The following is a 72089-nucleotide window of genomic DNA, read 5'->3' as shown; positions in this document are numbered from 1 at the left end:
TGACTTTAACCAAGCAAGTAAAAGATCTGTACAATAAGAACTTCAAGACACTGAGGAAAGAAATTGAAGAAGACCTCAGAAGATGGAAAGATCTCCCATGCTCATGGATTGGCAGGATTAATATAGTAAAAATGGCCATTTTACCAAAAGCAATCTACAGATTCAATGCAATCCCCATCAAAATTCCAATCCAATTCTTCAAAGAGTTAGACAGAACAATTTGCAAATTCATCTGGAATAACAAAAAACCCAGGATAGCTAAAGCTATCCTCAACAATAAAAGGACTTCAGGGGGAATCACTATCCCTGAACTCAAGCAGTATTACAGAGCAATAGTGATAAAAACTGCATGGTATTGGTACAGAGACAGACAGATAGACCAATGGAATAGAATTGAAGACCCAGAAATGAACCCACACACCTATGGTCACTTGATTTTTGACAAAGGAGCCAAAACCATCAAATGGAAAAAAGATAGCATTTTCAGCAAATGGTGCTGGTTCAACTGGAGGGCAACATGTAGAAGAATGCAGATCGATCCATGCTTATCACCCTGTACAAAGCTTAAGTCCAAGTGGATCAAGGACCTCCACATCAAACCAGACACACTCAAACTAATAGAAGAAAATCTAGGGAAGCATCTGGAACACATGGGCACTGGAAAAAATTTCCTGAACAAAACACCAATGGCTTATGCTCTAAGATCAAGAATCGACAAATGGGATCTCATAAAACTGCAAAGCTTCTGTAAGGCAAAGGACACGGTGGTTAGGACAAAACGGCAACCAACAGATTGGGAAAAGATCTTTACCAATCCTACAACAGATAGAGGCCTTATATCCAAAATATACAAAGAACTCAAGAAGTTAGACCGCAGGGAAACAAATAACCCTATTAAAAAATGGGGTTCAGAGCTAAACAAAGAATTCACAGCTGAGGAATGCCGAATGGCTGAGAAACACCTAAAGAAATGTTCAACATCTTTAGTCATAAGGGAAATGCAAATCAAAACAACCCTGAGATTTCACCTCACACCAGTGAGAATGGCTAAGATCAAAAACTCAGGTGACAGCAGATGCTGGCGAGGATGTGGAGAAAGAGGAACACTCCTCCATTGTTGGTGGGATTGCAGACTGGTCAAACCATTCTGGAAATCAGTCTGGAGGTTCCTCAGAAAATTGGACATTGAACTGCCTGAGGATCCAGCTATACCTCTCTTGGGCATATACCCAAAAGATGCCTCAACATATAAAAGAGACACGTGCTCCACTATGTTCATCGCAGCCTTATTTATAAGAGCCAGAAAATGGAAAGAACCGAGATGCCCTTCAACAGAGGAATGGATACAGAAAATGTGGTACATCTACACAATGGAATATTACTCAGCTATCAAAAACAACGAGTCTATGAAATTCGTAGGCAAATGGTTGGAACTGGAAAATATCATCCTGAGTGAGCTAACCCAATCACAGAAAGACATACATGGTATGCACTCATTGATAAGTGGCTATTAGCCCAAATGCTTGAATTACCCTAGATCCCTAGAACAAACGAAACTCAAGACGGATGATCAAAATGTGAATGCTTCACTCCTTCTTTAAATGAGGAAAAAGAATACCCTTGGCTGGGAAGGGAGAGGCAAAGATTAAAACAGAGACTGAAGGAACACCCATTCAGAGCCTGCCCCACAGGTGGCCCATACATATACAGCCACCCAATAGGACAAGATGGATGAAGCAAAGAAGTGCAGACCGACAGGAGCCGGATGTAGATCGCTCCTGAGAGACACAGCCAGAATACAGCAAATACAGAGGGGAATGCCAGCAGCAAACCACTGAACTGAGAATAGGTCCCCCGTTGAAGGAATCAGAGAAAGAACTGGAAGAGCTTGAAGGGGCTCGAGACCCCAAAAGTACAACAATGTCAAGCAACCAGAGCTTCCAGGGACTAAGCCACTACCTAAAGACTATATATGGACTGACCCTGGACTCTGACCCCATAGGTAGCAATGAATATCCTAGTAAGAGCACCAGTGGAAGGGGAAGCCCTGGGTCCTGCTAAGACTGAACCCCCAGTGAACTAGACTATGGGGGGAGGGCGGCAATGGCGGGAGGGTTGGGAGGGGAACACCCATAAGGAAGGGGAGGGGGGAGGGGGATTTTGCCCGGAAACCGGGAAAGGGAATAACACTTGAAATGTATATAAGAAATACTCAAGTTAATAAAAAAAAAAAGAAAGAAATAAAGAAAGAAATTAAAAAAAATGACTTCATGAAATTTTTAGGCAAATGGATGGAATCAGAAAATATCATTCTGAGTAAGATAACCCAATCACACACACAGAGAGAAAAATAACAAATAAACAGGCAAAAAACAAAACAAACAAACAAAACCATGTTATACACTCACCCATAAGTGATATTAGCCCAAAAGCTCAGAATACCCAAGATACCATTTACAGACCACATGAAGCTGAAGAAAAAGGAAGACCAAAGTGTGGATGCTTCAGTCCTTCTTAAAAGGGGGAGCAAAATACTCACTGGAGGAAATATGGAGACAAAGAATGGAGCAGAGACTGAAGGAAAGGCCATCCAGAGACTCTCCTTCCTGGGGAATCCATCCTATATACAGTCACCAAACCCAGGCATTCCAGATGCCAAGAAGTGCATGCTGACAGGAGCCTGATACAACTGTCTCCTGAGAGGCTCTGCCAGAGCCTGACAAATACAGAGGTGTATGCTTGCAGTCAACCATTGGACAATGGAGAATCTAGAGAAAGGACTGAAGGAGCTGAAAGGGTTTGCAACCTCGCAGGAAGAACAACAATATCAACTAACCAGACCCTCCAGAGCACCCAGGAACTAAACCATCAACCAAGAGTCTACATGGAGTGACCCATGGCGCCATCCACATATGTAGCAGAGGACAGCCTTGTTGGGCATCAATTGGAGGAGGGACCCTTGGTCCTGTGAAGGCTTGATGCCCCAGGGGAACACCAGGGCTAGGATGGTGAGGGGAAGGGGATGGAATCTTGTAGAGGGGAAACTGAGAAGGGTAATAAGATTTGAAATGTAGATAAATATAATAAACAAATAAAAAAGAAAAGTAAGGAACATACCAATTTATTCTGTATTGTTTTATTTATTCCTTGGAAATTTCATCCATTTATGTAAATTATTCTGATATCTCTTCCACCAACTACCCCCTAGAGCTAATCTCTCCATCTTCCTTCAAACGTCATGTCCTTTTTTTTTTTTTTTTAAATGTATAGTCCTCTGAATCCAACTAATGCTGCCTATGTGCACCTGGTATGTAGCCATCTACTACATATGGGCAATCTATTAAATAGTAACCATGTACTCAGGAAATGGATTTTCTTCCCTCAGCAACCACCAACTGGCAATAATTTCCTTAGGACCCCTCTACCATTCCTCTTGTAATTTTGACTGGATTTATTTTGTGCACACATTGTATAGATAACCACAGGTGCTGTGGGTTGATGCATACAGCAGCCATGCCATGCCCACAGTCTGCATCTGCTAGCTCTTATTTTCTTTCTGTCTACTTTACCAGGATAGAATATACCAATTTAGACTGTATGAAGTATAGTTCTTTAAAATGTCCCAGAGCGTATTGTTTGCCTAGGGTAAATTGAAGTACATGTAAACTACCTTTGGTATTAGAAATTAAATATCTTGAAATGACTATCCCAGTTTTCTTGCTTAAGACAAACTGACACAATCCTTTTCACAGTGTCATTCACAGGTTGCAATCCTATTCTTGATATAAAAATTCTTGATATAAAAGAGTTCATCATGTTTCAGAGACCCGAGTCTACAGTGGATTGATTTGCTGCCATGTTCTTCAACAGTCCATTAAGGAAGGAGTCAGAAATAGTGAATTAATTTGAAATCCTTTGTTGATGTGGATGAAGTGAGAAAAGTATTTATAAAACCATTAATCATGTTTCAAAATATACTTGAAAATGAATCAGAGGACAGATGTAATAACTGCATTTCCATCAGTTCGGGCTCAGCATCTTGAGAAATCTTATTTAAGTGCTGTGAAGTCATACCTGTCTTTTTCTCATTTCTTTTATTTTGATAAATATATCTTGTCATAGAGCCATCTCTGAGAAATAGATTCTTACCCAACATATTAGGTCTATATCCAGTTTAGATGAATGAAAAAAAACCAATAAACTATGAAATCATAAATCAAGTCAAACATAATTTCTAATATAAAATAAAAAAGTACCATGGAATCATATCCTCTTGGTAATTTTCAATATTATTTTTTTAATTTGATTCCATCCTATCTCATTGCCTTAAGGTCACTTTCTAAAGAAAGGCTAAAAGAAATTGTTGGCATTTTTTTCCTCTTTCTTTTTTTGTGTAAACCTTGTTCCTTAATTTAAAACTATTGGTAAAATAAAATGGCTTCAGCCACTTATTGGAGGGATTAGAGAGATATGTCTTCGAGTTACCTAGTTTAGAATGGAAGGAGGGAACTGAAGAGAAAGAAATTGGAGAAAAGGGTAAATGATTACGAGAATTGGCCAATAGGGCTGGCCAATTGGAGTAAAGTAGCCCCAGTCAAACATTATGAGTCATATCTCAGGGTTATTGATAAGGAAGTAGATAATAATAGCTTAGAGAGTAGATATAGGTTCACCTCTAGTACTGATTAAGTCTTAGTATTAATATAAAGGATTTTTGCCTTTTATCTGGGAACTAAATTGTCTGACATTAATAGGAGGAGAAGCCCTTTGTCCTGTGAAGGCTTGGTACCACAGTGTAGGGAAATGACAGGGTGGTAAGGTGGGGGTGGGTGGGTGGGAGGGGGAGTATCCTCATAGAAGAAGGTGGAGTGGGGAGAATGGGAGGGGGAAAGGGGATAACATTTGAAATGTAAATACTTAAAATATACAATCAAAATGTAAAGACTTAAACTATCCAAAAAAACAGAAACCTCCAATTGAGATTAAATATTCACAACAACATCTGTAACACACACACACACATATGCATAAATATATCAATACAGCTTATTCAGTAAGTTGTTTATAAGAATATGATTTCAGGGATAATGATTGAGTATTGGATAATAGTTAGAAGAATCATCCCCAGGAAAGATCTTTTCTTCTGGTTTCAACACTCCTAAGTTGTATGAGGTTCTTTGTTTAGAGATGGAACTACGTGAGATTTCCCCCTCCATGTTAGCATGTCTGTTGTTGTTCATGTTTATGTGTTATAGCATGAGTGAAGCTTCCCCCTAGTTTCTAGAAGATGCTCTTGCAGCAAATTTCCTGTTCATTCGGCTTTTATAACTTTTACATTCCACACAACAATGTGACAACCACAATAATGTCAAGGTACCCCTAAGGGTACAATAGTGGCATTCATATCTTCGTGGTAACCAACAACTGTCTAGTTGGACTTAAGGCCCACTCAACAGGAGAGAAATAATTCCTGGTGCAGGAAACCTAACCAACTATCGGGAGCAAATTGAGGTCATAGGTCTTCAGCAACCTACTGCCACTTTTTACTACACCAGAAGAATTCCTAATAGTATTCTGAATACTTATCGTGTTAGCTACATTTCAAAGTTTATATGAGTCTATTTTGATGCTTTAGATGGTACTGCAAAAATATCTTAATAATAAGAAAATGGTAAAAAGTGATAAGGAAACCTTAATATAATAGGCAATTGATATTTAACAGATGAAAGAATAAAGGATAAACTGGGATGGGTATCCAGAGTAGTGTTTTTGACTTGCAGCTTTAAGATATGAACAATTTTCTGGAATATCATTTCAGTTTCTTGGAAGTGAAACTGGAATTCAGTTGACCACATAAAAGTTCAAATACCATCTGAAGTTCAGTAATTAAAAATTCAACACCTGGTCTTCATTTCAAAATAAAAAACAAGAGTTAAATGGGCTAAATATTATGGAATGTATAATGAAAATAAAGACTGTATATTTTACTAAAGTGACATTGCTATTAAAATAAAAAGAATAACAGGAGAATGGGGAGATGCCTGAGTGATTGAATGCAGACTGTGTAGAGGACACTGTTTAGATTCTAGCTCCTACATCAGGCAGCTTACAACAGCCAGTAACATCAGATCCAAGGAATCTGATGCCCTCCTTTCAACACTGCACTCATGAGTACATGGCTGTCTCCCATAAACAAAACTAAAATTAAAAAAATAAAGACAACGAAAGGTTCAGTCAAATTGTTCTCACCATTTTAACATCATTTTTGAAAGTTCCACTTAATTTTTCTAATACAATAATGGCATAAAAAGACACATATTTGTAGAATGAAACATAACCTACAGACTATATAATCACATACTTTCCAACTAATTCTACTGAAACTATCAAGAGAATTCAGTGAAGTCGCTCTAATCAATAGGAGTAGCACAGAAGTAACACTATTTTTCCTTTGTGTTAGGAATTACCAGAAATTGAAGGAAAAATTTTTTTCACAATAGACAAAAGTGTGAGAGACCTAAAAATAAACTTAATAAGAAAGATCAAAGACTGTGTTGAATGAAAAGCATAAACTCTGAGGAATACTAAAAAAAGACTTGGGTAAACAGACATGGAGGCATATATCCTGAAATCACGGTATTATACATATGTCAACTCTTCAAGTTAATGTGTGAGTTTACTATAAATATTTGGCAGATCACAGCATGCATGAATGTGTCAAAACCTGATGTAAGTGGATTTCACAAGATTGAGAGCTTATTTTTTCCAACTACCAGGTTTTATGTACCTTATTTTATGTTGGCATGTCAATGACTTTGGAAAAGGACATATTTTAAGGAAAGGGATAGAAATATATAGGAAAAGTTTTAATAATCATCATGAGCTTTTAATTATGAAACAAACATCTAAGATGACTTGTAGTTTTACATGACAAAAGGAAGTAATTAATTAAGCACATGATTAGGATTCTATAAATAACTAGGCAAAGAGTAAAATTATGCATCATGAATAATATCTTGAATTAATCTGTAGGTTCTTTCCTATAGATTTTATATTTGAAGTTTAACTTTCTTTTTTCTTTTTTTCTTTTTTTTCGGAGCTCGGGACCGAACCCAGGGCCTTGCGCTTGCTAGGCAAGCGCTCTACCACTGAGCTAAATCCCCAGCCCAAAGTTTAACTTTCTAAGGGTGGAATAGTATCTCATAAGTGATAGATCTCCAGTTTGTATATTTCACATCATCTGTGACAGGGTGTCTACAATATGGGTATTTAATAAATGTCCTTGAACTAAATAAATCCATGTATGTAGTATAAAAATGTTACTTACTTTCACATCTAGTTCCTTTACTGAATTTTTATTATTTCTCATTTGCATTTTCTTTATTTGTATGTGCATATATGTGGCCATGAATCTAAGGATAAATGCACCCTCTTCTTCCAGTCTGGTCTGACCTAGTGCAGAACCTTGTAGGCCTTGTGCATGGGGCCTCAGTCTCTGTGAGTTCATATGAACACTGTTCACGTTAATTTAGAGGGTCTTGTTTTCTTGGTGTTCTGCATCTTCTTTGACTGTTACACTCTTTCATCTTTCTCTACATCCTTCCCTGATCCCTCAGAAGATGTATTTGATACAGGCATTCAAGGTCTCTCATTCTCTTTTATTTTCTGCGGGCCTTTGTAGTTGTTCTCATCTGCTGCAAAAGGAAGCTTTTCTAATGATGGCTGAGCAGGGTCCTGATCTATGAGAGCAGCAGAATGTCATTAGGAGTTATGATGATGATGACAATGACGATGATGACAATGACGATGATGACAATGACGACGATGACGATGATGATGATGATTATTATTATTTTAGAACAGTGATATTTTAGTCATGCTATAGGTCCCTGGAGTATCTATTCTCAGGTACTTGATCACTCAGGCAATGTTGGGTATGAGTTCCATGCCATGGATTGGTCCTTAAGTCAAATCAGTTATTGATTGGTTATTCCCACAGGCTTTGTTCTGCCATTTCCTTAGCATATCTTGCATCACTGTAGATTTAGGACATCACTGTCAATAGCAAAGAATTTGTGGCTCGATTTGTGTTCATGTTTCTTCTTTAGTAGCATGCAGAGTACATTGATGTAACAAAGATATTAGAACACAGAGGCGAAGGCTCTATGTAGCCACGAGCTCAACTTCTCCATGCTCAATGAGTTGTGTGGGTGTTGTTGTCTCAGCGATAGGGTGTTTCTTTCAGTTTGTGAAGAATAACCTATAAGTCTTAAAACCAACCTGGGTTGTTGGATGATTCCCATAGTACTTCCTTGGCCAAAAACCTAATTACATATAACCCAATCTTAGTAGTGGAAGCTTCATTTGGTGACAGTAGATGCCAGTTGGGACTCTGTCTCCACCATTACTTAAGGATTTCAGTTACACCACTTTCACATATCTATATAATTTAGGAAGCTTCTACTTTATTATGTTTCCATTCTACCTCTCAAATTTCCTTAATTTTAGCTGACTCTACCTGTACTCACTCCCTCATCCTTCTCTTCCGTAGTCACTTGATCCTCCTGTTCCAGTCCTTCCCCATCTCTAAATAGTTATTCTATTTTTCTTTCCTAGGCAGATCTATCAGTCCTGTCTTACTCTTTTACTGTATATCTAACCTCTCTGGTTTTATAGCTTGTAGCTTGGTTATCAGTGACTTAACAGCTAATACCCATATTAGCCAATACGTACTACGTTAGTCTCTCTAGGTCTGGATTACCCCACTCAGTATATTTTTTCCTAGTTACATCCATTTTTTAAATGACTTTTGTGTTTTTATTTTTTTTAATGGCTGAGTAATAGTCAACTGTGGAGATTTACCACATCCATGCTTCTATTGAGGGAATCTCTAGGTTGTTTCCAATTTCTAGTTATTATGAATAGAGCAGTGATGAACATGGTTGAGCAAGTGTCTCTGGTAGGATAAAAAATCATTTGAGTATATGCTCAAGAGTGCTATATGTGGATCTTGGGATTGGTTTCTTCTCATATTCCTAAGGAACTGCCATACCGATTTCTATAGTGATTGTATAGTTATTGTAGAAGTCTATACTCCCACCAATAATAGACAAGTGTTTCCCCTTAATCTATATCCCCACTAGCATGAATTGTAACTTATAATATTAGCCATTATGACAGGCAAAAGGTAAAATATCAAAGTAGTTTTGATGGGCATTTCCCTGATGTGTATGGATATTGAATATTTTTTCAGTGTTTCTCAGCCATTTGAGCTTCCTTTCTTGGGAAGTCTCTGTTTCAATCTGTATCCCATTGTTAACTAGGTTATTTGTTTTTTTACAGATACCTAAGGGTTTATTTTTTCATGTATTTTGAATATTAACCCCCTGTTGGATGTGCAGCTGATATAAATCTTTAAAGAAACAATTTTCACATTTTATAGACTGCTGATTTGTCTGAATGATGCTGTCTTTTCAGTTTCATGAGGTCCCATTTATTAATTTCTGATCTCAGTGCCTATGTTAATGGTGTTCTGTTCAGAAAGTTTGTTTCCGTGCCAAGGAGTTCAAGACTATTCCTCACTTCTCCTCTATCAAGTTCGGCGTATTGGTTTTATGCTGAGATCTTGAATGCTTTGAGTTGAGTTTTGATTATGATGACAAATCGGGGCCTATTTTCATTATTCTACATGTAACCATCCAGTTTGACCACCAGCGCCATTTGCTGAAGATGTTGCCTTTTTTTCAGTGTATATTTCTTTAGAAACCAACTGTCATAGGTTTATGAATTTATATCTGGATCTTTAATTAGAGTCCACTGATTGATGTGTCTGGTTTTATTGCAGGATCGTGCTGGTTTTATTACTATAGCTCTGCAGTACAACATTAAATTGGGGATAGTGATACTCCCAGTAGTTCTTTTACTATTTAATTTTGTATTAGTGCTCTCTCTCTCTCTCTCTCTCTCTCTCTCTCTCTCTCTCTGTGTGTGTGTGTGTGTGTGTATGTGTGTGTGTGTGTTGCCATATAAACATGAAAAATTGTTCTTTCAAGACCTGTGAAGAATTTTGTTGCAATTTTGTGAATATTGCACTGATTGCTGTAGATTGCTTTTAATAGGATGACCATTTTTTTACTGTATTAATTCTATCAATTCATGAGCATAAAAGATTTATCTTCTGATACATTAACCACTTTCTGTGTTTAATTTCTTAAAATTTATAGCATGAAAGTCTTTTACTTGCTTATTAAAGTTACCCCAAGACATTTTAAATTATTTGAAGCTATTTTGAAAACTGCCATTTCCCTGATTTCATTTTCAGACCATTTGTCTTTTACATACAAGAAGGCTACTTATTTTTGTCAGTTAATTTTGAATTCAGCTGCTTTGTTGAAAGTGTTTTCAGCTATCGGAGTTCCCAAGTAGAAATTTTGGGGTTGGTTGTTGATACTATCATATCATCTACATATAAAAATCCTTTGGCTTATTTCTTTCTAATTTATATTCCCTTTGATCTCCTTCAGTTGTCTTATTACTCTAGCTAGAACTTCAAGTACTATTTTGAATTGGTGATAGAGTGTCTAACCTTGTCTTGCTCCTGATTTTAGTAGAAATGCTTTGAGGTTCTTTTAATTTAAATTGATGTCAATATGAACGTGCTTTAACTGCCTTTATCATGTGGAGATATGTCCCTTGTACTCCTAATTTTCCTGGGGTTTTTACATAAAAAGGAGTTGGATTTTGTCAAAAGCTGTTTCTACATCTATTGAGGTGATAGTATAATAGTGTGTTTTTTTCTCTTTCATTTTGTTAATATGGTAAATTACATTTACACACACACACACACACACACACACACACACACACACACACACTCCCTGCATCTGGGATGAAGCCTGCTTGGTCATGGTAGATGATCTTTTTGATGTGTTCTTAGATTCACTTTGCAAGTATTTTATTGAAAATTTCTGCACTTATGTTAAGGAAATTGTTCTGTAATTCTCTCATTTGGGCCTTTATGTGATTTGGATATCAGGGTAAACTGTGGCCTCATAAAATGAAGTACACAATTTTTATTAATTTCTCTTTTGTGGAATAATTTGAGGATATTAACTCTTCTTTGAAAGTCTGGTAGAGTTCTCTCCTATAACCATCTGGTTCTAGGCCTGTTTTGCTTGGGAAATTTTCCGTGACTACTTCTATTTCACTAGGGCCTATAGGTCAGTTTATATCACCTATTCAATCTTGATTTAACTTTGGGAAATGGTTATATCAAGAAAATCATCCATTCCTTTTGGGTTTTCCAATTTGGTGGAGTCCAAGTTTTAAAAGTATGTCTTTATGAGTCTCTGGATTTCTTCAGTGTCTATTGGTACATCTTTTCTTCTTTTGTTAATTTGGATCTTAATTTGGATAAGGGTCTATCAGTCTTGCTAATTTTCTCAAAGAATGAACTGTTTGTTTTAACAATATGTATCTTGCTTATTTGTTTGTTTTTGATGATTTTAGCCCTTGGTTTGATCATTCATTCCTTGCCATCTCCTCCATTTTCATATGATTTCTTCTTTTTTGCTTTGGAGCTTTTGGATGTGCTGTTAAGTTACTAGAATGGTGTCTTACTTGTATTTTCTTGCTGTGAAGAGACAGGACAAAGGCAACTCTCTTTTTAAAAATTATTATTATGTATTTACATATACATGTGTATATGTCTGTATATTACATGTGCCTGAAGTTAGGGTTATTTCCTGGATGCTGGAGTTACAAGCAGTTGTAAGTTGCCTAATGTGCATGCTAGGAGTTGAACTCAGGTCCTATGCAAGAAACAGTACATATTCTTAACCACTGAGCCATCTCTCCAGCCCAACCAACTCTCATAAAGAAAACATTTAATTGGGACTGGCATACAGTTTCAGAGATTCAGTCAATTATCATCAAGTCAGGTGGTATGTCAGTGTATAGGCAGGCATGGTGCTGAAGGAAAAGCTGAGAGTTCTGCATCTTAGTCTGAAGGCAACCAGGAGGAGACTATTCTACAGACAGGCAGAAGGCTCTGATTCCACACTGGGTGGAGCTTAGGCATAGAACATCTCAAAGCCCGCCACCACAGTGACACATTTCCTCCAACAAGGCAATGCCTCCTAATAGTGCCATTCGTTGTGAGCAAAGCATTCAAATACATGAGTCTATGGGGACCAAACGTATTTAACCATCACAAATGGGATCTCTCAATTTTTTATGCAGATGCTCAGTGTTAAGAACTTGCCTCTTAGAACAACCTTTATTGTAACCTATAAGCTTCGGTATGTTGTGTATTCATTTTCATTCAATTATAGAAAGTCTTTAATTTTTTCTTAATTACTGTCTTTGCCCATATTTAATTAATTAATAGGATGTTCAGTTTTTGTGAGTTTGAAGTTTTTTGTTTGTTTGTTATTGTCGATAGGCAGTTTTAATCTATGGTGGCTAGATAGGACATAAGGTATTATTTCACATTTCTTCTGTTAAGACTTGCTTTGTGTCTAAGTAAGTGGTTATTTTTGGAGAAAATTATATGAGGTGCTGAATAAAGTTTGGGTGAAATGTTCCATAAATATCTGTTAGGTCCATTCAGTTTATAATGTCTGTTAACTCCAGTATTTCTCTGTTTAGTTTTTGTCTGTATAACCTCTCTATTGATAAGACAGACACCACTACCAGTGTGTGAGTGTCAATATGTGATTAAAGCTGTAATAGTGTTTGTTTCATGAATGTAGTAGTGTTTTCATTGCATTGCATAGATGCTAATTGCGATGTGCTCTTGATAGAATTTTCTTTTAAGAGTATACTGTGTCTTTACCTATCTCTTCTGATTAGATTTGGATTGAAGTCTATTTTGTCAGGTACTAAAATAGCTACATCAGCTTGTTAATTAGGTCCATTTGCTTAGAGTATCTTTTTCATTCTTTTACCCCGAGGTCATATTTATCCTTGATACTGAGGTGTGGTTTTTTTTTGTTTGTTTGTTTTGCTTTTTGATGCAGAATAAGAAAGGATCCTGATTTTTTTTTCACTTTCAAATGTTAGCTTTTGTCTTTTTATTGGGGAAACAAGACCATTGATTTTCAGAGTTATCAATGAATAGTGTTTGTTGATTCTTGTTAGTTTGATTTTGTAGTGTTTATGTATGTTTCCTCTCTTTAGATTTGATGGTCTGATGTTTTCTTGAGTGTAGTTAACTTCTTTAGTTTGGTGTTTTTCTCCTAGATCCTTTTGTAGGTCTGAGTTTGTAAGTAAATGTTGCTTAAACCTGGTTTTATTGTGGAATGCCTTTTTTTCTCTATCTATTGTGATTGAAAGTTTTCATGGGTATAGTAGCCTAGGCTCCCATCTATGGTATATTAGAGTCTGTAGAATGTCTTCCCTGGTCGTAACTTTTAGAGGTTCCATAAACAAGCTGTTATTCTAGCACTTATATGTTACTTGCTCTCTTTACCTTACAGCTTTTAATAGTCTTTCTTTTCTTTGTATATTTAGTGGTTTAGTTATGTGCTGAGAGGACTTTATTTTCCTGTCCAACTTATTTGGAATTCTGCATGCTTCTCGTACCTTGGTAGATATCTCTTTCTTTATGCTAGGAAATTTTTCTTTGATTTTGTTGAAAATATTTTCTGGACTTTTGAGCTGGGCTTCTCCTTCCTATGTTTCCCTTATTAATAAGTTTGGTTTTTTTACTGTGTCCCAGATTTTCTGGATGCTATCTTCCAGAAGATTTTTAGATTTAATATTTTTTGACTGTAGTATCCATTTCTTCTACTACATCTTCAGTGCCTGAGATTCTCTTTTCTATCACTGATATACTGTTGATGAGGGTAGTTTCTGAGGATCCTGTTTGAATTTGTAAACTTTTTTATTCCAGATTTCTCTTGTTTTTTTTTTCTTTGAAATTGATTTCCACTTTCCACTGTTAGGTCTTAGACCTTTTCATTCATTTCCTTCCTCTGTTTGTGTTTTCATAGATTTTGAAATGGTACTCATTCAGTCTTTTAGGACCTCTACCATATTCATAATGGCTATTTTACAGTCTTTGTCCTGTGCTTCAGCTATGTAGGAGTAGACACTCACTGTTGTGGTGGTGTTACTGGGCTCTAGTGGAGACATATTGTCCTCCCTGCTATTTACATATACATATATGAGTTTGAGATGATTGTAATTCTAGGTACTGGGGTCTGGTCTTGTCTTTTTTAGATGGGTGTGTTGTTTCTTGGTTTATTTTGCCCTTCTAGAGGAGTGTGGTGACTATGGTGCCTGGTAGGAAATTCTTTTGGGATCCAAATAGTTATGGCCACTGGGAGGCTCTAGGTAAGACCTGTTTCTAATATTGGAGGCTGACACGGAGGAATGTTGCGTAGTCTAGAATAGAGTGCTGTGGGGATCCAAAAGAGGGAAGAAAGCAGGGTGTTCCATCAGAATCTGCTTAGTCCCTTGGAATGGGGGCAAAGAGTGAGAAGAGGCCACAGAGACTGGGTAATCTGCTATGGATCTGGCTTGGGACTCGATGACTGGGCCTAGAAGAATGGAGAGCTATGTGAAGATCTGTAGTAAGCCTACATGCTTTGCTGGCTGGTATATCAGTTGTAGATTTTTAAATAGCATGTGTCTAATATAATAAGAGAAACATTCATCTGTGTTAAGGTTAACCCCCTTAGGCAAGAGGAATTTTTTCCCTCTGCAAAGCATGGCTGAGCTACTACTATGTGTGCAACAGCAGATTTAAAACACACACATACACAAAAAGGTTCATTGGAGCTTTCTGGTAAGAGCAGGGCAGGTTCTCCAGCTGTTCTGAAATGGTTTGCAAGAAAAAGGAGACACTTGGCTGAGGACTTACGGCGGAAGGTTGGAGCCAGGGGAGGGAGGTTCATCAAAACAGTAGGGCTTGAGTGACATGAATTTTCTTCTAGAGTTAAGGCTGTAAAGAGCTTTATTGGTTTGCTTCTGTGCACCCAGAATTTATTAGCTATCTGCACCTAGATCTCTTTATTTGTCCACTCCTTTGAGGTATAAATAAGAGAAGTCATAATTGAAAGCTGTCAAAAGTTAAAAATAGAGTCAGACACTATCACAAATGTGTTTTTATACAGCTCAAAAACGTAGAAGTTATAATTGTGCAAATAGATCTTCCATGTAGGACATATTAAAAGATATTAAAAGTCTTTGACCTTTCTATTCTTCAGGAGGAACAAGAATTCATGAGAGGATGTGTGGTTTCCAGCCAGATTTACCTGATAGTCTTCAAGTAATGTTTTAACTCTAAGTAACATTTCACATTTCACAACTTCAGCTTTCTTGTAAAAAAAAAAAGTCTGTGCCTCATAAGATTGGTTCTAAGTACCTGATCAGCCTGACATTTCATATACAACAGGCAAATGGTGAGAGCTCAGATTAATTGGTATGTATTGGTTCTTTCTATTATAATCGTTTTTCAAATACAGAAATTAAGATATTAGTAATATCTAAAGAAAAGAAGGTCCCAGACAGGAGAGCAGTCCCAAGACTGCAGGGCAGGACAGACCGCCAGTACTGCCCACCCATGAACACATTCCTGGCCCAAGAGGAATCTGTATAGGGCCTCTGGGAACAGGAAGATAGGGGCACTCAACCTGCAGGAATGCTATGGCCCAGACTCTGCCGGGATCTGAAGGGACCCTTTCAAAGAGCTCCCTGCACCCAAATCCTGTGGGAGGGAGAGCTAGACCTTCAGAGGGTCAGACACAGCTGGGAAGCCAGAGGAGACTACACTTTGCCCATATTTCTGACTCTAGAGGAAAATGCCTAGAGCCATCTGGGCCCCCTGTGCACAGGGACCCAAGGGAAGGCAGGGCAGGCCCTTCTGGTTGCTGCCCTCACAGAGAGCTGAAACCCAGATGCAAGGAGCTACTTCATGCCTGAGACCAGAGGTAAGACTAAATTTTCTACTCCAAGTGGCCTGCCTGATGGACTCAGGACACATGCCCACAGGAACAACTGAAGACCAGTAGACAGGAATGACTACACACCTGAAAGTAGAACTCTGTATTCCCATAACTGGCTGAAAGAAAACAGGAAAATAGGTCTACAGCACTCCTGACACACAGGCCTATAAAACGGTCTAGCCACAATCAGAAATAGCAGAACAAGGTAACACCAGAGACAATGTGATGGCAAGAGGCAAGGGCAGGAACCCAAGTAACAGAAACCAAGACTACATGGGATCATCAGAGCCCAATTCTCCCACCAAAGCAAACACTGAACATCCAAACACATGAGAAAAGCAAAATCTAGATTTTAAATCACATTGGATCATGATGATGGAGGATTTCAAGAAAGACATAAAGAACTCCCTTAGAGAAACACAGGAAAACATAAATAAACAAGTAGAAGCCTATGGAGAGGAATCACAAAAATTCCTGAAAGAATTCCAGGAAAACAAAATCAAACAGGTGAAGGAATTAAAAAAGGAAATAGAAGAAATAAAGAAAGCACAAAGGGAGACAACCCTGGATATAGAAAACCAAAGGAAGAGACAAGGAGCCATAGATACAAACATCACCAACAGAAGACAAAAGATAGAAGAGAGAATCTCAGGAGCAGAAGATTCCATAGAAATCATCGACATAACTGTCAAAGATAATGGAAAATGGAAAACGCTACTGGCCCAAAACATACAGGAAATTCAGGACACAATGAGAAGACCAAAAGTAAATAATAGGTATAGAAGAGAGTGAAGACTCCCAATTCAAAGGACCAGTAAATATCTTCAACAAAATCATAGAAGAAAACTTCCCTAACCTAAAGAAATAGATGCTCATAAGCATACAAAAAGCCTACAAAACTCCAAATAGATTGGACCAAAAAAGAAACTCCTCCTGTTACATAATAGTCAAAACACCAAATGCACAAAACAAAGAAAGAATATTAAAAGCAGTAAGGGAAAAAGGTCAAGTAACATATAAAGACAGACCTATCAGAATTACACCAGACTTCTCACCAGAGACTATGAAAGCCAGAAGATGCTGGACAGATGTTATACAGACCCTAAGAGAACACAAATGCCAGCCCAGGTTACTGTATCCTGCAAAACTCTCAATTAACATAGATAGAGAAACCAAGATATTCCATGACAAAACCAAATTTACACAACACCTTTCTACAAATCTAGCCCTACAAAGGATAAAAAATAGTAAAGCCCAACACAAGGAGGCAAGCTACACCCTAGAAAAAGCAAAATCTAATAGCTTTTGCAACAAAGAGAAGACAAGCACACAAACATAATCTCACATCCAAATACAAATATAACAGGAAGCAACAATCACTATTCCTTAATATCTCTCAACATCAATGGACTCAATCCCCCAATAAAAAGACAAAGATTAACAAGCTGGATATGCAAAGAATTCCCAACATTTTGCTGCCTACAGGAAACACTCCTCAAAGACAAAGACAGACACTACTTCAGAGTAAAAGTCTGGAAAACAACTTCCAAGCAAATGGTCTGAAAAAGCAAGCTGGGGGTAGCTATTCTAATTAAATCTATTTTCAACCAATAGATGGATGAAGCAGAGAGATGCAGGCTGACAGGAACTGGATGTAGATCTCTCCTGAGAGACACAGCCAGTATGGCAAATACTTAGGCGAATGCCAGCAGCAAAGCACGGAACTGAGAACAGGACCCCGTTGAAGGATTCCGAGAAAGGACTGAAAGAGCTTCAAGGGGCTTAAGACCCCATATGAACAACAATGCCAACCAACCAGAGCTTCCAGGGACTAAGCCACTACCCAAAGACTATACATGGACTGACCCTGGACTCTGACCCCATAGGTAGCAATGAATATCCTAGTAAGGGCACCAATGGAACGGGAAACCCTTGTTCCTGCCAAGACTGAACCCCCAGTGAACAGGATTTTTGGTGGAAAGGAGGTAATGGGGGGTGGATTGGGAGGGGGAGGGGTTAAAGGGATGTTGACCTGGAAACTGGGAAAGGGAATAACAATTGAAATGTAAATAAGAAATACCCAATTTAATAAAGATGGAGAAAAAACAAAAACCTTAACATTAATAATGACATTTGAATATCCAGTTAGAATCCTTGTCAGTTTTAAGAAACATATTCAAATTTTATATATATATGCACAAAATTATTAATTATTTAGGAAAGTCACACATATATATGATGCATTTAGATCATCTTCACCTATCATTCTTCCACTAAATCCTCCAAAGCCCCCTCCAAATATGTGTCCCTTTTTTTGGTAACCCACTTTCTATATACCGTTATGTGTCTGGCCCATATACCTCTATATGTGAGGACATACTTGTATGTGTGAGGTGTGTTTTATCTGCAATAGTCTACACTCCTAAAGAACACCGAATCAACCACCCCTTCTCTCTCCCAGATACCATCTACTATCTTTAGCCCCTCATCTAGTGATGAAGATTTGTGAGTCGCTCTCAACTCCAGCAGGAAGTTGACTGGTTTGATGTTATGTGCAATTCTTATGTAGGTCACTGCTTCTGCCTGAGTTCAGTTATCCTGCTATCTCCAGGTAATATTATTTCTCTCCAGTCCATCTCAAACCCTAGCTGTTCAGGCTTTCCTATACTTCTTCTGCAGTCCCTGAGTCTTGTGGAGAAGAATCTGATAAAGATGTCCCATTTGTAGATGTACTATTTGAGGCTGCATTGTTAAAATGTGAAAATGGGTTCAAAAGTTTGGTATAATTACTAAAATCTAGTAATTTAGACTAGTAGAGTAGACTAGATTGAGATTTAAACCCAAAAGTGTATTATATTGATAAATATATTATTTTATTATATTAACAACATTGTTAGCCTATGGTCTCATTTTGCACATTTTAAAGGGAATATTATAAGGAGCACTATATGTATTTTTTAGATTGCTAAAGGAATACTTCATCCATTAAAATTAAATAAAAAAATGTAAGAGTTCTGTTGAAAAATGAAGTAGAGATTGATGAAAGAATTTGCATAGCCAATTACCTAAGGCTTTGTGTGCTGAAACTTTAATGTTAATGACGTCATTTTGTGGTTTGCACATGAAATGTCCTTGGAAGGTTCATGTGTTGAATGCTTGTTTCTAACGCAATATTTAGGTATGAGGCTTTAGGAAACTGATCATACCATGAAGGCTTTTACCAAAACAATGACTCAATCCACTGATTGATCTGTAATTGGACACTAGAAGGCAGAGCTTGCCTGGAGGTGTGCTTTTGAAGGATATATTTTCTTCTTAGCCCTTTCCCTATCCTTAACTTGAAATCTGACTTGATATCCTGGCTCTCTGGAAGCCCACTACAGTGAGAAAATTGGCCATAAATGATCCCTCTGAAACTGTAAGTGAAAAATAAATATTTCCCTCTGCTAAAATGTTTCTCATAGCTGTTAAAATAATAGAGACCAATTTTCTGTCTTATAGCATAAATATAAACAAAATAATGTTCATTTTTGTCGTTAAGGAGAAAATTAAATCTATAGAATACTTTTGAATTTTATAAAAACTATGGAATAGTAAGTTCAAGATTATAGGGCTGATTATATAAGCATTATGCTTGATTAGATGTAGATGCAGAAAACCTTCAATAATTAAATTAAAAAAACTTATATTGGAAGAAAAAGCTCGTGACCTTGTAATGTGTGATAGATATATGTTATACAATATATAAGGGTACATATACATTAATATGTATTTATACACAGTGTTTAAAAGACATCGCCTCCTGTAAACACACTTTATAGTGTATTGTCTATTCTATATATACATACTTACAACACAGAAGTTAAAAATGACTATGAATGAGTAAACTTTAATAAAACATACCAATTGGTTTCTGATGTGGTTGTAACAATATCAATAGCATCTACAGTTGTAGGTGTTCCACATTTCTACAAATTTGCATTTATATTGTCAATTTGCCCATCTCTTCATATGAAGGAGTTTCTTGTGATTTCAATTTATCTTTCCCAATAACCTCTAAGGTTAAACAAACTTTATACATTGATGGACCATTTCTTTTTTATATAAAATTCATAGTTATGCATTGTGTTGATTTTTCTATTTTATTGTTTATCTTTTTGAGGACCTACTGAACTGTATTATATATTCTGGTCAGTTGTATACTGACTAATATATAGCAGTAAAATACTACTAGTATTTTATTTAGAGTGTGTGTGTGTGTGTGTGTGTGTGTGTGTGTGTGTGTGTGTGTAGGAATTATTACAAACCACCTTTGGTTCTAGTCAAATCACCCCCATAGAAATCCTAACATGAGGGATTAGAGAGTACTAAGACCTCACCATAGGTAAGAACTTTATATACTTTTTAGAAATACTTAAATACTTTTTAAATACTTATAGGAAGCATTTTATGCTTATTTCTAAAACTATATTGTACAATATATGTAGGATTATCTTAGTGGAGTTTGATTTTTTATCTCAAGCGTTGTTCTGTCCAAGAAACATCTCTGAAAGAACAACAGGCTGATAATGAAGAAACCATTGTGGCCATAACTGCTGAGTCCAGGCTGCTCTTCACCTACCACTGCAGGTCAGGGCAAGGTTTTAATTCTACCAGGTTGATGGAAATCTGCCATTTTTTTCCAAAAATGCATAATATGGCTTCACTCTCCTTTAGACATTCCCTTACGCAATTTAGATAAATTATCAAACAGGCAACCTCCTAGCTTCCCTGGAGTATTTATTCTTATAAAAGAAATAAAAATATTATACATACATAATATAGGATAACTGATCTACCATATAAGTAGCGTAGAACATGGGCCTAAATACAAAATAGCACATGGGATAATAGAGTACAGATATCAGTCTTTGGGAAAAAAGTTCTGAAGACCAGTTAAGAGTTTTTGCCTGGGTAGTGAGCAAGGGAATGAGTGATAGCATGCACCTATCTGGAGAAGGCACATCCCTTGCTCAGCTTCCAGTAAGTGTAAAACATTCTAGGCAAGCACATGGCTGATGGGTCTGAAGAATCATGAAGTCAGTAAAGAGTGGTGAGGAAAGAGTGCTATTGTATCTCAGATTATATATTTTCAGTTTGGCTTTCTTTTAAGAAGTTATGATGGAAAATTCCTAAAGACTTTTTGTTTGTACCTTTTATTTGTTTTGATATAGAATCTCACTATATTGTTCAGGGTGGCCTTGAACCACAAATCCTCCTGCCATCACTTCCCACATGTTAGGATTATAGACGTGTACCATTTTGAACCTCATCATTGGAGAATTTTGAATTGAAGTATGAAGGGATCTGCTTTGAACTCTAAAATGCGGCATTCTGGATGTTAGATGTCTACATTCAGAATAAATACATTTAGAAGGTACTTGTCATAGTGCAAGAAGAAGGAGTTGGTTACTACTCAGTCTGCAATGGAAATGGCAAGATTGTTATCCACTGAGGGAGTACCAGGAGCTAACGTCTAAGTCTGGTGAAAAGCATTAGAAACACAGGACTAAGGAGAACTCCCTGGTATATGCTGAAATCATATCAGAAATGGAAAACCTTAGGACGAAACATGTTAGGGGAATAAGAGTGATTAATAGCTAAACTCAGTGTATATTAACTTTAAAGTGCTTCTCAACAAGTAATAATGATTCTGAGCAGGGCTTGAATGTATGCATCTATATTCTGGGAGCAGGAGAGGCTGAATATGAAATTTAGGATCATCAATCAGTACATGTACACAGTATTTAAAGCCAAGACTCTGGGAACATTCTCCATTTTAGAAGTGCAGAAGTTATGATACATCAGAAATAAAAAGGAAGTAGTTGAGAGTTGAAAAAAACCAGTATTATAGGATTCCAAAAGCTAGGACAAAGAAGGAAAGAATTGCATCAAACATGGAGAGGCCAAAGAGAGAGTACTGGGAAATAGCCACTAAATCTAGCACTTCAGAAACTGCTGGGGACTGTGACATATGTAAAACCTTTCTAGAGTGGGTAGTGGAAGGAATGTGCAGGAAAGGATGATAATATGGAGGCCACAGAATATACAACTATTAGGAGAGGCAGAGAGATGATGTCTTGTTAAAAAAAAGGTGCATTTGCAGAAGACTTCCAGAGCTCCCTAGAATGTTTGGCTATGGGTCTTTGTGTCTGTTTTGGTCAGCAGCTGGGTGGAACCTTTCTGAGGACAGTTATGCTAGGCTTTTGTCTGCAAGGGTAACAGGATATCATTAACTAATCGGGGATTGGTTCTTGCCCATGAGATGGATCTCAAGTTGGGCCAGTCATTGGTTGGCCATTCCCACAGTCTGTACTCCATCTTTGTCCCCGCACTTCTTGTAAGCAGGACAATTTTGGGTTGAAAGTTTTGTGGGTGGGTTGGTGTTCTTATCCCTCCACTGGGAGCCTACTTGGTTACAAGAGATGGACACTCAAGATCCATGTCACCCACTGCTAGAAGTGTCAGCTCGAGTGACCCTCATAGAGTCCCTGGAAGAGTTGGAGGAAATATTGAGAGACCCAGAAGGGTCAACTTACCTGGACCCTTGGCGGCTCTCAGAAACTGAACCACCAACCAAAGAGTATACCAGGGCTGAACCAGGTCCCCTTGCACAGAATAGATATGCAGCTTGATTTTCATAGGGGTTCTCCAACAACTGGAGTCGGGGCTTAACCTGACTCTGTTGCCTGCCTGTGGATCCTGCTTTCCTAACTGGGATCTCTTGTCTGGATTCAGTGGAAGAGGTTGTACCTCAAGTTCTGCAGTGACTTGAGGGACCAAGGTAGGTTCATACCTGGGGGCATCTTCCTGTCTCATAGGTGAAGGGGAAGAGGAAAGGAAGAGACTATATGAGCGAAGTACTAGGAAGTAAAAAGATTGCTATTGGGATACAAAGTGAATAAACAAATTAATGGAGTAAAAGAAGGTATATTTGGATGTTGAGACTTGAAGCCAGTTGCTATGAAAACAGGAATGATCAGATTGCAGGAATCAATGGTATAGATCAAAAGAATGGCTAGTGTGTTGATCTTGAGTAGAGACAGGTTCACAGGAGGAAGAGTTGCCATAGGGAAGGTGAGAAACTAGTCAGTGTAATTAGAGGTGCAGGTAGATTTGTAGATTTGGTAGTGAGACTCTTCAAGATGCATATAAAGTCCTAAATAAGCTTTCATTCTGCCCTCTGAAATGGGATGTGCCATATCTTTGGCCTTAAAACCTGGAAGAGAAACTTCTATGTGTACATATTTCCTGTTTATCACCAGTCATTTCTTCTCAGATGATGTCACTGATAAGGGATGCACTTCCTTGATACAAAGCCCAAGTACCTAACACCCTGTCTCCCACAGTGGGCCTGCTTATTACCTATAGGCTCAGCACCAGTGACTGTTCTCAGTGATGTCCCTGTGACATACAGGCTCAGCCACAACCCCAGTTTATCTCCAAAGTGGTGCATCATCTGAATCTCTTCTAGCTTCAATAGGACATCTTATCAACAGAGTGTGCATTTCTGCCTCTCCTCAAACACACCATCTTATCTTCGGGTACAACGCTCAGGTTTCAGTGTACGATATTTCCCAGCCTCTGTTCTATATGGAATGGAGAAAAGAACACTCATTGTTTTCCTTGGCTCAAAGAGTAAAACCATCTAAAAATCGACCTTAGTGATAAGCATTTTCATTTACTTTAAAAATTCTCTCTTTACTTTGAGAACTGTGTCCCAGAAAGCAGATAACTAAACTCAAGTGGGTGGTTTGGATGATGGAGGGAAGAGCAGAGCCGCCTCTGACCTTTAGTTTGGCAGTCTATAGGAAAGCTAGAAGGCTTTTTAGCATTGCATTGTAAGGGCAGTTGATCTGTTTGGAATTTACATAAAACATTGGAGGGAAAGTAGGTTACAGATGCTCTGGTCCCGTTATGGCACTACAGCTTCAGTAGCATTTCTTCAGTGAACTCAGAAGATAGAAGAAAATATGTCGTCATTGTCACCCATACTCCAGGCAGCTGTAGGCTTAGTCTGGTATTGTGCCCTGGTTGATCTCTGCTCTCGAGAACCTAATAGTTTTAAAATATCTTTGATCAAGTCAGCAATGTCATCACATTTAAGTCTGGATACAGAGCCATGTGCATTATATTGCTTAGATACATCTCTAGAAATAGACTCTCTGGCAACTTCTGCCCCATTGTTCCTAGTCGTAAATGCCACTAATACAAAGATGGATTGGTTAAATAAGGTCTTAGAACTATTAAAAGTGAAAAATGGTGCATTTGGTATGACAGGACTAAAAGGATAATATCTTAAGAAAACATTGATAGCATAAGGCAATTATAAAATTTTAATTTGGTTGAAATCCAAAAAGACAAGAAGGAATGGAAAGAATCACCCATGCCTTTCATTTGGTAGCTAAAGTTGTTCAATTTATTATCCTAATTTTGAACTGTCCCTTTTTTGTGTGTCCCTACATGACATTACATACTCGCGGCCCTAAGCTATTTAGGTGTGTGAGTTATGGAGGAGACTAGCCTTTGTGTTGCCAACCTTCAGTTCTTCCTCTGGCGAGATGCAAGATTTATACCACATAAACTGTAAGCCTCTCTCTGGGCTTGGATTCTTTAAGTTTCATAACTTGTAGCCTGTGTGTTAATTGGAATTGTATTGACATTTCATTTGGCAGACATATGTATACCAGGAAGGGGGATGAAGTTGGCATTTCCAGGAAGTTCAGGATTTTCTAGTTCTCTGTGTTGATAGAACATTGCCAGCAGAACATTATCAGTCTAATCTTCCCAATCCTGGACTGGCGTTCTTACATAGCCCTGATCCCTGTGTTGCCCTACCAGGCCTGAGGTTGCAGCTAGCTCAGGAGAATGTGGAAATAACCTTTCACTAAATATTGATCCATATTGCCTGCCAAATACCTCTTGACTTCCAGTTGTAGTTCTTACCAGCTATGCCAAGTGGATAAATACCTGTAGATTTGGTGTTAATTAAATGTGGTTTTCCAAAGCCTGAAGAATAAAGATGGTGAGGGACTAATCTGTTCACAACTGAAGATACTACATACTACTTAAGTGCCTTTACTAATGGATGTGTGTTTGCTTATCTTCCCTGTGGGGAGGGAGTATTAGAAATGGAATATTTGGGGAAGTGGAATTAGGAAGACACTTTTAGAAAGACTACATGAATCATCTATAACCGCATCCCTGTTGGTTTAAAGCAAAATAGCACTTTTTACCTCCTATAAGAAAATCAGATGGACTGGGAAAATGCTGGTGTCTTGTGAGAGTTATGCAGTATACAATATCCTTCCCTTTATTTCTGTGGGCTTAGAAGATCCCCGCATGAATAAAGTCACACATACTTTGTAGAATTTAGTGATTATCAATAATAGTTGTAGTCATTTGGAGACTTTTTAGTCTTCCAGTGAACCGGATTCCAGATCTTCTTGGTCATGTTAATCAGAGTGGAGATGAGCTGTTGGCTGACAGCATGTACTGCATTGTAGGAAGTAGCAAATCCCTTTGTCCTCTAAGGCATCCATAGCTTTCTTACTTCATCCCTGGGCACTGTGCCCTGTGTTGGGATAGTTAAAGGACAGGGATGATGTAGGATTGCGATTTTTCAATTCTTTCTCTCAAAAATGGTTTTCATAGATATTTAGAAAGCATAGACAATACAGATGAATGTCGGATTTTAATAACCCATTTCAACTCACATTTTTGTCTATTAAGGTTATAATTTATGCATACACCTTAGATAAAAAGATAACCTGTTTTTCTTTATTTTAAGGGAGTAGTGAAGTAAGTATGAAGCGTATGAATAATTATGGGTGTGAATATAAATACATTTGATGCTTATACCTCGACAGTTCTTAATGAAGCCTTCTACTTCTTCCTTCGTTCTTTTCTGCTTTTTCTTTTTCTCTGTATAGGGTCCCTTTTCCCTCTTAAGTCTTTAGTTATACTCTTTTCAATTTAGCCTACAAGGCTTTCACCTTTTCTGCTTCTCTGGCTTTCCCCATTCTTTTGCAATTTACTGTTTCATATTCTCTGTTTATGTGTCTCTATTTTTCTTCCTCAAGAACCAAGGAATAAAACTAACAAAGGGTGACTTGGGGTAGGCAGAAGAAAAATTCTATTTCAAATGAAAAATGAAAGAAAGATGGATGACTACTTTACACATAAAAATCTTATCTCTATCCAAACAGAAGCCACAGGAAAAGAATTGTAATGCTAGTTTTCCCACGGAGGCAAAAGGGAACAGTGCCTTTGGATTCACATGAGATAAACAGATAGCTAGCAGTTGTGATGGTAATGGCAGTACTAATGATTGTCACCATCACTATAATAGCAGCCATTGTATGGTGAGCATTTCATACAGCCCTACCACTGAACTAACACGTTCAGCTGCAGTGCAGTGTTGCTTGTCTTAATTTTTATAACAAATTCCATATGGAGGGAGTAAAACAGGCAACTGTATCCATCAAGCAGATGAGAAAATGAGGTTTCGAGTGGTCATTACTGGCTCCAGTTTATGTGACCAAGAAGTAATACAATGTGTATAGTATGATGGACTTGTGTGCTGAAGTCTGTTCATTCTGCTGGGTGGCCGTACTTCCTAGGGAAGGATGATTGAACTGGCAACCATCGCTGTTGTTGTGGTTGCTCAGTACCTCGTTCTATTCTCATTTAGTAATCTCTCCTGGATCTTTTCTATACACCAGGTGGTAGGGCTGGCTAAAAGAAGGTTATTTGGCTCATGCTTGGCCAATCATAGTAACATATACCCAATTACAAAATATAATTAGACCTATTAAAGTTATTCATTCTCTCTCTCTCTTTCTCTCTCTCTCTCTCTCTCTCTCTCTCTCTCTCTCTCTCTCTCGCTCTCTCTGACACACACACACACACACACACACACACACACTCAGATTTCAGCTTTTATTAAATAAAACATTAAGACCACTTTTTAAAATATATAAGCAATAGATTTCCTCTCACTGACTTGTTTTTTGGGGGGGATAATTTTTTTCATTGTTTTCTATGGTTGTGTCCTACTTTTTGTACATGATCCTGGGTTGCCTAAAGATATTTTCATGTAAATAAAATAATTTACTTGTGCTGCATTGTAGAAGGCAGTGAAGTAGTTTTCCTCTAATTCACTTCATGTTCCTTCATCCTCCCCTTTCTCACCTCTTTTTCTCCTTGAGTCCCATTGTTCTGTTAGGCAGTTTAACTTCAACATTCATATCATATACAAAAATATGATTTAATATAACTGTTTAAAGCATAGGTCTGAAAAATGAGAGAAAAATATGCAATATTTTTCTAGATTAACTTCATTTAATGTGATTACCTCCTACAAATAATATAATTTCATAATTACTAATCAGTTAAAACATTCATTTTGTACATTCTTCTCTCTATATAATACTATGACATATAAAACTGATATACGGACACACATATCATATTTTCTTTATGAATTTTTCCATTGTTGGAAGCTAGGTCAGTACCATCACTCAGTTCTTGCCAATACTTCTATAGTAAATGCTAATGTGCATGTATCCCTTTGCTGTGCTGACTTAGAGTCCTTCAGGTGGATACTCAGAACTGATATAGCTAGGTCTATTTTATTTTCCCCCCAGTTGGTGGGTTGCTCAGTGGAGGAGACCCCTTTGGTCTGTATCCATCATCAACAGTTTTTGGTTTTGGTTTTGGTTTGTTTTTTTAGTGAGTGAATGTTGCCCTATCTCATGTTTTATGTGTCAGTATGATTTTAATTTGCATTTATCCCACCATATTCAGTTTTTGCCAGGGACTCATAATTCGAAGATGCTGGAAGAGTATGTCATTTCAGGCTCAGTAGGCTGGAATGCTGCAAACATGGATCAACTTACTTTCAGTGATAATCCTAGTGGAAAGAGAAATGCCCATACAGGAACAGATGAGGCCATTGCACATCGTATTCTTCAATGACTTCATTTTACCAATCAAGTGTGGGTTACTGCCTCATAAAACTGAGTCATAATTAATAGCTACTAGTCCTAGAGAAGAAGATAGGAAGAGAGGATGAGAAGTCAGGGAAGATTGTGAGGAGATGAGAGAGGAAAGTTGGAGGTCATTTCATAGCCCCTAATGCTCTGGATAGCTGATGACATGGTGACATTGGAATGTCACTCAGAATAAATAAATGGTATGGTGACACTGAGAAATCCAAGTCAAGGTTTCATTATGGTATACTGTTATATACTGTGTGACAATCCAGGATAAGTGTACATGCAACCAAGATATGTCAGCAAAATCATTCCAATGTAGCAGTTATCCTAGAATTTGTTTGTCTGTCTACCCATTCACCTATCCGTTCATCTATAGGCCCTCTTACATCTTATAGGCAAGCACACATAATATCTAGCAGTCTCTAGTCTCTTTAGTTTCTCACACATAGCCCACTAATCTTAGCTCTGTTGTCATCTAACCCACAGGCATCCTCAGTATACTACACCTCTAGTGCCTGTCTCTCAGCCCCTAGCATTTGAGGTTCTTTAAGTTATTTATATTACACTGTGTGGTGTTTCTTTGCCAAAAGAGTTCTGTCATTTTTAAGAATTTTTAATTATTTTATTTATTGGCATTCCACTCACTACCTCCCCTTCTGGTCCCCTGTTCATCCATTCCTCCCTGCCCCTTGCCTCTGGTAGGATGCCCCCCCAACCCCAATAGACCTCACTTTGCCCTGAGAACTCAAGTCTCACATAGATTAGGTGTTTCTTCTCCCACTGATGCCAGACCAGGCAGACATGTGCCAGGGCTCTCAGACCAGGCTCTGTGTGATCTTGATTGATGATTCAGTCACTGGGAGCTCTTTGGGGTCTGGGTTAGTTGAGACTGCTGGTCTGGCTTCTTCAATCTTCTTCAAACACAGGGGTCCCCAACTTCAGTCTAATGGTTAAGTGTAAGTATTTGCCTCTGTCTCAGTCAGGTACAGGTAGGGCCTCTCAAGAGAGAGACATACTAGGCTTCCATATGTAAACACATAATAACATCCATAATAGCATCAGGCCTTTGTGTTCTCCGCCGCCATGACCAGAAGCTTTGCAGTTGCATGAGGTCCCACTTATCAATTCTTGATTTTAGAACCTGAGCCAATAGTGTTCTGTCCAGGAAATTTCCTCTTGTGCCAATGAGTTCAAGGCTTTCCCCCACTTTCTCTTCTATTAGATTCAATATCTAGTTTTATGTTGAAGTCCTTGATTCACTTGAACTTGAACTTTGTGCAAGGTGATAAATATGGATCTATTTTCATTCTTCTACATACAGATCACCAATTAGACAAGCACCATTTACTGAAGTTGCTTTGTTTTTTCCACTATATGTTTTCAGCTTCCTTGTCAAAAATCAAGTAGGTTTACATCTACGTCTTTGATTCTATTGCATTGATTGACCTGTCTGTCTCGTACCAATACCCTGTGGTTTTTATCATTATAAATTGTAGTACATCTTGAGGTCAGGGATGTAGGTTCACCCCAGAAGTTCTCTTATTGCTGAGACTTGTTTTGACTGTACTTGTCTTTTTTGGTTTTCCACAGGAAGTTGATAATTTTTCTTTCCATGTCTGTGAAGAATTGTGTTGGAATTTTGATGGGTATTGCATTGAATCTGTAGATTGCTTTTGGTAAGATAGCCATTTTGACTATGTTAATCCTACCTATCCATGAGCACAGGATACCTTTCCATCTTCTGAGGTATTCTTTGATTTTTTTTCTTCAGGCATTTGAAGTTTTTATCATACAGATCTTTCACTTGCTTAGTAAGAGTTACACCAAGATATTTTATACTATTTATGGCTATAGTGAAGGGTGTTGCTTCCCTAATTTCTTTCTCAATCTGTTTATATTTGTAAAAAGGAAGCCTACTGATTTGTTTGAGTTAATTTTGTATCTTACTACTTTGCTGACATTGTTTATCAGCTGTAGGTGCTTTCTGTTAGAATTTGGGGGTCGCTTATGTATACTTTATATCATCTGCAAATAGTGATGTTTTGACTCCTTCCTTTCTAATTTGTATCCCCATGATCTCCTTTTTTGTGTAATTGCTCAAGTTGAATTTTGAGTACTACATTTAATAGAGAGTGTACAGCTTTTTCTTGTCCTGGATTTTAATGAGATTGCTTGTCGTTTCTCTCCATTTAATTTGATGTTGGAAAATGGTTTGCTATATGCTCTTTTTATTACATTAAGGAATGTGTCATGAATTCCTGATCTCTTCAAGATTTTAACATGGAAGGGTGTTATGTTTTGTTGAAGGATTTTTCAGCATCTAATGAGATCATCATGTGACTTTTTCCTTGAGTTTTTTATGTCATGTATTACATTGACAAATTTTCATATATTGAACCATCCATGCATCCCTGGGATGAAACCTACTTGACCCTGCTCAATGATGGTATTTGATGTGGTCTTGGATTAAGTTCAAGAGATTTTTATTGAATATCATTGCATTGATATTCTATTCATAAGCAAGACTGGTCTGAACTTGTTTAGATTTGTTGGGTCTTTGTGTGGTTTAGGTATCAGAGTAACTATGGCTTCATAAAATGAATTAGGTAGTGTTCCTTCTGTTTCCATTTTATGGAATAGTTTTAGGGTTATTGGTATTAGCTCTTCTTTGAAAGTCTAGTAGAATTCTACACTAAAACCATACAGCTTTCTTTGGTTGGTATTTCTTTTTTTTATGACAATTTTTATTTCATTCGGGGTTATGGTACTTTAACTTCAGTATGTGGTATCTGTCTAGAAAGTCATTCATTTCATCTAGATTTTCCAGTTTTGTAACATATAGGCTTTTGTAATAGGTTCTAATGAGTTTTTTTAATTTCCTCAGATTCTGTTATTATGTCTCCCTTTTCATTTCTGATTTTGTTAATATGAATATTGTCTCTGTGCCCTTTAGGTAGTTTAGCCAAGGGTTTATATATCTTATTGATTTTCTTAAAGTACCAGCTCTTGGTTTTGTCCATTCTTTATATCATTCTCTTTTTTTTTCAGTGTGGTTGATTTCAGCCCTGTGTTTGACTATTTTCTGCCAGCTACTCCTCTTGGGTATGTTTGCTTCTTTCTGTTCTAGAGCTGTCAGGAGTGCTATTAAGGTGCTTGTATGGAATCTCTCCAATTTCTTTATGAAGGCACTTAGTCCTACGAATTTTCCTATTAACACTGCTTTCATTGTGTCCTATAAGTTTGGGTATGATGTGTCTTTATTTTCATTGAATTCTCTAAAGTCTTGGATTCCTTTCTTTATTTCTTCCCTGACAAAATTATTATTGAACAGCAAGTTGTTCAGTTTAATGAGTATATGGGCTTTCTGTTGGCTTTGTTGTTATTGAAGTCTAGTCATAGGTCATGGTAAGTTGATAGAGTGCATGGGATTGTTTCAATCTTTTTGTATCTGTTGAGGCTAATTTTGTGTCTGACTATATGGTCCATTTTAGAGAAAGTTCTGTGTGAGGTGCCAAGAAGTTATACTCACTTGTTTTGGGATGAGGCTGTACTTGCCTCTGGCCATCTGGTTAACTCTGGTGTTAACTGGCATGAGTGTCTCTGACTGGAGCAGGCCTCCTTAGAGGCAGGTAAAGCTCTGTAACCTGGGTTAGAGCTGGTCTCCTTAGAGGCAGGCAGTGCTGTTTCTGGTTACTGCAGACCTCCTGAGAGGCACACAGGCTGTAAAAGATGGGCCAACTTGTTGTTTTTGTGCAACTTGTTGTTTTGTGGTCTTAGCGGATACTTCAGTTGTCATTGTTTTCAATTTTCTTCTCTGTTTAAGTCCTACCCTGCCTTAAAAAAATATCTTAGCGGATACTTCAGTTGTCATTGTTTTCAATTTTCTTCTCTGTTTAAGTCCTACCCTGCCTTAAAATATCTTCCTGAGACCTCAGCTCCCCCAGGTTCTGTCTGTGGTCTCTTTCCAATATATACCCTTCTGTAGTCTCTGCTCTTGAATTTTTAATTGCTTTGGCTCAAATTAGTACCCAAGCTTAGTACATATTTGTACTTGCTCTTTGGCTCATCTGTTTAATTCTAACTGTTTGAAGTGATTGCTAACTTCCTAAAGACAGATTATTTATTACAATTTCTGTATCTTCCTGTAGTTTTCTGCTAACATGGGATCCCAATGCACTTAGCAGTTCATGATAAGAAGTAAAATAACTCATTGTTCACTATTTAATCCAATTTATATATAAATTACAGGAAAATACCTTTCAATTTATGGGTCTTAACATAGTATTCAGTTATGATAGTAATGAGGTTTCATTTATCAGGAAAAGATAGAGTATGAAAGTGAGCCCAGTTGATTTCTCATTCATGTCAAGGTCCTCCTGTGAGTAAAATGGAGCATGCTCAACTTCTGAGGATGAGAAAAGCCTTAAAGTTGGAGTCAAAGTGGGACATAACTTTGCTCTTGCCATCTCTGCTCTATAATTAGTCTTTACATCCAGCTGTTTAAAGAGAAGAAAGTAAGTTTTGATCTGGAAAGCTCTATCTTCAGAGGACTCACAGATTTTCTGTGGAAATCTTTAAAAAATCATGTCTCTTAAATTCAAATTGTCTTTGAAATAACAAATAATGATAAGCACAACATCTTAAATACAAGTGACAGTTTGATTCTAGAATAAAGTCACATCCAAGGGTGCTTTGTTCTCTCACTTTTTCCCCTGATCCTTCAGAATGAAGTTTTTTTTCTTCTGTCTATCACAAAATATTCTGGACAAAGTCTTTGAAGTTTGTTCTGTAAAGGAATTAATTGCTACAAGCACGCCTTTCCAGTAGGAGAGGGACAAAGGTTGAGAGGTTAATTCTCATCCTTTTGAAACTGGCCTAAAATGGTTGACGGCTCAGTAGGTAGATTCATATTAAAGAGACAAGGCTTCTTTGAGGTACCATTGTACTTGCACTGACAAGACATTGTTCATAAAAGAAATATTTCATGACATCTTCAAGAAGTACATGCAGCAGGCATCACTCAAACAGTAACCTAACCCTGGGGAAATCTACAGAGCTAGTAGGGTGCTGTGTCTGTAAAACAATGTCAGCAGCACTCTCATAGGGATCATGCAAATGTGCGCAGTTTTCACTGCCCTGCCTGAGGAACAGGAATAGAATTGGTTCTTCCACATGTCTGCAGGCCCTTAGTAAAGGAAGTGAGGCTCACAGCTTCTAAGTCTCTAATACACTCTTTACCTTAAAGAGTTTGCTCTATCCCATGCCAGCTCTTTTAACAAGGACAATCATTTCACACACCAATGTCCCAGAAATGTGATAGAGTTGCTCCTGCATTTAGATAGAAAGAGCTCACAGCTCATAAGTCCATAATGGGTTCTTGTATTAAAACATTTGCTTCACCAGACTGGTGATTGTCGTCCTCACCATCATTTCACACACCATTGTCTGGGAAATGCAACAGTGTTTGTGAAGCTTGAACGAATCTACTCTGAAACCTGCTTTTCTCTCCATCTAGTAGGATGTGAGTAGAATGGGTATGTGTGTTTCCTATGAGGTGACTTTCAATAAAAATTTTAAATATTGTGCGACTGCATCCTGAAAGTGCAATGTAATGCCTGTAATGTGCTGGCAATCAATGCATATCTTACTTCTCCAAGTATTCTGAGGTCAAATGAATAACCTGCACAAGACCCTTTAAAAGCATTTTGGAAGTTAATGTGCTTCCCACAAGCTAGGATGGATACCATTCAGCTTTTGTGGACAATCATTCATAGTCTTATGTTCATCCATGACTAGGTATCTTCCTAGACTCTTTCCATGGCAGCATATGTGGCCAAGATCCTACTATATATGCTGAGTACTTCATGTTTATTTTATTCAACAAAGCCAGAGGGAAAAATAATACTGCAGGTTTGTCTACTTAGTAAGAGCTAAGATTGAAATCTATCACTGGTTCAGCCTTTGAACCGTTCTACATTCCTTTCCATCTTTTGGGATGTTCCCTCAGAGCAGGATGCAAAAGATAACTATTCGTGAAGGAGAGGGTTCCATTTAAATTCTCGTAGAGCAAATGGTACTGAAACCTCATTGTCATCAGACAAACTGATTTTTGCTCCTTTCTGGTTGTATCATCTTGGACATGCCATGTAATGTCTCCAAATGACCTTCCAAAGATGCTCCTTTAAGAGATCTCATATCTTATATTTCATATAAGATAAAGAATGGGGTTTAGATTTTATGTAAGTTTCATTTTACTTGGGTGGTGGTTTATGATTCCATGAAAAAGTTTTTAAATTAATCTCTGAGGTATCATTTGGCTACTAAGGGGAGCATTTGGAAGAACTTGTGCCAAGTTTGGTCTCATTTGATGTATTCTACCATGGTTTCCCCCTGTTCCAGTTTATCTTACTAGAAAATTTTAGCCTTTATTTGGAAGGGATGCATTCCAGGAGTCTGATAAGTCTCAGATCAGTGGATAAAGTCTCCATTTTTACAGTCCTTGTCATCATTCAGTATGTCAATTTTTATCTGGGCACCCTCAAAGTTCTGAATCAAGGGAAGAAAAAAGGGGTCTGACCTAATAGACAGGATCTGCACTATAGAAGTTGGGCTCACTCAGATACAACAGAATAAGTTCCTATGTCCCATGCCACTGCCCTCGTATTTCCTATGCCCTTGAACTTCCTAGTTCTCATGGCCTACAGTGATCTTGCTAAGTATCAGATAGATTGCATCTCTCAGTTCTAATTTGCATTATAGCATTCTCTCTCTCTCTCTCTCTCTCTCTCTCTCTCTCTCTCTCTCTCTCTCTGTGTGTGTGTGTGTGTGTGTGTGTGTGTGTGATTCCATAATGTATACTATGTATTTCAGATACTTTCTATTGCCTGTCTCTCCTTCAGGAGAACATTGGAAGTTGCGCCAGCACAGGGTTCTTGTGTATTAATCACAAGTTTATCTATATCACTCAGAGCCGCAGAGCAATGTTTAGCATATACACATATTTTAGAATGAAATTTGTATGACTGATAAAATCTTTTAAAAGTCCCAGCTTTCTCAAAACTTCCTAATAATAATTAAGAACTGATAATCCATGATTAGTTAATATTTTCCTCAATATTATATGTAAATATAATATTGAAATCATCTCAGAACTTGGGAAGTTGAGGAATGAACATTGCCAGCCTTGGATAACTTCAAATTCATGACTCAACTCTTTATACCTCTGCTTCCTTCCTGAGATTACAGATGTGTACCACCATACACACCTCTCCAAGAATACATTACTGGTTTTAAATTTCCTTTAATTTTTACTTAAAAGTAATATCTATACCATAACAACATAAAAAGAGGTGTGATGGTTTGTATATGCTTGGGCCAGGGAGTGGCACTATTAGAAGGTGTGGCCCTTTGGAGTAGGTGTATCACTGTGGGTTTGGGCTTTAAGACACTCATCCCAGCTGCCTGGAAATTAGTTTGTGCTAGTAGCCTCCTTCAGATGAAAATGTATAACTCTCTGATCTGCCTGCACCATGTCTGCCTGAATGCTGCCATGTTCCCATCTTGATGATAAAGGACTGAACCTCTGAACCTTGCACTGGTCATGGTGTCTGTTCACAGCAGTAAAACACTAAGTCAGGAGGAAAGGCCTATTCTCCCTTATAGTATCAATTCATGTTTTCTTTATCCCATTGCTCTAGAACTATTTCAGAGCAGCACCATATTGTGGGATCCATACTCACAATATGGGAGTTGAGAAGCAAAGCGGAAAGAGTTCTAGATCCTGTCATGACTTCCTCCCTTCCTCCCTCCCTTCCTCTCTTAAAGGCTCCATGATAACCTAATAGCTCTGCTCCAGGGATCAAGGTTTTCATAGATGCAGACTTTTGTATACTTGCCTTTGAGGACACTCAGATCCAAACTATGTCATTATATTTGTGAAGTACCAAGTCTCTTAGTTCTTATTTCGACCTGTACTGCAGCTCTTTTGCCTTCATCCATAGATATTCTGGAGCACCTGCTGTAACACATTATTTATTTTTCATTTAGAGTTGACCTTGAGTAAAGAAAGGGTAGTGGAGGGAGGGGGGATATTACTCTGCCCCGCTTACTACTCACTGTGGAGCGAAACAGCATGTGAAATCAGTTTTGCCTATGTGGATAATTTATTATAAAAGACTAATGTAAGTAAGAATCCCATCATTTATTCTCCTCATTTATCTCTTGAAGTTGTTCACAAGGTCATTGTTACTGAACTTTGAGAAAGTGTCTATAATCTCAGACCACTTAGTGCCCAGCTTTCAGTAAAAAATGGTCTCTGTGAACTTCTCACAGTGTGAGCTCCAAATTACCTTCGTTCCAGGTAAGAAATTATCTTTTGAAAAATGAAAGATAAGAGACCTGTGAGTTTTATAAATTTTTCAAAAGCTTCTGATAGATAACACAAAAGGGTACATCTTCTGTGTCCTCAGTATTGCATTTCCCTCCCCTCTTAAAGAATAAAACACAAATTACCACACTGAGACTTAGTGTTAATAATTATGCAAGTGTGATATTTTATAATATAATTGGTGAAATCTTCAGAATTTCATCATTGCTAATATTTTTACCAAGTATTTGATAAGAATCTTTTCTTGGAGCTGGAGAAATAGATCAGCAAAGAAGAGAACTGGCTTCTCCTGAAGAGAACCTGGGTTTGGTTTCCAGTATCAAGATGATGGTTCAGAAATGGCTGTAATTGCAGTTCTAGGGGTTACAATACCCTTTGCTGGCTTCCACTGGTACTGCATGAGCACAGTGCACATGCATACATGCATGCAGAACACATACACATAAAATAAAAGTAATCGTTTTAACAAATCTTCCCCCCCAAGTGTGACCTAACAGAGATCCATATAAGAATCTCTCTGTTTCCTAAGTGACACCAAAATTTCTGACCTAACAGGGATCTGTAAAAGAATCTATTTCATAAGTGACCCCCAAATCTCATTCAATTGCGCTCATGTCACTCCAGTGCAGATAGCAGAGGAGGGGGAGGGGCTCTCTTCCATACAATGGATCGCTGCTCATCCCAGTGACACAGACATCTGTAAAGGTATATTTCCAAAGTCCCCATAAGAAATGACAAGGAAGAACTATGCAGACAGATTTTATGGTTCTCATCTGAAATTGTCCCATTAGTTGCACCATTAGTAGACCCCCTTCACCACTAAGGACTGGGAAGAGGCAGATTACTGATCTGTACAGAGGAAGGAGAAACAGAAACTGAGAGTCCACTGGTGGACTCTGGAGAAGTGTGGACTTCACTATCTAGTTCTTTCATATTTACTTTTATTTTTTAAACTTTCATTATTTAAGAATTTAAGAAACACATATGCAATAAAATATGAGCATATCCAATTTCTCTTTTTGTCCTTTAACTCCTGCCAGATCTGCTCCAACATACAATTCTCACAACTCCATATCTTCTTATTCTTTTTCAAATAAATCACTATATCCAACTAGTACTGCCCATACAGGCTTAGGCGTGAAGACATCACTGGAGTTAACTCACCAGTGGCCTACCCTCAAAGGAGAATGGCTCTTTGTCGTCCAGTAGCTCCTCAGTAAGGCCTGGGGACTTGAGAACTCCTCACCCATCTATAGTAGAAGTTTGGCTGGTGTGGTCTTCTTTGGAAACCACACTTGATGTGAGTTTATGAGTACAATACCTATGAGTTTATCATTGCAATAGCTACACCATGCATAGAAGAGAGCACTTCATAGAGCTTTCTGCTTCCTCCTCCTTACTGTTCCCTGAGTCCAGAGGGGCAGGTTAGGAAAGTGATCCACTGAGGGCTCACTGCTCACAGTCCCTTATTCTTAGAACTCTGACCAGTTAGGATTCTCTGCGTCAACTGTGCCACTGCGCTGTGATAGGTTAAAGGTATCCCCAGCCTATGGGTATAAACCTAAATGCTTAAAAGGAATTTCATCAACATGTCCATTCAGCAAAATAGCATTAACAGGTTCCTGCTACATATTTCTAACACTTTGAAAGAAGCTTTGCTTTAGAATCCAATAAAGCTGTCCCCTACAGTCTGTTTCAACTATTCAACTGGCTTGAATGCTCAGATAAGAAGAAAGGCTGCGTTAAATATTCTGTCACCTTAATGTTAGTAGAAAATCATGGTGGTAGAAAGAAACAATATTGAGAAAGAATGATTGAACTGGGAACTAACTTTAGAACTTTTATGGAGTAAGAGGAGCTGAGCCACTTTGTGGTTACAATGTCTCTGAAGATACAATACTAGGATGAGACAGCAGTTCCTTCACTATTAAAATAGACCACAGTCTCCTGACCACATAAACTAGTTGGTTCACTTTTTTTAATTATACTATAATGTAGCCCTGTTATATTTGGACTACTAATGATCTGGTCTAAATCCCAGATAAAACACAATATCCCTCTGCTTATGCTCTCAAATGGAAATAGCAAGAATGATTAGTCAAAACTGGCCACATTCCCAGGAATTTGTGAGCCAGAAGCAATCTTTTCTCTATTTTTTTCTTTTTTTGCTTACTCTTTGCAGAGCTCTGAATATGTAGTTCCCTTATGTGCATTTACTGGCTGTCTCTCTACTAAGTTCTCAAGAGAACCCTTGATGGGTCCCCAGAATGCACTCTCTCTCTCTCTCTCTCTCTCTCTCTCTCTCTCTCTCTCTCTCTCTCTCTCTCTCTCTCCATCTCTAATAGATAGATAACTAGATAGATGATTGGTAGATAGACAGACAGAACAAACGGAACAGAGCAAAACGGAACGGAACAGAACAGAACAGAAAGGAGAAACATTAATTTTGGCTCAGAGGTTTCAGTTCATTGTTAGTTGACCCTACTGTTTGGTGGTAGTAGAGTGGGATGTGTTTCAGAGAGAGAGAATATATATTAATATTTTTCAGTATCTTCCTTTAGAGCATCCATCATCTTGGTCATTCTAGAGTCCAATACCTTCCTTCTTAATCTAGAGTTTCTGCCAGGCTCTTTCTGGAATTCATTCTTAAGTTATTATCTTTAAATATTGATGACTAGGCTGCTATAGTGATGCTGTAAATTACCACCCAAAAACATGTGTGCAAAAGAGTTGATCCCTGACTAAGGCATTACTGAGTGATGTTGGAATGTTTAAGAGTTGGGATCTAGTAGAAGCTACATCATAAATGCATATCATGTCCTTTTCTGTCTTTCCCTTTGCTTCTTGGCTGCTATGCTATCACTTTATTCTGTTACATGATCAATACCAGTATACAATGCCTAAACAGCATACACACACACACACACACACACACACACACACACACACACACACACACAAACGTGTACACACATCAGTAAAGACAACTAACAATGAACTGACAACTTGGAGCCAAAATAAATGTTCCTCCTTTGACAGTTCTTTGTCCAAGGTATTTTGTTATGGTAAAAGAAAGTCCTGGAACAAGCAGTAGGCTTTCCCTGTGTTCCCTGTCTTTTTGGGGTCATTGGCTGTCATGCTACCTGAAAAATTACCTTCAGATGTTTTATTCTTTTTCTTTTCTTTTTTCTTTCTTTCACTTCGATCTTGAGTAGAAAGACAAGTCCCATACTACTACTTACATGTGATGAGCAAACTACCTTTCATAATTTAAGATTTAAGAATCTGAGAGGCAGTGGTTCTATGTAATGGATATAAAATTATAGACCTGTATATATTACCTTCTCCCTGTTTTGTTCATTACTGTAATTGGCCTTTTCACTTAAGAAATTGCCTTTTTGAAACCATGATGTGTCAAAGCACTTATCTTTTAAAAAGTTATCTAACTACCTTTGGAACTACACATGTCCTACTCAACATTAATTGCTTCTGTTTACTCCTTTCAGCAGCTGCCACAGTCATAGGCTCATCCCCTATTTTACTGTAAGCACTAAGATTATATTTTATTTATTTTTAAACCTTGGAGGCTCTAATAAAATCCTCACAGTAGTAGATACTGAACAAATTACTTAATTTACCATTAAAATTAATTTTCTGAGTAAAGCAATGTAATCCAGCTGTTCAACTAAATTTATAATAGACATGTTTTATTTATAACTATGAAACTGATGAAAAAAGTTAAGGTCGACAATCTTTCCCTCTTCATTGTTAATGACATAAAAATAACAACAACCAAACAACTCCAAAGCTTATAAAAAAATCTTTGCACTTTATGAGTTTCAATTTCTACTGAGTGACTTGTATGCAGTACCATAATAAAATGTGATTTCTAACGAAAAAGTTATTATCTTTAAATAAAGTAAAAACTAGTGTTTTTCAACTTACATTTCAAATAGTAAACATTTTTGAATAGACTTTTTAGGATAACCCAATCAACATTTAGGCTCCCAAATGTATTGAGAAAAAGGCAAGAGGATAAAGAAAATTCCTCTCACTCAGAGATCCCTGTGCCCAAGTACATTGGACCCACATGCTTAATTCCCTCTGTTCTCTACCTGGGGAGTGAAGAGAGCTCAGAAGCAGACAGGACAGTTTTTTCTTAGCCAGGAAAAAAAAGACACAAAAAACAAAAACAAAAAAACAAAAACAAAAAAATGCTAAGGCTAACTTGGGAATGCATCTATTGTGAGTATATTCTGCCTTTATTATCAGATGTTTGGCTGTATACCTGACAGAAAGGTGTTCTTGTAGACAGCCTGTCAGGCACACCAACTTGATCAAAGGCCTACTCACAGCATTTACAGCTCTCTTGAAGCAACTGGAGACAGTAAACAATGGAGAAGAGAAGCTGTTCAGCCTCTCATGAGACAGAGGACGCAGGTCTTGATGATTTTTAAGTAATACTGCAAAATGCCTTCTTTACAAAATTATGTTCAAAGCATTTGATTTTCTAGCATAGAACATGGACCATAGCTACTTAAACATTATATCTGGAATCAAAGTCTCACACATAACCGCTGTGGGGGTAAAATATATTTCTACTTGAGTGAGAAGTTTCTTCGGGTACCTAAGAGACATGCCGCCTACTAAAGACATTTAACTGCATGGAAAAGGCTACATAAAAAGTATTTGAATGTTTACCAACATAACAGCAAAACAAATAATTAAGTAGGTCTTGAGCATGAATGCCCAATGTTTGAGCACTTATTTGTTTGGCAGATAACACTTCCAAAAATATTCCTCTAATTTACCAAATGACATATTCACTCAATGTTCCTTACATCTAAACCTTTGTGGACCCAAAAATACTTTCCTCCTCCCCCATATAGAGTATGATATAAAAGCAATCTAGGTAACCATTTTGCTGTGGAGCAAAGAAAAGTATTCTGTAAGTGTTCTCCCAGCATTCTTTCACACTTTGCTTCTGTAAAAACAACTTTACAGTCAGGACTGAAGCTGTCAAATCCATCCCATAGTCAGTGGTGATTGGCTGCCATGTATCACAGGACATGAATTAAGACTGCTAATAAGAATCCATCCTCTGGTCTATTCTGAAACAGTGAAGGGGTGGTCTTTTCTTCATATGAAGAGTGTGTTTACAGATAAAGTGAACAGAGTGAATGTGCTGAGGGAAATAGAAATTGAGAGAGTGGCACAAGTCACATTTGCTTCCTTCTTCCCATCTCTCACACTTACAGATGTATGGATCTATGAGCCAGTAAACAATTATATCTTATATATATTAGACCTTGACATTTTTTGTCTCTTGACTATATAGTGGAGTTACTTGGTTTTGACTTCTTTGGTTTTACTATTTAGTGTTGGAGATATAAAATCCGCATTGTCCTCGAACCCCCGATTTTTTTCTGTATCTATCCCCTACTTTCTGGGAATATTGAAATATCCTTCTATGCCATGAAACAAAATTTAAATTTAGTGTTTTATATTCATAAATAATATCAATAATGAGTTGTCTTGTGTACACAAAAGTAGTCAGACATAAATAACTTGCCTTTCAAAATAAGGGACATGGTTAGATCGGTGTTAGAACAATGTTGTCAGAAAATAAATGAGTCACAAAATGAGTAATATCGGAATACCTTATTAGTTAAAGATAAAATGTAGAACAGTATTAAATAAGTTATTTGGAAGTAATCCATGTCATTGTATTTTATTTTGGCAAATTCTGAATATTACATAAGTTATTAGAAAGGAAAAATTGTTAAAAAAAAAAAAGGAGGCTCTCTCTTTGCCCAGGTCAAGCAGAAACAAAGGTTGAAGAGCTATAGACATTCTTAAGTCTAAATAAGAAAATGGAAGCCTCATGGACACGTGAAGTTCATACCTATAAGGTGTAGAAGCAGGTGTGTACGGCTTGGTGAGTTATGATTGCTTTTTTCTTACATGGCCTGTTGTTCCTGTTAGATTTATCACCTCGGGCTGCATCATCTCTTCCCAGATAGGACTTTCTAGATCACTCTGGTGGTTATTTCATGACAAATCTATTCTTTTTTTTCCTCCATATTTATTAAATTGGTTATTTTTTATTTACATTTCAATTGTTATTCCGTTTCCCGGTTTCCAGGCCAACATCCCCCTAAACCCTTCCCCTCCTATTCTATATGGGTGTTCCCCTCCCCATCCTCCCCCCATTGCCGCCCTCCCCCCATAGTCTAGTTCACTGGGGGTTCAGTCTTGGCAGGACCCAGGGCTTCCCCTTCCACTGGTGATCTTACTAGGATATTCATTGCTACCTATGAGGTCAGAGTCCAGGGTCAGTCCATGTATAGCCTTTGGTAGTGGCTTAGTCCCTGGAAGCTCTGGGTGGTTGGCATTGTTGTACTTTTGGGGTCTCAAGCCCCTTGAAGCCTTCCAGTTCTTTCTCTGATTCTTTCAACGGGGGACCCATTCTCAGTTCAGTGGTTTGCTGCTGGCATTTGCCCATGTATTTCCTGTATTCTGGCTGTGTCTCTCAGGAGAGATTTATACCCAAGACCTGTCAGTCTGCACTTCTTTGCTTCATCCATCTTGTCTAATTGGGTGGCTGTATATGTATGGGCCACATGTGGGGCAGGCTCTGAATGGGTGTTCCTTCGGCCTCTGTTCTAAACTTTGCCTCCCTATTCCCTCCCAAGGGTATTCTTGTTCCCCTTTTAAAGAAGGAGTGAAGCATTCACATATTGGTCATCCATCTTGAGTTTCATGTGTTCTGTGCATCTAGGGTAATTCAAGCATTTGGGCTAATAGCCACTTATCAATGAGTGCATACCGTGTGTGTTTTTCTGTGATTGGTTTAATTCACTCAGAATGATATTTTCCACTTCCATCCATTTGCCTATGAATTTCATTAAGTCATTGTTTTTGATAGCTGAATAATATTCCATTGTGTAGATGTACCACATTTTCTGTATCCATTCCTCTGTTGAAGGGCATCTGGGTTCTTTCCAGCTTCTGGCTATTATAAATAAGGCTGCTATGAACATAGTGGAGCACGTGTCTTTTTTATATAATGGGGCATCTTTTGGGTATATGCCCAAGAGAGGTATAGCTGGATCCTCAGGCAGTTCAATGTCCAATTTTCTGAGGAACCTCCAGACTGATTTCCAGAATGGTTGTAGCAGTCTGCAATCCCACCAACAATGGAGGAGTGTTCCTCTTTCTCCACATCCTCGCCAGCATCTGCTGTCACCTGAGTTTTTGATCTTAGCCATTCTCACTGGTGTGAGGTGAAATCTCAGGGTTGTTTTGATTTGCATTTCCCTTATGACTAAAGATGTTGAACATTTCTTTAGGTGTTTCTCAGCCACTTGGCATTCCTCAACTGTGAATTATTTTTTAGCTCTGAACCATATTTTTAATAGGGTTATTTGTCTCCCTACCGTCTAACTTTGTGAGTTCTTTGTATATTTTGGATATGTGCCCTCTATCACTTGTAGGATTGGTAAAGATATTTTCGCAATCTGTTGTTTGCCATTTTGTCCTAACAACAGTGTCCTTTGCCTTACAGAAGCTTTGCACTTTAGTGAGATCCCATTTGTTGATTCTTGATCTTAGAGCATAAGCCATTGGTGTTTTGTTCAGGAAATTTTCTCCAGTTTGCATGTGTTCGAGATGCTTCCCCACTTTTTCTTCTAATAGTTTGAGTGTATCTGGTTTGATGTGGCGGTCCTTGATCCACTTGGACTGAAGATTTGTACAGGGTAATGCCTGGGTCCTGCTAAGACTGAACCCCCAGTGAACTAGTCTATGGGGGGAGGGCGGCAATGGTGGGAGGGTTGGGAGGGGAACACCCATAAGGAAGGGGAGGGGGGAGGGGGATGTTTGCCCGGAAACCGGGAAAGGGAATAACACTCGAAATGTATATAAGAAATACTCAAGTTAATAAAAAAAAAAAAAAAAAAAAGAATGGATCAGTCTGCATTCTTCTACATACTGACCTCCAGGTGAACCAGCACCATTTACTGAAAATGCTATCTTTTTTCCATTGGATGGTTTTGGCTCCTTTGTCAAAAATCAAGTGACCATAGGTGTGTGGGTTCATTTCTGGGTCTTCAATTCTATTCTACTGGTCTACCTGTCTGTCTCTGTACCAATACCATGCAGTTTTTATCACTATTGCTCTGTAATACTGCTTGAGTTCAGGGATAATGATTCCCCCGGAATTCCTTTTATTGTTGAGGATGGTATTAGCTATCCTGTTTTTTTTTTTGTTATTCTAGATGAATTTGCAAATTGTTCTGTCTAACTTTATGAAGAATTGGGTTGGAATTTTGATGGGGATTGCATTGAATCTGTAGATCGCTTTTGGTAAATGGCCATTTTTACTATATTAATCCTGGCAATCCATTAGCGTGGGAGATCGTTCCATCTTCTGAGATCTTCAATTTTTTTCTTCAGAGGGTTGAAGTTCTTATCATACAGATCTTTCACTTTCTTGGTTAAAGTCACACCGAGGTTTTTTATATTATTTGGGACTATTATGATGGGTGTAGTTTCCCTAACTTCATTCTGAGCTTGTTGCTCTTTTGTGTAGAGGAAGGCCACTGATTTATTTGACTTAATTTTATACCCAGCCACTTTGCTGAAGTTGTTTATCAGCTTTAGTAGTTCTCTGGTGGAACATTTGGGATCACCTAAATATACTATCCTATCATCTGCAAATAGTGATATTTTGACTTCTTATTTTCCGATCTGTATCCCTTTGATCTTCTTTTGTTGTCTGATTGCTCTGGCTAGAACTTCAAGAACTATATTGAATAAGTAGGGAGAGAGTGAGCAGCCTTGTCTAGTCCCTGATTTTAGTGGGATTGCTTCAAGTTTCTCTCCATTTAGTTTAATGTCAGCAACTGGTTAACTGTATATGGCTTTTATTATGTTTAGGTATGGGCCTTGAATTCCTGTTCTTTCCAGAACTTTTATCATGAAGGGGTGTTGAATTTTGTCAAATGCTTTCTCAGCATCTAATGAAATGATCATGTGCCTTTTATCTTTCAGTTTGACTATATAGTGGGTTATGTTGATGATTTTCCATATATTAAACCATCCCTGCATGCCTGGGATGAAGCCTACTTGATCATGATGTATGATTGTTTTGATGTGCTCTTGGATTAGATTTGCCAGAATTTTATTGAGTATTTTTGTGTCGATATTCATAAGGGAAATTGGTCTGAAGTTCTCTTTCTTTGTTGAGTCTTTGTGTGGTTTAGGTATAAGAGTAATTGTGGCTTCATAGAAGGAATTCGGTAGCGCTCCATCTGTTTCAATTTTGTGAATAGTTTGGATGGTATTGGTATGATGTCTTCTATCAATGTCTGATAGACTTCTGCAATTAACCCATGTGGACCTGTGTTCTTTTTGGTTGGGAGACTTTTAATGACTGCTTCTATTTCTTTAGGACTTATGGGGTTGTTTAAATGGTTTATCTTTTCCTGATTTAACTTCGATACCTGGTATCGCTGTAAGAAACTGTCCATTTCCCCCAGATTTTCAAGTTTTGTTGAATATAGGCTTTTGTAATAGGATCTGATGATTTTTTGAATTTCCTCTGATTCTATAGTTATGTCTCCCTTTTCATTTCTGATTTTGTTAATTTGGACACACTCTCTGTGTCCTCTTGTTAGTCTGGCTAAGGGTTTACCTACCTTGTTGTTTTTCTCAAAGTACCAACTTTTGGTTCTGTTGATTCTTTGTACAGTCCTTTTTGTTTCTACTTGGCTGATTTGAGCTTTGAGTTTGATTATTTCCTGCCTTCTACTCCTCCTGGGTGTGTTTGCTTCTTTTTGTTCTAGAGCTTTTAGCTGTACTGCCAAGCTGCTGATATATGCTCTCTCCCGTTTCTTTCTGCAGTCACTCAGCGCTATGAGTTTTCCTCTTAGCAGAGCTTTCATTGTGTCCCATAAGTTTCGGTATGTTGTACCTTCATTTTCAATAAATTCTAAGAAGTCTTTAATTTCTTTATTTCTTTCTTGACCAGGTTATCATTGAGTAGAGCATTGTTCAACTTCCAAGTATATGTGGCCATTCTTTTCCTATTTTTATTGAAGACCAACTTTAGACCATGATGATCTGATAGGACACATGGGATTATTTCTATCTTTCTGTACCTGTTGAGGCCCGTTTTTTGACCAATTATATGGTCAATTTTGGAGAACGTACCATAAGGAGCTGAGAAGAAGGTATATCCTTTTGCTTTAGGATAGAATGTTCTATAAATATCTGTTAAGTCCATTTGGTTCATGACTTCTCTTAGTCTGTCTACGTCTATGTTTAATTTCTCCTTCCATGACCTGTCCATTGATGAGAGTGGGGTGTTGAAATATCCTACTATTATAGTATGAGTTGCAATGTGTGCTTTGAGCCTTAATAAGTTTTCTTTTATGTATGTAGGTGCCCTTGTATTTGGAGCATATATATTTAGGATTGAGAGTTCATCTTGGTGGATTTTTCCTTTGATGAATATAAAGTGTCCTTCCTTATCTTTTTTGATGATTTTTGGTTGAAAATCGATTTTATTCGATATTAGAATGCCTACTCCAGCTTGCTTCTTCAGACCATTTGCTTGGAAAGTTGTTTTCCAGGCTTGTCTCTGAGGTGTGCTTCCTGTAGGCAGCAGAATGCAGGGTCCTCATTGCATATCCAGTTTGTTAATCTGTGTCTTTTTATTGGGGAAATGAGTCCATTGATGTTGAGAGATATTAAGGAATAGTGATTGTTGGTTCTGTTATATTCATGTTTGGATGTGAGATTAGGTTTGTGTGCTTGTTCTTCTCTTTTTTTGTTGCAGAACGATTAGTTTCTTGCTTTTTCTAGGGTGTAGCTTGACTCCTTGTGTTGTTCTTTACCATTTATTATCCTTTTTAGGGATTTGTATAAAGATATTGTGTAAATTTGGTTTTGTAATGGAATATCTTGGTTTCTCCATCCATGTTAATTGAGAGTTTTGCTGGATACAGAAACCTGGGCTGGCATTTGTGTTCTCTTAGGATCTGTATGACATCTGTCCAGGATCTTCTGGCTTTCATAGTCTCTGGTGAGAAGTCTGATATAATTCTGATAGGTCTGCCTTTATATGTTACTTGACCTTTTTCCCTTACTGCTTTTACTATTCTTTCTTTGTTTTGTGCATTTTCTGTTTTGACTAGTATGTGATGGGAGGAGTTTCTTTTCTTGTCCAATCTAGTTGGAGTTCTGTAGGCTTCTTGTATGTTTATGGGCATCTCTTTCTTTAGGTTAGGGAAGATTTCTTCTATGATTTTGTTGAAGATATTTACTGGCCCTTCTTTTGGGAGTCTTCACTCTCTTCTATACCTATTATCTTTAGGTTTGGTCTTCTCCTTGAGTCCTTGGTTTCCTGTATGTTTTGGACCAGTAGCTTTTTCCATTTTCCATTATCTTTGACCATTGTGTCGATGCTATCTATGGAATCTTCTGCTCCTGAGATTCTCTCTTCTATCTCTTGTCTTCTGTTGGTGATGCTTGTATCTACGGCTCCTTGTCTCTTCCTTTGGTTTTATATATCCAGGGTTCTCTCCCTTTGTGCTTTTTTATTCCTTCTATTTCCATTTTTAATTCCTTCATCTGTTTGATTGTGTTTTGCTGTAATTCAGGGATTTTTACATTTCCTCTCTATAGGCTTCTACTTGTTTATTTGTGTTTTCCTGCGTTTCTCTAAGGGAGTTCTTTATGTCTTAAAGTCCTCCATCATCATGATCAAGTGTGATTTTACCTCTAGCTCTTTCTTTTCTGGTGTGTTTAGATATTCAGTGTTTGCTTTGGTGGGAGAATTGCGCTCCGATGATGCCATGTGGTCTTAGTTTCTGTTGCTTGGGTTCCTGTGTTTGCCTCTTGCCATCACGTTGTCTCTGGTGTTACCTTGTTCTGCTATTTCTGATAGTCGTTATATAGGCCTGTGAGTCAGGAGTGCTGTAGTCCTGTTTTCCTGTTCTCTTTCAGTTATGGTAGCAGATTGTCCTCCTTTCAGGCGTGTAGTCATTCCTGTCTACTGGTCTTCAGGTGCTCCTGTGGGAGTGTATCCTGAGACCACCACGCAGGTCACTTGGAGCAGAAAAGTTGGTCTTACCTCTGGTCTCGGGCCTGGAGTCTCTCCTCACTGCTGGGTTTCAGCTCTCTGTGAGGACAATAACCAGAAGGGCCTGCCCCGCCTTCGCTCAGGACCCTGTACACAGGAGGCCCAGATGGAGCTAGGTGTTTTCCTCTAGAGTAAGAAATGTGGGCAGAGAGTAGTCTCCTCTGGCTTCCCAGGCATGTCTGCCCCTCTGAAGGTCTAGCTCTCCCTCCCACGGGATATGGGTGTAGGGAGCTGTTTGACAGGGTCCCTTCAGATCCGGGCGGAGTCTGGACTGCAGCTTTGAGTGCCCCTATCTTCCTGTTCCCAGAGGTCAAATCCAGTTTCCTCTTGGGCAGGGATGTAGTTAAGGGTGGGCAGTACTGGAGGTCTCTCCTGCCCTTGTGTCTCAAGAGTGCCCACTTGTCTGGGCAATGTGCTCTTTCTCCCACAGGGTTTGGGAGCAGGGAGCTGTGGGCTGGGCTCAACGAGGTTCAGGCCCCAGCTAGAAACCGGGACACATCTATTCTTGTGTGTCACCATTTAAAATAATACCACCCCACTATTTTTCTCAAAGGTATATAAAAATGCCCTGGAAAATAAGTCTTGATATATAATACTCCTAAGTTTCACTTGACATTTGGCACAGTGGTTATGTGCTTACATACAAGTGTGTGTCTTCTTTATCCTCCAAACATACAGATGTGCTTTCCTACGTTACACCTCGTATTTTATGTCTACATTTTGTCAGTTATTTTATTTTAATTTTTTGTTTGTTGTTATTGCTTACATGTCAGCATATGTATGTATCTATGCATGAGTGTTTCTGCATGGTTGTGTGTGTCAATGGCATGTGGAAGTGAGAGAACAACTTTGTGAAGTTCCTGTTCTCTTTCTACCTTTCTATCGCTTCTAACACCTCAACTCAGACAGTCTGATTTGCATGACAAGTGCTTTTTCCTGATGAACCATCTCAATAGCCCCATGATTTTAATTTTGATTAATATAAATTATAACACAGTTTATTAGTTTTCTGTGTACAATATTTTGATATTAAATATAGCCCCTTAAAAGATTGTATGTAATCTTTTAGAATTAGGATTAATATGGAAGAGTGCTTTCTTACATCCAGCATCTTCAACCTAGTAGAAATTCTAAAGAAAACAGAGTCAATGCTGTGATTTTTAAAAAAAGTTTTTAATGATTATTTATGAGTTTTCCATCATGCACTCCAGTCCCCCCATCTCCCCATCCCCTAGTACCCACCCTTTGCCCTTGCAATCTTTACCTCAAAATATAAAACACACAAACAAATAAATAAAACAAACAAGACAAAAATAAAGCATATAAGACATCTTTTGGAAACTGTAGCGTGGCACGGTTTGTCCTACAATATATCCTTCTTTCAACGCACTTTCACTTGTGACTGTTCTTTGCAATGACTCATCGATCTGGTTTGAAGTCTCTGGCTTTTATGACACTATCAATATTGGATCCTTACTGGGACTTCTCCCAGTTATTCTACTGTTGCACTGTGTCATGGAGATTCTCCAGTTTTTGATCAGTAGGACAAGCCTTTTCATGTGTTCCAATCGTTCACAGATTATGCAGATTTAGGAGTAAGCCAACTCAAAGCCCTAAATCTAGCCCTGGATGTTAACTGAGCTGGTCAGCTCTCCCAATTTCATGACCTTGGGCCAGCTTACCCACACCCACACATCCAGAGACAGTTACACTGTGCAGCCCAGTCCATGTGTAGGGACCACTCTCTCAAAGTGCAGCTGAAGAGGGCCTAGGCCAGCTCTCCTGCTCTCATAGACTCTGAGTTGACTCATCTGTGCTGTCACCCTCAAGAGTGACTCTAATGTGTTGCCCATGCAGGACCCACTTTCCTGCCAGTGAGTGGCAAAGCCAGATTTCCTACATTGTGTTTGAAAACATTTAGTCGAAAATATCTGAGTCTTAAAAGAGCCAGAACTCTTCAGAAGCAGCATAAACAAGTTTTGCAAACACTAAATAAATGAATGCATTATTATTATAATATAATTAATGAAATCTAAACACTTAAAATCAATTTAAAGACTGGGAAAAGAACAATGGATCACAGGGCCCCTACCACTTGGTATCTGTGATGCAATATTATAAGAAACTGCTCAGTAAATGCTACTCAGAAAATTAGCTTTTATTTTAAATATATATGTAAAAATATAGACTCATTTCATATTTTTAACTAAGTAGTAGACAAAGTCTGAAAGTGGATTTTAAACTGCTGGGAAGATACTGGCAGTTGTAAAGAGTGATTTATGATCTATGACTAGAGGAGACTTAATATCCTCAATATATAATAAGATACTACAAATATATAAAAAGATGAAACTTTGTCTCAAATGAAAAATGGACAAAATGCAGGTAATGATATTTGAGACCATAAAGTAACCAATAAAATATGAATATATAAAGGCAAATAAATATTCTATAAGGGGTGCACAAGACAACCTTATCTGTTTCTTGAATGCCTTTAGAATCATGCTGGAAGACATTTCTCAGATATCGAAATGAGAAAAACATTTCAGCTCAGATCAACTGTGAGTCTGCACAATATATAGGTGCATGTGTAGTTGTCTACAGCAGGTATCTGTTTATTCCCAAACCATGTTTTGTCAGAGAACAACTATAGTCTGCACTGTTGATGGGATGCAATTTTGTACAACTCTTGTAGAGGCCTGTGTGGCAATATGTGTTAAAACAAATCTAAATTCATGTTATCCTTCTCTTTAGTCCAGCAGTGCTGCTTCTGACAGTTGTAAGATAATGTTTGGTGTAGATTTACAGCAGCGATCTCATCATCTCAAGGCACATGTGCTGTGATATTTGTTGTGGCTACACTTTCATATTAGTATAAACCTGAAGATTCTGCAGCTGTCTGTTACAAGAAGATGGGTTATGCTATGTAATTCATCAAGTAGAATACCAAGCCACTATGAAAACATTAAATAAATGTGTTGCACGCATAATAGTATAAAACAGCCAGGAGTTACTAAGTGTAGTCCTGCGTGTTTGTTTGTATGCATATAGGTTGGTTAAAGCATGAATGTCTATATAAAAATACAGACATTCTAGAAAATCACACATAAAATATAACAATGGTCCCTGTAATTTTTATTTATTTTACTTCTTTGAATATCATATATTTTAGGTAATACAACCGTATGTGGGATGAATGATAATAATTTCTTTCATTTAAGTTACATTAGAAAAGAAAATAACTTTAAGGTTGTTTACAGTTGAAAATCACTTTTGGAGATCATTAAAGAGTGTGAAATATTTTGTCCTCTGTAAAAATAGTCAAGGTAGAACTAGGGAGCTAGCTGAGAAAGTGCAGGCAGGTATGTGCTACTTTGGTTGACAGAAACCATGTGCTACAAGGAGATAGCTAACTCCCCAAGCTGCCCTCTGGTCTCCACATGTATCATGATACAAAGAAATGAAAGAAATAAAACCAAGTTAAACTTATAAAGAACTAAAAGCTTGCTTCAAAGAGTCTAATGTGATTGCACAAACTATTGCAAAGAAGAGTGACTCATAAATTAATATGATTCTTTTAGAGAAGGGCTTCAATAAGAGTTTTTTTACAGTTGTATTTAGAATATCTCAGGGGAGAAAATATCCAATAGACTGAAACTGTAAAGCTTAAACCAAAGTTTGTCCAAGGTGAAATGAGCACATGTATTACCAGAAATGCTCATGCAGAGAGAAAGTTCCTTGTGATGCTCATAAAAAGAACATCATAATAAAGTAAAATTAAACATTGATAATCCCTTTCAAAAAAAGATAGGCCTCATAGTGAGATGTGGAGAATTTATTAAAATGAAAAGGACTGCAGTAGATTTCATTAAGAGCTACAGCTCTAGGTTCAAGAGCAGAAAATGTCTTTAGCTTTTAAATTTTAATTTGGTTTATTATGAAAGAAATAATTAAAATGTAATTTAAAAATCTCTAACTTTCATTGGCTTAAAGTCAAATAGTAGCTAGATGGCCAGGGTGGAAATTCCAAGGCCAAGAAGCAAACACTGGGGAAAGATGATTCCTAAGGGCTTATGAACTCATTAAAATTAACCTTTCTTGGGTATTAGTGGACTAAGCCCAACACAGTGATGGTCAGTGTTGAACTTCAAAAGGCAAAAATAATGTGACATTGTCATTGTTTATTTCTATTCACTAAGGGTCTTTGCAGTAGAGTTTGCATAAAATGAGATGTAATTTAGTTACAAACAAAGACAAATTCAATCTCAATTAAGAAAATAAAGGGAAGAGAGCTGGAGAGATGGTTCAGTGATTAAAAGCACCTAATATTCATTTCTGTGAAGGACCCACATTTGGTAACCATGACCCACATTGGGAGACTTACGACTGCCTGTATCACAGTTCCAGAGGATCCGATCCCTCTGGCCTCTAAGTGCACTTATACAAATGTGGCTTTACCCCTATGCAGAGAAGTTCACACATGTACACATAATCAAAGATAGAAAAAACCTTAAGGAACATCCCATTTCACATAAGGAAGTTGAGGTAGAAGAACTTATGAATGATTGCACATGAGTTCAGATACAATAAGCTCTATGTTGTTACAGGCACTTCATCTATGGATTTAAACAACTATGTGTTAAAACGCTTAGGAAAAATTCTGCATGGTAATAATGTAGGTAGGTCAATGGTTGGCTATTTGAGTAGCATGATCATGTCTCAGTTTGAAAATGAGAATCACTATATATATATATATATATATATATATATATATATATATATATATATATATATATATAGTATTTGGTCTTATAAAAATATCTGCAGTTAGTCTAAGCCCTAACTTAAATTTTGGGTCACAACATAACTGAATGTGAACAATTTAAAAACTTTTTTTTTTTGGTTCTTTTTTTTTTTTTCCGGAGCTGGGGACCGAACCCAGGGCCTTGCGCTTCCTAGGTAAGCGCTCTACCACTGAGCTAAATCCCCAACCCCTAATTTAAAAACTCTTAAAGGGTTCCTGGTTGCTGCCGCAGCAGAGAGCCCTTGGGCAGCACCCCGCGAGCAAACTTGAGCCTCGGGACCACAGGTAAGACCAACTTGTCTGCTGCAAGAGAGCTGCCTGGTAAGATCAGGACACACAGAGGCAGAGTTCATCTAGGACCGGGCACGTCCTGTGTTTGCCGGAGGTCCCACGCCCGCGGATCCCGGGCCCGCAGCAGCTCTCTGCTCCCAGACCCTGTGGGAAAGAGACCCAACCACCTGGTCAGGTGGGCACTCCTGAGGCTGCAGAGCGGAAGAGACCACCAACACTGCCCACCCCTGCCAACATCCCTGGCCCAAGAGGAAACTGTATAAGGCCTCTGGGCTCCTGTGGGGGAGGGCCCAGGAGTGGCAGGACCCCTGCCTGAGACACCACCGGAACCTGAGTGAAACAGACCGGATAAACAGTTCTCTGCACCCAAATCCCGTGGGAGGGAGAGCTGAACCTTCAGAGAGGCAGACAAGCCTGGGAAACCAGAAGAGACTGCTCTCTGTACATACATCTCGGACGCCAGAGGAAAACACCAAAGACCATCTGGAACCCTGGTGCACTGAAGCTCCCAGAAGGGGCGGCACAGGTCTTCCTGGTTGCTGCCGCCACAGAGAGCCCTTGGGCAGCACCCCGCGAGCAAACTTGAGCCTCGGGACCACAGGTAAGACCAACTTGTCTGCTGCAAAAAAGCTGCCTGGTGAACTCAAGACACAGGCCCACAGGAACAGCTGAAGACCTGTAGAGAGGAAAAACTACACGTCCTAAAGCAGAACACTCTGTCCCCATAACTGACTGAAAGAGAGGAAAACAGGTCTACAGCACTCCTGACACACAGGCTTATAGGACAGTCTAGCCACTGTCAGAAATAGCAGAACAAAGTAACACTAGAGATAATCTGATGGCGAGAGGCAAGCGCAGGAACCCAAGCAACAGAAACCAAGACTACATGGCATCATCGGAGCCCAATTCTCCCACCAAAACAAACATGGAATATCCAAACACACCAGAAAAGCAAGATCTAGTTTCAAAATCATATTTGATCATGATGCTGGAGGACTTCAAGAAAGACATGAACACACTTAGGGAAACACAGGAAAACATTAATAAACAAGTAGAAGCCTACAGAGATGAATCGCAAAAATCCCTGAAAGAATTCCGGAAAACACAATCAAACAGTTGAAGGAATTAAAAATGGAAATAGAAGCAATCAAGAAAGAACACATGGAAACAACCCTGGATATAGAAAACCAAAAGAAGAGACAAGGAGCTGTAGATACAAGCCTCACCAACAGAATTCAAGAGATGGAAGAGAGAATCTCAGGAGCAGAAGATTCCATAGAAATCATTGACTCAACTGTCAAAGATAATGTAAAGCGGAAAAAGCTACTGGTCCAAAACATACAGGAAATCCAGGACTCAATGAGAAGATCAAACCTAAGGATAATAGGTATAGAAGAGAGTGAAGACTCCCAGCTCAAAGGACCAGTAAATATCTTCAACAAAATCATAGAAGAAAACTTCCCTAACATAAAAAAAGAGATACCCATAGGCATACAAGATGCCTACAGAACTCCAAATAGATTGGACCAGAAAAGAAACACCTCCCGTCACATAATAGTCAAAACACCAAATGCACAAAATAAAGAAAGAATATTAAAAGCAGTAAGGGAAAAAGGTCAAGTAACATATAAAGGCAGACCTATCAGAATCACACCAGACTTCTCACCAGAAACTATGAAGGCCAGAAGATCCTGGACTGATGTCATACAGACCCTAAGAGAACACAAATGCCAGCCCAGGTTACTGTATCCTGCAAAACTCTCAATTAACATAGATGGAGAAACCAAGATATTCCATGACAAAACCAAATTTACACAATATCTTTCTACAAATCCAGCACTACAAAGGATAATAAATGGTAAAGCCCAACATAAGGAGGCAAGCTATACCCTAGAAGAAGCAAGAAACTAATCGTCTTGGCAACAAAAACAAAGAGAATGAAAGCACACAAACATAACCTCACATCCAAATATGAATATAACAGGAAGCAATAACCACTATTCCTTAATATCTCTCAACATCAATGGCCTCAACTCCCCAATAAAAAGAAATAGATTAACAAACTGGATACGCAACGAGGACCCTGCATTCTGCTGCCTACAGGAAACACACCTCAGAGACAAAGACAGACACTACCTCAGAGTGAAAGGCTGGAAAACAACTTTCCAAGCAAATGGTCAAAAGAAGCAAGCTGGAGTAGCCATTCTAATATCAAAATAAAATCAATTTTCAACTAAAAGTCATCAAAAAAGATAAGGAAGGACACTTCATATTCATCAAAGGAAAAATCTACCAAGATGAACTCTCAATCCTAAATATCTATGCCCCAAATACAAGGGCACCTACATATGTAAAAGAAACCTTACTAAAGCTCAAAACACACATTGGACCTCACACAATAATAGTGGGAGATTTCAACACCCCACTCTCATCAATGGACAGATCATGGAAACAGAAATTAAACAGAGATGTAGACAGACTAAGAGAAGTCATGAGCCAAATGGACCTAACGGATATTTATAGAACATTCTATCCTAAAGCAAAAGGATATACCTTCTTCTCAGCTCCTCATGGTACTTTCTCCAAAATTGACCATATAATTGGTCAAAAAACGGGCCTCAACAGGTACAGAAAGATATAAATAATCCCATGCGTGCTATCGGACCATCATGGCCTAAAACTGGTCTTCAATAACAATCAAGGAAGAATGTCCACATATACTTGGAAATTGAACAATGCTCTACTCAATGATAACCTGGTCAAGGAAGAAATAAAGAAAGAAATTAAAAACTTTTTAGAATTTAATGAAAATGAAGGTACAACATACCCAAACTTATGGGACACAATGAAAGCTGTGCTAAGAGGAAAACTCATAGCACTGAGTGCCTGCAGAAAGAAACAGGAAAGAGCATATGTCAGCAGCTTGACAGCACACCTAAAATCTCTAGAACAAAAAGAAGCAAATACACCCAGGAGGAGTAGAAGGCAGGAAATAATCAAACTCAGAGCTGAAATCAACCAAGTAGAAACAAAAAGGACCATAGAAAGAATCAACAGAACCAAAAGTTGGTTCTTTGAGAAAATCAACAAGATAGATAAACCCTTAGCCAGACTAACGAGAGGACACAGAGAGTGCGTCCAAATTAACAAAATCAGAAATGAAAAGGGAGACATAACAACAGATTCAGAGGAAATTCAAAAAATCATCAGATCTTACTATAAAAACCTATATTCAACAAAACTTGAAAATCTTCAGGAAATGGACAATTTCCTAGACAGATACCAGGTACCGAAGTTAAATCAGGAACAGATAAACCAGTTAAACAACCCCGTAACTCCTAAGGAAATAGAAGCAGTCATTAAAGGTCTCCCAACCAAAAAGAGCCCAGGTCCATATGGGTTTAGTGCAGAATTCTATCAAACCTTCATAGAAGACCTCATACCAATATTATCCAAACTATTTCACAAAATTGAAACAGATGGATCACTACCGAATACCTTCTACGAAGCCACAATTACTCTTATACCTAAACCACACAAAGACACAACAAAGAAAGAGAACTTCAGACCAATTTCCCTTATGAATATCGATGCAAAAATACTCAACAAAATTCTGGCAAACCGAATCCAAGAGCACATCAAAACAATCATCCACCATGATCAAGTAGGCTTCATCCCAGGCATGCAGGGATGGTTTAATATATGGAAAACCATCAACGTGATCCATTATATAAACAAACTGAAAGAACAAAACCACATGATCATTTCATTAGATGCTGAGAAAGCATTTGACAAAATTCAACACCCCTTCATGATAAAAGTCCTGGAAAGAACAGGAATTCAAGGCCCATACCTGAACATGGTAAAAGCCATATACAGCAAACCAGTTGCTAACATTAAACTAAATGGAGAGAAACTTGAAGCAATCCCACTAAAATCAGGGACTAGACAAGGCTGCCCACTCTCTCCCTACTTATTCAATATAGTTCTTGAAGTTCTAGCCAGAGCAATCAGACAACAAAAGGATGTCAAGGGGATACAGATCGGAAAAGAAGAAGTCAAAATATCACTATTTGCAGATGATATGATATTATATTTAAGTGATCCCAAAAGTTCCACCAGAGAACTACTAAAGCTGATAAACAACTTCAGCAAAGTGGCTGGGTATAAAATTAACTCAAAAAATCAGTTGCCTTCCTCTATACAAAAGAGAAACAAGCCGAGAAAGAAATTAGGGAAACGACACCCTTCATAATAGACCCAAATAATATAAAGTACCTCGGAGTGACTTTAACAAAGCAAGTAAAAGATCTGTACAATAAGAACTTCAAGACACTGAAGAAGGAAATTGTAGAAGACCTCAGAAGATGGAAAGATCTCCCATGCTCATGGATTGGCAGTATTAATATAGTAAAAATGGCCATTTTACCAAAAGCAATCTACAGATTCAATGCAATCCCCATCAAAATACCAATCCAATTCTTCAAAGAGTTAGACAGAACAATTTGCAAATTCATCTGGAATAACAAAAAACCCAGGATAGCTAAAGCAATCCTCAACAATGAAAGGACTTCAGGGGGAATCACTATCCCTGAACTCAAGCAGTATTACAGAGCAATAGTGATAAAAACTGCATGGTATTGGTACAGAGACAGACAGATAGACCAATGGAATAGAATCGAAGACCCAGAAATGAACCCACACACCTATGGTCACTTGATTTTTGACAAAGGAGCCAAAACCATCCAATGGAAAAAAGATAGCCTTTTCAGCAAATGGTGCTGGTTCAACTGGAGGTCAACATGTAGAAGAATGCAGATCGATCCATGCTTATCACCCTGTACAAAGCTTAAGTTCAAGTGGATCAAGGACCTCCACATCAAAGCAGACACACTCAAACTAATAGAAGAAAAACTAGGGAAGCATCTGGAACACATGGGCACTGGAAAAAATTTCCTGAACAAAACACCAATGGCTTACGCTCTAAGATCAAGAATTGACAAATGGGATCTCATAAAACTGCAAAGCTTCTGTAAGTCAAAGGACACTGTGGTTAGGACAAAACGGCAACCAACTGATTGGGAAAAGATCTTTACCAATCCTACAACAAATAGAGGCCTTATATCCAAAATATACAAAGAACTCAAGAAGTTAGACCACAGGGAAACAAATAACCCTATTAAAAAATGGGGCTCAGAGCTAAACAAAGAATTCACAGCTGAGGAATGCCGAATGGCGGAGAAACACCTAAAGAAATGTTCAACATCTTTAGTCATAAGGGAAATGCAAATCAAAACAACCCTGAGATTTCACCTCACACCCGTGAGAATGGCTAAGATCAAAAACTCAGGGGACAACAGATGCTGGCGAGGATGTGGAGAAAGAGGAACACTCCTCCATTGTTGGTGGGATTGCAAACTGGTACAACCATTCTGGAAATCAGTCTGGAGGATCCTCAGAAAATTGGACATTGAACTGCCTGAGGATCCAGCTATACCTCTCTTGGGCATATACCCAAAAGATGCCCCAACATATAAAAAAGACACGTGCTCCACTATGTTCATTGCAGCCTTATTTATAATAGCCAGAAGCTGGAAAGAACCCAGATGCCCTTCAACAGAGGAATGGATACAGAAAATGTGGTACATCTACACAATGGAATATTACTCAGCTATCAAAAACAACGACTTTATGAAATTCTTAGGCAAATGGCTGGAACTGGAAAATATCATCCTGAGTGAGCTAACCCAAACACAGAAAGACATACATGGTATGCACTCACTGATAAGTGGCTTTTAGCCCAAATGCTTGAATTACCCTAAATGCCTAGAACAAATGAAACTCAAGACAGATGATCAAAATGTGAATGGTTCACTCCTTCTTTAAAAGGGGAACAAGAATACCCTTGGCAGGGAAGAGAGAGGCAGAGATTAAAACAGAGACTGAAGGAACACCCATTCAGAGTCTGCCCCACGCGTGGCCCATGCATATACAGCCATCCAATTAGACAAGATGGATGAAGCAAAGAAGTGCAGACCGACAGGAGCCGGATGTAGATCGCTCCTGAGAGACACAGCCAGAATACAGCAAATACAGAGGCGAATACCAGCAGCAAACCACTGAACTGAGAATAGGACCCCCGTTGAAGGAATCAGAGAAAGAACTGGAAGAGCTTGAAGGGGCTCGAGACCCCATATGTACAACAATGCCAAGCAACCAGAGGTTCCAGGGACTAAGCCACTACCTAAAGACTATACATGGACTGACCCTGGACTCTGACCTCATAGGTAGCAATGAATATCCTAGTAAGAGCACCAGTGGAAGGGGAAGCCCTGGGTCCTGCTAAGACTGAACCCCCAGTGAACTAGACTGTTGGGGGGAGGGGGACAATGGGGGGAGGGTGGGGAGGGGAACACCGATAAGAAAGGGGAGGGAGGAGGGTGGGGAGGGGAACACCGATAAGAAAGGGGAGGGGGGAGGGGGATGTTTGCCCGGAAACTGGGAAAGGGAATAACACTCGAAATATATAAGAAATACTCAAGTTAATAAAAAAAAAAAAAAGAATATCAGGGATACATCAAGGAAGCCATCTTGGCCAAGAACACTTGTGAGCTGACTTTCTCAGTCATGATATGCTGTTAATATTAAAAGAATTACCTTGGCAATCTAAAGATGTATAGTAATTACTAATAACATATATGTTAGCGATACCTTAAAAAACACTTATTTTTCTTTATGATATGAAAAGAGTACGTCATAATACATAATAAAATTAAAATATTAAAAAAAAACTCTTAAAGGTCTGGATATTTGACAACCAGATTTTAATTAAAAATAAAATGCAGAATTCATCTGAGGTGTTTTTTTTGCCAGGTCTTGCATATGTTACATCATGAGATTTTCCTGATATCTTGGTTTTGAACACATAACACATGTACTTGGTCCTACACGTGTAGTCACAACTTACAAAACCAAGGACCACTGCTGAAAATACCACAGCTCACATTTGAGACAATTGTGTGTACATATAACATATTTGGCTCCTAGAGGAAGCATAAAGGCTTAATTTCATAAAACAGTGATATTTGATAATTTCCTCAACATGTAGGTGCCTGCCAAATGAGTGTACTTTAGTATTGAAATTGTACTAGAATGTTGGATTTCAAAAAGTGCTGTTTGAATGACTGACTTGACTTTCAGACGAAAAACTATCAAATGAATTTGAGTGTAGGCCTACAGAAGAATTCTCATCAGTTTCTGAAATGGTGATAAACGTAGTTATCCACACTTATCAATCAACTTAGGGAATACTGGGTATTAGCCCATCTTCTAAAAACGACACAAAAGCACGGTTTGTTTAAAGTTCGGGTGTTGGTACCTCAACATTAAGGTTAACAAATGTACTTAAGCACGGTGTGGATAAGACATACAAACTGTGTTCAGACTTTCACTAAGGTGAGATTTGAAGCAAATCTTGAATCATGACTAGGCCTGGTGAGATCAAAAAAGTTTAAACGATGGTAAAATTTGAAAGCTTGGAGGTATGACCAACAGAGTGTTCAGAATCACATTGCTCTGTGGTGACACTGGCTTGTAACTAGAGATCTGCAGGTCAAATTACTGCCCAGAAACACTAAGCAGCAAACTCTGTTATACATGAAGCAGTGCATGCTAAGGTAAGAAGAGACATACCTTCTATGCATCCATGTATAAAGCATTTGTTGTTGTTTAATGTTAAAATAACTATTTCCTTTGACATAGTTCTTCCACTTCAAAAGAAATTTCAAAATATCCATGTACATGTTTATCACAATGTTAATTGTATTTTGTATAATTAGAAAATCTATAACAGCCAGTAAAATGGAAACAGGCAGCTTCTGTTACACCTGTATAATAATATATATAATTATCTTAAAATATCTTCACTCATGTGTACTTTCCGGAATAGAAAATTACTCATTACCATGTAGCCTATGTAAACACTATGGGAAATTTTGCCACCTTCAATAAAGGTTTATCAAGGGAACTATTAGCATTATTGTTGGGGGCAGAAGCGAGAAAGAAAGAAAAAGATGGGGGAAGAAGAGAAATAAGAGGAAGGCACAGACTGGCACTAAGCTACTCCCTCCACAGACATTTGTCAGACATCTGTTTGCAAATATGTCAGGCCCGGTGCTTGGCATTATCAAATACCACAGCTGCCTAAGAAGACACAAAGGAAGAGCTCATCAGGAAGCTGATGATACAGAGGAGGAAGACTTTCCTCACACCATGTACAAAGGAATTCATGAAAGTGGGTGATAAAACAGCTTGGGTGATTGCAGTGTTTTCCATGGAAGAGAGGATTCATCAGAGAATCGACACAGAGGAACTGGACAAGTCGAAGATGTACGTTGGGACCTGGTAAGACAAAGATTAGGATACTTCAAGTAGAAACATGGCATAAAGTAAGATAGCAGCACACTCCCAAGTGAGTGACACAGACAAGGACTTCAACGGTAATGGACCACGGGCTTTGGAATCAGAGCTAAGGCATTCACTCATCTCAAATATTTTAAAATCAGGGCATTGTAACTTTTCTGAGTTCACATTTCTTCATTTAATGTCTCCCTCACCTGATGGATAGGATAGAATATTACAACACATACCCAAACATTTTACTTTTATAGGCTATTTTAGAAATACCTATATCCGACATCAAATGATCATCAGAGGGACCTGGGAAGTTGGCAGAAGTTAGGAAATGGTTTGCAAAGAAAATAAAGTGTGAATTGATGGTGTGCTAGTTTTGTCTTATGACTGCAAATTATCAAGTTACAATGAGGAGACTGTTTTGTTCTTTAGCTCTGAAGGTTTCAGAGGTGGTGCTGTGATTCTGAGCATGTGGTACTGTAGAACAACAAGGCAAAAGCCTATGCTGAAGTACACATGTTCCCATCAGAGATGACATAAAAAGAAAGGAAGAAGATTCGAGCTATCCACTGTCCTCTCCTAAGGCACACAACTAGTGACCTGCAGACCTCTCATTAAGTTTCACTTTCTACAGGTTCTGCCACCTTCTGGTAGAACCACACTGAGGACAAAGTCTTTAGCACACAGTCTTTAGGGAGTTTGAACTCTAGCAGGTGGTATATGGAGAATATGGTGGTTGTTTTTGACAAAGTAGGAGATAAGAGAAAAAAGTAGGGGTAGGATAAATAACAAATATTTAAAGATCCCCAATGATAGCATTTGGTCCACGGAAAGCTTTTAGTTCTTTGGAATGAGGTAAGAAATGGGATGCAGGTTGCACTTTGATGTTTGAATTACAAGCTTCTAGATTAGATGCCTTGTGTTGGGAGTCTATTTCCTCAACTTATACAAGTGGTTCTCAATGCTTTCTTCCTAATGATGTGACCCTTTAATTCAGTTCTTCATGTTGTGGTGACCCCAGCCATAACTTATTTTTGTTGTTATTTTATAATTTATTTTGCTAGTCATAAATCATAATATAAATATCTTCCATATAGGATATCTGACATGAACCCACTATAAAAAGATCATTCAACCCTCAAAGGGATCAAGACAGACAGTTTGAGAACAACTACTACTCAATTCATATTAGTAAAGGACATTGACTTTCCTTTTCTGAAGAACAACACCATGGGCATTTGCATCATGGTGGCATACAGAAGGCATTTTTGACAATTTATTAAGCTAAACATTTTGTTGGCTGTAACTTAAGTAATGTAAACTATTCTGAAGAACTCTTCAATAACTATTCTTTAATTCTTAGTGCTGCCAAATCTCATTGCTTATGTTAAAGATATTGAATCCACAGTTATGGAAACAAAACTTTAAAACAGTGCGATTAACCTCTTCCTTTCAATGAGAGCCTACCAGAATATTTTAACAAGAGATGGAAATATTTTCCTTTTGCATGCTTTTGTCTGGCATTGATTTTCTTTGAAGCAGCTACTCCCTATAGTGACATAACATACATTTTATGTTTTTTTTCCCTCCAAATCTCGCTTTGGATTAAACTCAGAACATTTTTTACTATTTCTACTTATAAGTACAGTGTAGATGTTTCTGGAACATCACAGTAGGATAACTTCATAGTTTATGATTTGCTAATGTTTTATTCACTGTTGACACTGTCACCTGCATCGACACAAGGGTAGGACGGGAACCCAGGTGTGTGAGAAAGTACCTCTAAAACATTGTCAGCCATTGACATCTACGAGTTTTTCCAAATCCCTGAATCCTGAAAAAAAATCTCAGTTTGTTCTGCGGTAGCTGGAGGAGCACTTGAAGCAAAACTGACTACCTTGCCCTCCACCTTCTGTTCCGGTAAGGAGCATGACTGGGCTAGAGGGTGTGGGGCAAGCCAACATCAGGCTTTCTCTTCTTACTAACTGAGACCACCAATGGGTTGAGACAAAGTCACAACTCTAAACTCTCATGGCCTTTTCAAACATCCTTACTGTAACATATCTCTGCTTCCTCCCTTTCCTCTCTGTTATCCTCTCTCCCATTTTAAGCACACCCACCCCTGCTTATCCCCTTCACCATTTACAGCGTCCAAGTCTTACTCTCCCGCTCTGTAGAGCCCCATCCCTCATATTTGAATTTGTGCTACTGAAACAATTTTCAGTATCCTGACACTTTAACCTAGTTTTTCAGTCTACCATCAGGAAAGCAACAGGAAAGAAACATAAATGTCTTATGATGAATAAAACTCTTCTAAGATAAAAACTGCTCTTGCCTCCAAAAAAATTGAGTTAATTTGTTTCTCCTCATTTCAGTTTAGGAACTGATTCCAGCTCTAAATGTGTTTCCAGTTCCCTTAAAGTAGTGATTCTCAGCCTTCCTAATGCTATGATATTTTAATTTAATTCCTCATATTGTAGTGACCCTCCATGTATAATAAATACTTTTGGCTACTACTTCAAACTGTAATTTTGGTATTTTTATGAATTGTAATGTAAACATCTGGTATGTAGCATATCTGATATATAACCCCCAAAGGGGTCACAACCCACAGGTTGAGAGCCACTGCCTTAGAGCCAGAGTCGAACTCCATCACAGAAGTTAGTGTGTTCATTCCTGTGTCTCAGGAAATTGAACACTGACACCAAAACTCAAGAGATATCAAACAGGACGTGATTGCCCTTGTTATCTTCCATGCACGTTTGGTAAGAGGCCCAGAGTAGTATCAACCTACCATCTGATAGGCCTGGAATGGTTGAATTCTGAGCTGGTGTACTCATTCCAGCTTGCTCTGTTTTTCACAAAGCTATGACTATTTTGATTTGTTCATGTCCCTTTGAGTTTCTTCTGTTCTGTTGAATGCCATAGTGCTCTGTGAAAAAAAAGTTGTATTTGAAAGTGATGTATTACAGGTTTTATCCCCAGGAATTAGAAACAGGGAACTCAATCCTGAACATTGTCCTCTGACTTATAGATAGGTATCTAGGTACCTTCCACTTATCATCTATTATATATACACATATGTCTAAACGTTTTATGTGGCTAAGATAAACTCTTCTAGGCACTATCTAGTTTACTCATTCTTCAAATCTTGGATCAAGCCTCCCTTTCCTGAAAGAAGCCACTTACTCCAGTAACTTTGCTGCACCATCAGCCATCAAATTATGTCACTTTGCACCACCAGAAGTGAGATTCACATTACATGCTAGATATGTGGTCAATACCAGCAACATTTATTCAGTGAGTGCAATTGAGCAAAGCTAGAATCACAGACACTAGCTTTCCAGAGTTTACAGCCTTAATTCACATAAATTCTTGTTGGCTTCTCTAAAAGACATTAACAGTTCACCATAAAACAGACATCAGTGTTTACAGGTTACTTGCTTGAAGCTATCTATAATCTAGAGCTGCCTAAATTATTTTATCCATTTTTTGGGGGGTTAAGCATTTAATTTAAGGGCAAGAAGACCTGATTTTGGATGGCAGCACTCACTTGGGAATCCAAGCATGGTTGTATGTAGTTGTGAGACTAATAGTAGGACAAGTATGTCTCCAGCTACTCTAGCCAGTTGGTTAGCTCCAGGTTCAGTAACATCCATTTCTGGCCTTCATGTTCGTATAAAGACACACTTATAATTCTCAGGCACACATTAATACATTCAACATAAAAACACCTTTTTTAATGTAACTAGGAAACAAAAGGATTACTTATGACTATGTTATTTACATTATTTTGTAGATTTATATATTTTATACATATTGTATTATTCTATATATTATATTATACATTTATTATATTATGATGGTATATAACATTACATTATTTGTTATTAATTATTTATTTTTCTTTATTATTGTATTTATTCTTTAGTATTCAGTATTCCAAATACAATTTTGCCAAGCAACTTTAGAACTCTGAAGCCACAGACATTTCTTAGAAGTGAGCTTTGCCTCTAATTGACTCAGCATGTGTATGTGTGTCTATGCATTTGTGTTTTGTGCCTTTGTCATTTTCTCCAAAACGACCCTGTGTACTGACACCATTAAAGTAGCCATACAGATCCCCATGTTAAGAAATCCCTAACATAAGAGGATGATGCTCTTTAAAGGTAGATCCATGGAAAACATTTATTATGTTTCTGAAACTGTGGTTTCTTTTGTTTCAAATCACATATGCTGGAATGTTACAAATTTTCTGAAAGTTTAAAAATGGAAGAACAATTTATGCAGTTTAAGTACATATGCCACCAAATGTAGGTAAACATCCAGTTCCAGAACATTAAATATATGAAAGTTGTTGTATGGCCATTATGACCTGACACCTCCTTAACTCTTCTCAGCTTATAAAACTGAAACTCTGTGCCCATCAACCAGGAACTGCCAGCCATACCTCCCTCTTTCCAATCCTTGAAACCACTATTTTAGTTTCTCCCCATGTGAGTTTCAACTATTTTGATTGCCTCATATAAAGGTATTTATACAACATCTGACATTCGTGAATTAGTTTTTTGATCATGACATTCTTTTTTTTTTTTTTTGGTTCTTTTTTTCGGAGCTGGGGACCGAACCCAGGGCCTTGTGCTTCCTAGGTAAGCGCTCTACCACTGAGCTAAATCCCCAGCCCCTTGATCATGACATTCTTAAAGCTTTTCACAATGTCACAAGTACGATCACAAGAGTCAGAATGTCCTTTGATTAAACGGTGCTTTATGATATGCAACGTATTATATTTACTCATCAGCTCTACTGGTGGATGCTCTAGTGATTTCCACGTGTAGCTATTGTGGAATCTGGTGATCTAAATGTGACCACACCAATATCTGTTCAAGACCCTGTCGGCAGTACTTCTGAGTATAGATCCAGAAGTGGGATACTACAGTATATGATAATTATACTTGGGGTATTTTTGAGAAGCCACCATTGTATTCTCACTAACTATATATCTTTATCAGGCCTTGTTTCTTTCTGAGAGTTTGTTCTTCATATAGGAGGTATCTTAATGTGCTGGAGATAATATCTTCATGATCATTTTTGTATGCATACATATAAATGTAAATTTATTTTTAAATGATGCATATAAGCTAGTATATATTTGTGTGATACCATGTTTCTATATGTGCCTATGCTGCAGAATGTTGAAACTAATATAACTATATTCTCAGTTATTATTTTTTCTTGATGAACATGTTGAATGTCTTCCCCAGTTGCTTTCCAGCTTTTTCATTGAGACAAGATATCTCAGTTGAACCCTCATCCCCTCAGAAAAGTTTATGTACCTAGCTTCTTCTAGGAATCTCTTGTCTCTACCCTTTGAGCACAAAAAACAGTGTGACACAAAGGAGACAGCTTTTTTTTTCCTTTCTTTTTTTTTTTATTAACTTGAGTATTTCTTATATACATTTCAAGTGTTATTCCCTTTCCCGGTTTCCGGGCAAACATCCCCCTCCCCCCTCCCCTTCCTTATGGGTGTCCCCCTCCCAACCCTCCTCCCATTGCCGCCCTCCCCCCATAGTCTAGTTCACTGGGGGTTCAGTCTTAGCAGGACCCAGGGCTTCCCCTTCCACTGGTGCTCTTACTAGGATATTCATTGCTACCTATGGGGTCAGAGTCCAGGGTCAGTCCATGTATAGTATTTAGGTAGTGGCTTAGTCCCTGGAAGCTCTGGTTGCTTGACATTGTTGTACTTTTGGGGTCTCGAGCCCCTTCAAGCTCTTCCAGTTCTTTCTCTGATTCCTTGTGAGGGCGATCTGGCTGCGACATCTGTCACCCCATTGATCGCCAGGGTTGATTCGGCTGATCTGGCTGGCTAGGCGGGTGTCCCCTTCCTCCCTCACCGCTCCATGTGCGTCCCTCCCGAAGCTGCGCGCTCGGTCGAAGAGGACGACCTTCCCCGAATAGAGGAGGACCGGTCTTCGGTCAAGGGTATACGAGTAGCTGCGCTCCCCTGCTAGAACCTCCAAACAAGCTCTCGAGACAGCTTTTTAGAATGAAACTGAGTACAGGTTTGGAGCAACAGGCTGAGATCTGTGTTAGTTAGGTTTTCTATTGCTGCACAATTTTTATCAATATTCAATACTTATCCCTAAAATCGACTTAAAATCCCCATTAAAGAAACTTTGCAGAAAACAGAGACCATAATAGAAAACTAGAAAAGATAAAAACATAGAGAACAATTGATTATGTGATGCCCCTCCCCAGCTGATAATCTATAAGTGTGCCTAAGACTCAGAAGGGGATGCAGTAATGATTTTAAGAGCCAAAGGAAGAGGAAGTCTATATAGAGAGAGATAGTGTCTCCTAGAAATGACAGAAAAACTTCATCCGTGATAGTTCAATAGAATGGCTACATAAACAAAATCTCAACGAAGAGTACCACCATAGACATGCTAATACAGTAGGGAGAACTGCGTTAGGCCCTAAGCACAGACAAAGAATTATAGGCAACTGAGAAATGCTAAGAGTGGAAGAAATAGCCCTATCTGGGCAAGAGTTCCTCCAATTGGTTGTTCAATACCAAGTGTGCAACCATGAGCCGATACATACAAGCATTGCATGTGTTTAAAGATGAAAACAATGAGGTGTTAAGTAGTTTAGAGCCTGTACATATTCCATATCCAACTTGGGACAGAACTAGGAAAAGATCCTGATGGACTAACCTCAGGTCACGGTTCACAGCTGAGGATATCATCTAAACAAACACTGTTACGCAAATAAAGAAAGCCAGTATATTTAAAGACAAATAATTTCACTGATTGTGAGAAAGAAACAAAGAAAAGGACCCTCTGATCATAAAAATATTTAATGATACTGGAAGGATTCATGCCAGATATCTATCTTAGAGATTTATTGCTATGAAGGAACAACATGACAATGACAAATCTTATGAAGGAAAAAACTGGGGCTGGCTTACAGTTCAGAGGTTTAGTCCATTGTCATCGTGGCAGGAAATATGGAGGTGTGCAGTCAGAGATGGTGCTGAAGAAGGAGGCAAGAGTTCCCCATCTAGAACAGCATACAACAGAAAGTGACTTGTTTTGAGTTTCTGAGACCTCAAAGCCTACCCCATAGTGACACATCCTCCAACAAAGCCATATCTATTTCCCACCTCCTAATACTGCCACTCCCTATGGCCAAGCGCTTAAACACATGAGTCTAAGAGGGCCCTTCCTATTCAAACTACTACATTTCACCCTCTGACCCTCAGATATGATATGGCTTCTCAAAATGCAGAAATTCATTTAGTCCAACTTCAAAAGTTCCTAAAGTCTTTAACAGTCTCAACATTGTTTAAAATTCCAAAGGTTAAAAGTGTCTTTTGAGATTCATGAAATCTATTAACTGTAATCCTTTATAAAATCAAAATGAAAAACCAAATCACATTCAGGGCAATCTCCCACCTCAGTGTCTACATGTCTGATATCAAAACACTCTTCAAATCTCCAACTCCTTTCAGTTTTGTTGACTACAACACACTTCTTTCTCTTGGGCTTTTTCTAGTCCCTGTTAGTATCTGACCTCAGTGGGAAATTTCCATGTCTCTGGCATGTTTAATATCTTTGAGTCTCCAAGGCAATCTATGATTCACCTTCACAGCTTCACAAATTGGCCTCTCTAATTCTTCATGCAGGACACATGACCCCTGACACACGCCTGTCTTCAGCAGCTTTTCTCAGTCATGGAGGGAGATTCTACAACCCATATCTTCTATCCTTGACTATAAAGCCAGAAACATGTCACTGAAGCTATCATGTCCTGCTGCTTGCTGGAGCTGGAACATGGCCCCACGTTCAATGACATCTTTACAAGTTTTCTGTTTTCAATGGCTGTCTTCACTGACTAAGCTTGACTGTCCTGAAACTTGATCTGTAGACCAGGTGCTTCTAGAATGTAGAGAGAGAGACACACTTACCTGTGTCTTCAGAGTGTTATGATTAGAGGCTGTACCACCACATATGAACCTAAGCTGTTTTTTAATTTCTTTCACAATGGAAGATTAGCTTGGTGCAGTCTTGTGCTGAGGTCAACACTATCTTTTTCCATTTAATAGTGGGCTTATCTTTAACAAGTTTAGCTTCTTATACATAGCACTTAGCTCTACTCTACTTCCTGCTGCCCATTTTCTCCTTGAATTGTACATTTCGTTTTCTTCCTTGTTCACCTTTCTCCTTTTCATTGTAGATAGATCTTTATAAGAGGTAAACACTAATGACCAAACAACAGAATCAATACAAGGATGTTCTGAGATTTTTCCTGCCAATGCACTTACTTCTATATTTTAGCTCAGGCAGACTTTTTAGACAAGAGGAAAAAAAGATAAATTATTTGCCAAAATATCAAAAGTCTCTAGAAGCCACGTATTAAAATATTTCCTCTCTGAAATCTCTTGAGCCAGGCTCTCTTAGTTAAAGTGACCCTTAGTACCACTGCCTTCCATGTTTCTAGAAGGATGGTCCAGTAAGCGTCACTTAAAGAATTCAACTGCTTTTCTACTCTAAAGCCCCAAAGTTCACATTCTTCCAAACAAAATCAAGGTCAGACATATCATAGAAATGAACTACTCCTGGTACCAATTTCTGCCTTATGATTTCTATTGCTGTAAAGCGACACTATGACCATGCTGACTCTTATAAACAAAACATTTCATTGTGGCTAGCTTACAGTTCAGAGGTTTAATCCACTATAATCATGGCAGGAAACATAGTGGCATGGAGGTAGACATGGTGCTAGAAAAGGGGTGAGAGTTCTGCATCTGGATCGGCAGGTAGCAATAAGTGACTGTCTTGAGCTTCTGAGACATCAAAGCTCACCCTCTAGTGATACTCCACTAACAAAGCCAATCTACTCCAACAAGACCACACCTCCTAATAGTGTAACTTGCTACAGCCAAGCACTAGAGCACAAGAGTCTATGGGGGGGGGACATTCCTGTTCATACAATGTATATATACCTAAACTATATAAATATGTGTGATGATTTGACTATGCTTGGCCTATGGGAAATGGCACTATTAGGAGGTGTGGCCTTGTTGGTGGAAGGCATCACTGTGTGAGAAGGTATTCAGGTCCTATGGTCAAGCTCCACCTAGTATGGGAGAGTCTCTCCTGGCTGCCTGTGGGAAGACAAGTCTCTTCTTGACTTCCTTTATATCAAGGTGTAAGCTCTTGGCTCCTCCAGCACTATGACTGTCCGTATTAGGTCATGTGTCACACTATGATGGTAATAGACTGAACCTCTGAAACTGTGAGCCATCCCCAATTAAATTTTGTCCTTTTTTAAGAATTGCCATGGTTGTGTTGTCTCTTCAAAGCAATAAAACCTTAAGACAATTTGCATGAACAGATTGATCTTATTAAATTTTCTATATGCATTTATTTTTCCACATTGTTATCCTTCCACAAGATAAGGCAATCCATGGTGCTTTATATCTTTTAGTTAAACACTGCCTCACTGGCTTGACCTCTACTGACATTAAAAAGTCAATGGACATAAGAATAAGATGAAGTCAAATGAATGCATCACCGGTAAGGCAAAGTAGTGTGCTACAAAATAAGAAAGTCTTTGTAGAAAGTTGAGGTACAGTCTGGTTACTAAACTGAGTGTCCCTATTCACCTTTGGGTATTTAACAATAGTTTTATAATAGTTACTATCAGAGGTAAGGCAAAAATACTCAGCCATAATTTTGATGGGTGAGAACTGTAATAGAAACAGAAGTTTACTGCTTTCAGGTGTTAAATGTATCTGTTCAAAAAGGATATAATTAGGATTTTAGCACCTAAAACTATAGAATGTGAGTTTATTGGAAAATGCATCCCTTACAGTGATATACATAGATAATATGTGTGGGTCTAACTTAATCTGGGTGATGCCTTTTTAGAAAGGAAAACTTGTTCTCAGACACTTCCTACCTACGGGAGGAATCTCCTGTTCATTCCTCTCTACAAAGGTGGTATGTCTAAAGTGTATCCTTCCTTCACAGCCTCAGAAGGCATTAACTTTGAC

This window comes from Rattus norvegicus, chromosome 4, assembly GCF_036323735.1.
Source record: "Rattus norvegicus strain BN/NHsdMcwi chromosome 4, GRCr8, whole genome shotgun sequence".
Lineage (NCBI taxonomy): Eukaryota > Metazoa > Chordata > Mammalia > Rodentia > Muridae > Rattus > Rattus norvegicus.
Note: the sequence above shows the minus strand (reverse complement) of the source record.